The sequence below is a fragment of the Thalia democratica genome, chromosome 2, assembly GCF_965202585.1.
Source record: "Thalia democratica chromosome 2, ktThaDemo2.hap1.1, whole genome shotgun sequence".
Taxonomy (NCBI): domain Eukaryota; kingdom Metazoa; phylum Chordata; class Thaliacea; order Salpida; family Salpidae; genus Thalia; species Thalia democratica.
The window spans coordinates 36,472,749-36,544,837 of record NC_139166.1 but is presented as its reverse complement, the minus strand read 5'-3'; the positions used below and the strand labels follow the sequence as shown (position 1 = coordinate 36,544,837).

The 72,089-nt window shown below is 25.2% G+C and overlaps 1 protein-coding gene across 1 annotated transcript; it reads right to left on the bottom strand.

The window, feature by feature from the left end:
- Positions 1–26,116: 26,116 nt before the first annotated feature.
- LOC145828569 (bile salt export pump-like) lies at positions 26,117–71,295 on the bottom strand. The gene is made up of 31 exons (XM_082936323.1): positions 71,208–71,295; positions 71,126–71,150; positions 66,782–66,857; positions 65,638–65,731; positions 64,185–64,329; positions 63,670–63,757; positions 63,309–63,442; positions 60,582–60,753; positions 59,324–59,448; positions 58,037–58,214; positions 55,200–55,313; positions 54,536–54,646; positions 49,550–49,675; positions 48,640–48,843; positions 47,628–47,798; positions 47,304–47,465; positions 46,910–46,994; positions 42,635–42,719; positions 42,312–42,468; positions 41,864–42,043; positions 41,275–41,379; positions 38,334–38,495; positions 36,514–36,717; positions 32,034–32,134; positions 30,930–31,070; positions 30,441–30,597; positions 30,134–30,331; positions 29,804–30,010; positions 28,164–28,299; positions 27,294–27,413; positions 26,117–26,347 (listed from the first exon to the last, which is right to left on the bottom strand). Exons 1-31 carry the CDS (start codon positions 71,293–71,295, stop codon positions 26,256–26,258), a joined length of 4,143 nt encoding a protein of 1,380 aa, XP_082792449.1. The 3' UTR covers positions 26,117–26,255.
- Between the last annotated feature and the right edge of the window lie 794 nt (positions 71,296–72,089).

Sequence of the window (72,089 nt, the reverse complement as noted above, 5' to 3'; positions counted from 1 at the left end):
TGGCCATCCAGTTTCTGAGGGATTTTGAAACATGCTGATCCCTTCTCAGATGGAATCTCCGAGAAGTTCTCCTAATGTATACACTGTCACAGTGACCAATAGATATATAACGTTATTCTTTTCGGGATCGGGAGTAACATCTTTAAATATACCATTTAGAGGTTTTCTAGTGAAGTGACTAATTTGAAGATTAACTGCTCCAAACATTATAAATTTTTTCATTTTAGCTTAAAATATTTTCATTTGGAACAGTTCAGACTCGTTTTGTTTGTTTTTTTAATATCAAACAATTTTTTAATAACAAACAAATTTGATACCATAAATTTATTGGACACTCTGTGTTTCACGCTACAAGTTATGGTTACTAATTTATAAACTTAAGTTTGTTATACTTTAGAAAATTGTTTTTGTTTGCAACAAAACCTGGAATTTGACAATTAAGACTAAAAAACCTAAAATTTTAAACAAAAATCACTAAAAAACCTGGAATTTTAAACAACTTTTTAGTTATGTAATAAGATTTTGATTTGACACGAAAAATATATAATAAAAATATTTTTTTTTCATCATCAAAACTTTTTTTATTCAAAAACAAATTTAAAGTAACTTTACAGTATCTTTTCAATGTTGCTATGCTATTTAACAGAATTTTTAATCTTAAGCTTAACTTTAAACAAAAAGTACACCCATGAATGTGTACTTTCAAAAACCTGGAAGAAATTTCTCAAAAACCAGTGGCAACCCTGTTTTTATTAATTTGCAGCGTAAACTAAAGTTTGTAAAATAACTTGTGCTTTTTTTTTTGTTGATCTTTGTAAAGGTTAAAAGAGTGTAATTTAGAGCTAAAAGAGGGTGTTTGTAGATATTTTACCAAGCTACAAATTGCTTTTTAAAATTCAAAGTAACTTTTGTGATATAACTGATCAAATTCGGAGATCAAAATTTATTCGGATGGATAAACTAAAACGCTACAAAAGTACTAACTATTATAAATATATCTTCTCCTAAATAAAAGAATTCATTTTAAATTTTCACAATCCATTCATTATTGTAAACAATCGTGTTGTAGCACTTTTTAAATCTTTAACAAAAAATATCCTTAAACAAAAAAAAAACAAATGCTCAAATTATTTTTTATTTCGTTAAGTAGTGGTATGATACAATTTTAAATAATTGTGCGGAGAACGTTTCCTCAAAATTTAAGGTCTATTGTATACAAACCTTAGATTATGAGAAAATATATTTTTAAGGTAGTTCTTAAAACTAGGCCTTCCTAACTAAGTGCAAACCATGAATACTTATTGTCGTTCTTTGTCAGTGTTTTTTGTTTTGTGATTTTTTACGGCAAAAAACAAAATTAAATACAATTACTCATAAAAAGCAACTATAATAAAATTATTACTATTGTATTATATTTGTGACAAGTTGAACAAGTTAATGCACTTAACATAATAAAAGTTATTGTACAAAAAAAACTCTAATTATCAGAAAAGCCAGCAACAGTTTAATCTGGAGTACTTCAAATTTTAATAACGATGTTGTAAATGCGAAAACAGGTTCAATTGTGTTTGATTCTTTAAAACCTCAGTATTTGCGTTTTATATGCAAAATAAACTCACCTTGCGGCGATGGAAAATTTCTATCGCTTTTCACTCCTGATAGTTAGTGGCGTTATTTAATTTGTTACAATTTAAGTAAACTCCTAAACTATTAACTAATAAATTAAATCATATATTTTTGTAAAACGTATATGGTAGTAGTATATTATTAATATGAATAATATAAAATATTTACTTTAAGCAATGCTGTGATTACGTTGAGTGGTATGGAACCATTTTTAGTAACTATATGAGTTGGGTTAAAAGGGTAGTTAAATTAAATCAAAGTTATTTTATAAAAAAATGTTTATACAATAAGCATGGAAAACACATAACTATTTAATCTTAGTAAAAACGTCTTAAGATTACATTAATGAACTTGAAAATAAATATACGATTATGAATTCAATATTTTTTTCAAATTAAAGGTCGTTTTTAAAATGAGATTATACAAGAAGCGTGAAAATTAACACATATTTTATAAGAATTTATTTAAAGAAGATTTAGTTTTGCTTATAATGATTCTAGGTGCATTTCTCTTAGAGTAGTTTGTCGTTTAAGTCTAGTATACTAGTTTTGTTATTGACAAGTTGTTTTCAACAATTTTTAAGGATTACCTAATGCGGATACTATTAAGTAACGATTTAAGTTTTTCAAAAACCAAAAGTATGATTATATTTCAATTTATTTTTTTTTTAAATTATAATTACTGATTTTAATTAAATATTAGTATCTAAAATAGTAGTATTTCTATATACTATTTACATTATTCAACACTGTAAAAACTACAGCACTGTTTTGTAATAAATCATACTTCCATTAATTGTTTTTTACTTATTGAAGTTTGTTTAAGGATTTAGTGACACTATAAATTTTTTATTAGCTTATCACTTTTTAATGGAAGTTTCAAATAGTGATGTAGACAGTAGCACAAATTGTATGTTCACCAATAATTTTCTCATACATGTTAATGGACTGCAGCTTCATCCTACACTCATGTTTTTTTACTTTTTAGTTAGTTATAACAATATTGTAGATGTTAAATATAATATTTATATGATTAGTTGTTTTAAAAGTAGTAGTTATATACACTTTTTCGTTACTATTTGATATCTTTAGTTGATTTCTTTTGGTTTTAGTACAATTGACCTCTCGTAAGCAGTTTACAATAAAAATAGTTAATCAGAAACTTGTTTAGAGTTGTTTAGTTCAGCTGTTGAAAGTCAGATAAAAACAATATTAGTACAGGGTTGCCACAAAACAGGAAAGTCAGGAAAAAATGGGGGTTTAGAAAAAAAACAGGAAGTTTGATGTAAACATGTTCTTAATAAGAAAGTTTGTAATCCTTAAAAACTGAATTTTGCTGATGTTATATTTTAAAAAGTTTTGCTTTCACAATTCATCTTTTTTTTTCAGGGTCTAATTGAGTTTTATAAGTTATACAGGGTCATAATTGCGATAGCACAGTCATGCCAAATGGCTCGAATCAAATTGATAATTTTGGTCTTTGACCTCATTTCCAAAACACCTTACTGGAAGCAATAAACAAACCCAGGTGACACAGTGTACCTTTTGATGAAGCTACAATGACATCATTAATAAAGCCCAAATGGATATTCATGTGTAAAATTCAAGTTGTTTCACAATACTTAAGTTCGAAATTTTTGGGTCACACCACCGCTGAAGACCTTAAAGAAAACCTTCATTCAGCCTTACAGCCCCTAGATGAATCCAAACTAGTGTAGATAAGTATAGACGAACCCAATTAAAGTTGTTTTTTATATATAAAAATAGCAAAAGAACTTTTAAAATGTATAAAAATAAGATTGAAAACTTAACATAATTTCAAGTTGTAGGTTATGTGTTTTTAAAACGGTTTTAATTTAGAATTTTAATTAGAAAAGTCAGGTTAGTCAGGAATTTTTTTTCAGCTTGATCTGTGGCAACTCTGCTAGTGTATCTTTTTACTACTAAAATTGATAATATAAATGAAATAAATAATTCTTGTAAACAGTAAATTCACAACCGTGTGGAAACACTGCTTTAGAGTGTTTGTTCTCAAAAAATTATCTTAAAAAGAATAGATTGATATTAAACAACGTAGTTGCCAAAGTTTTTTTATATATGATTTAAATATGATTACATATAACAGGTATGGACTACAACAAGCATTGTTGTGGTATATTTTTTGTATAAGCATTTAGCAAGAAAAGAAGACACGCATGTATTTGAACTTCATAAGATGCGTATGACGCTAAAGCATTATGATGATGAGTTTCATAACATAACTGTAAGTTTTTGTAGTAAAAGATATTTTAAAACAAGTATAGGTTAATACTATACTAATTGTATTAAAAAAATAGTATTTGTATTTTTTGATTTACTGTGATATTTTTAGTAACCAGTGGCGACGCGTGGTATTTTTGGTAAGGGTTCGAAAAAAATTGAGTTTGCAAAAACTACTTTAGCTTAAAACTTTTTAATTAAGCTTCTTCTTGAGAACCTTTTTAAATTATATAGTTACATTTAAAACGTTTAGAAAAAAATTGGTTTATTAAAAGAATAAAATCGAAACTACTACACAATAAACATTATTAATTTTGAAACTTAAACCTTATAAAAATATAATCTATAAAATAGAATTTATTTGAATAAGAGTTAAAAATGTTTTTATAATAAACAAAAAATCTCCTACTCAGTGTTTTTATTTTAAAGAGTTGTGACAGTTGTTGTCAATGGTATTTTAATCAATTTTTATTTATCAGTATCAAAAACTGTCTGATCCTTTTATAAAAACGCGGACTACCTATATACCATTCATCTTATTTTTATTTACCCACACAACTTTAAATTTACCAACTTATCAAACATTTTTATTAAAAATAGAAACAGAATAATCTTAATTGAACTTATGAAAAAGTTTTAACTGTTAAAACATGGAATTAATTCACTCCTTTAAACTAGATAACTAACTGTATATTGTAAAAAGTGTATAAACAGTAAAAAAATAGTATTTTTCTTCAAGTATATTTTAACTGAGAGCTGTAAAATAAATAATGAAAATAAATTAATTTTAGAGTTATGATCAGTTTTTTATATTTTATGTTATTAATTTTTTTATGAAATCTTAAAAATGTTTATGCATTAAAAAGTTTTTCAGAACAAGTATACTTACTATGCCCCTCGAAATGGCATTTTTGAATATCAAATATATGTAGTTGAAAAAAACAAATTAGCAGAGAAATTAAAAGTTTGAAGGATAAAAACTGATACCTTTATTTTTTTTTTCTTAGAAGGAACAACTGCTCCAGTGTTCCTTCCCACACGTCGTCCTAGTTACTAAAAGTTTATAAAGTTTGAAATTGTACATCCTCTATAAGTTTCTATGGAAATTGATTTAGAAAAATAATCGACTATAATTTAATTCAAAAAGTAATAATGTTTAGTTGGATTGCAAAACAAATTTATATAATTTTGAAGGAGAATTCTTAGCTTGACATTACTGTTTAATTTTTTTTTTTGGTACTTAGTTTATTATATACATTATTTAACATGTCGTTATTTGTAACAGAACATAATCAACCAGCAAAACTGATCAAGTGTGAAAAACTGTGTCAAATCTAAAGTTTATTAGTTTAGTCAAGTATCTAAACTAAACAAATAGATTTTTTTGTTATTGATGATTACAATTATATTTACCTTTAATTTTTGTCAAATAAAATACATACAAGAAAGTTGTTTTTAATTTTCGACGGGCTTAGCTTGTTTGAATATCTAGGATTTAATTACCAATTATATTTTATTTGATATCTGTAGTATTGATAGTTATTTGAATTTAAATTTCAAAAAAGAAACACCGATAAGTTAATTTATATTCTAGATATTTTTTTGATTACTTCTCATGGTTTTATGAGATTAAAATCATTGTCAGTTATGTTCTTATATCTTTTTTTTTTGCAAGAAAATGTTTTATTTATAAAGTCTTATGAAAAGTATATATATTTTAAAGTTAAGCTAAAATATAATAAACGCAAACAATTGTCTGTACTTCTCACTAGAGTTAATTAATGAACTTGAGTTTAGATCATAGTGGTCTTCAGTCGTTTTAAAACTGTGCACACCAATTACTGGAAAACAAATTCTGTATACACTGGAATTTGAAAAACTAAAATAATTGTTAAGGAAATTATTATTTTTACTTATCAAAGTCTAAGTATATAATTAGCGTTTTAAAAATTATTAATATATGCTATAAATGGCTTTCAAGATAATATAAAAAGATGAAACAAATTTCACTTGAAAAATATTTTTCACCTTACAAAATTTTCTGGGTACAGTAAAATATTTTCTATACACACTAGTGTGCACACCTGAAGACCACTGGTTTATATTATAATTTATTAAATTTATCTAAATTGAAATATATTTGAATTTATGTTTTTACTTCTGTTTTTATTTTACTTCAACGCTCTGTAATTTTATTTTCAGCTTTTTTGTGTCTGAAGAGCTGCTTTGCAGTGAAAAGGCGTAATATAAATAAAGTTAAGCAAAAAAAAAAATTATGTAAATTGAAATATCTACGAGTTTTCCTAAAAACGTATATAATAAGAGTTAGTATTATGATGAAATACTAAACTTTTGTAACCAGGTTTAAATTTTAATAAATGATTCATCTTAAAAATATTTCCTAAAATAAAATAATGTTGCAAGGCGATTTAAGGCGATTTTAACGGTTTAAGCATAAATAGAATTTTGATGTTTTTAACAATAGAAAGCTTATTAGAAAAAAAACATTTGCATTAAAACTTTTTGTATTTTTAACATAGTTAAAAAACTAACAATTAAAAGTTCCGTAAGTTTACTAAAAAAGAGTATTTATACATTTTTATTTCTGTTTACCATAGCAATCCTTTAAAGATTAATGTTGTTTGCGGACAATTAGGGGATAAACATGTACAATTGAATTTCATAGATTTATAAAGATTGAAAATAGTTATAAAATATCAAAAAACAATCGACAACTTTATTTATTTTTAGATAGTTCAGGCTGTCGTGTTATTTGGAAAAACCCTATACTATAGGGCCAATAGGATTTATTTTTAAAGCTTCATTGACTAACTTTTATAGATAAAGTTCTTTTTTTATTATAAAAACTTGATAATTAGCATTTACTAAATATTTTCAAGTTGTTAAAACACAATAATTATTAATCTAGTTTGCCACACTTTAAAGTTAAATATAAACCTGTTTTTTAATACAGGTCGATACGTTACACAGTATTTAATTTTTACAGAACCCGGTTGAAGAGTATTAATTCGTTAACACACAGATACATATGTCGGTACAATAAAAGAAGATACTGTACAATTTGTTTTTATTATATATTTCAGTGAACCTGTTTCACTAGGATCTTTTGTTAGCAAACACTTAAATTTATATTTTGATTAATTAACATTTATTCTAGCTGTTTTTAATTACAAACACTAGCGAATTTTTTTTTATAAAACACAAAAAATTTTTTTTGATAAGTTAATTATAAGAAGCTACAGAAACTAGCGTTTTGTGTTTATTTATGTTTATATTTTACGAGATACTTTAAAAGGAATTTTAATGCACTTTTGTTTTCTTTTTTAAAAAGAAGTATTTAACTATGTGTCGAAAACTGGAGGCTGAAGTTTCGCAGATAAACAAAATCAGATATTCGCATTTTTGAACAGATATTCGCTATAAACAAGTTTTCGTAAAAAAATAATGGAGCTTACAGTTCTTATTCAATTTAGACAAAAAAACATCTTAAACGATTCGTCTTGCTTTGTAGATATTACATTTTTGGTTTAGATTGAATAAAATCATTAAAAAAAAAATTTTTTTTGACCTCAAAGTTCAACTAACTTTTTGCTTGTTTATTCTATATAAAACAACTAAGTTTCGTAAAAAAATTTATGGAGCTTACAATTCTTATCAAACTTAGACAAAAAACATCTTAAACGATTCGTCTTGCTTTGTATTTATTTTATTTTTGGTTTAGATTAAAAAAATTCATAAAAAAAAATATTGTTTTTGACCTCAAACTTCAACTAATTTTTTGCTTGTTTATTTTATATAAAACAACTAAGTTTCGTAAAAACTTAATGGAGCTTACAGTTCTTATTCATTTTAGACAAAAAACATCTTAAACAATTTGTCTAGCTTTTTAGATATTACATTTTTGGTTTAGATTGAAAAATGTAATATCTACAAAGCAAGACGAATCGTTTAAGATGTTTTTTGTCTAAGTTTGATAATAAATGTAAGCTCCATTAATTTTTTACGAAACTTAGTTGTTTTATATAGAACAAACAAGCAAAAAGTTAGTTGAACTTTGAGGTCAAAAAAAGTATTATTTTTATAAATTTTTTCAATCTAAACCAAAAATGTAATATCTAAAAAGCAAGACAAATCGTTTAAGATTTTTTTTGTCTAAATTGAATAAGAACTGTAAGCTCCATTAATTTTTTACGAAAACTTGTTTATAGCGAATATCTGTTCAAAAATGCAAATATCTGATTTAGAATATCTGCGAAACTTCAGCTTACTGTCAAAAACTACTTATAATTAATATAAAAAGAAATATAAACAAAAAAAACCATTATGATGTAAGAATTTCCGCACTTTTATCAAACATTTTTTTTGTATAATGCTTTATAAGCCACTATATACTGAATTAGTTTTAGAAGTCAGCAGTCATAGTTTTATTTTTGTTAAATTATGTTCAATTAAGATCATTGTTGAATACATCAGCTACTTCTTCTCCTAAGTTCTGCAAGTCTTTTTCTCCATCATTTAAAAGAATAGCTACTGTCACAGAGTTTAGTTTTTTCTTTTCGGCACTAGTCAAACTATTTTTATTTGTTACACCTTTAGTAAAAGCAGTGTTTGAAAGTGTTAATTTCTGCTTAATTTTACTTTCATCGGTTCCTTTTTCAGAGGATAATTTACAGGCTACTGCTTGTTTTGCGATCTCTTCGTTTTCTTTTTGCGAAGCAGCAAAGTTTGTTGTGCTTAGTTCACTAGTAGAAAGATAACAAGAAGAAGAGTTACCAATACCTTTATGGTAGTACGTGTTGTAATAAAATGGAAGCCCATCTTTTGTATGTTTCTGGTAAAATTATTGTCAAAAATTAGCTTATTTTTACTACAAAATTGTTTAGTGTTTAAGTAATATAACCTTAAAAAATAGTAAAAAAATAATAGAAAATTATAGTACTAAAAAATGAGTTAGTTTAAGTTTAAGAAGTTATTTAAGCTTAAACTTTTCAAAACAATTATTTTTTAAGATATAATTTTTACACAGATACAATGTAAATTTATATATAAAAAAAAACTTTTTTTGATCAATAGAAAAAAAGTTTAATTATATTTATGTTTTTTTTAAATTTATTTGAGTACTTTCGATGTAAGTCTTGTCAAAAATTGTACCTTGCTAAATTAAACTGAATTGAAATTGAGATGAAATTATGTTGTAGTTTAAAGTTTCAAGTTATAAAAAGACGTAATAATCAATTATAATAGTTAACTAAATGCTTAAACTAAAGAACTTTGCTGTATTAATAAAACTTGTTAGATTAAAATCAAACTAAAATAAATCAGCGATAACAAATGAAAATAAAACTACACTTTAAAAAATAAATAAATTTACGCGAAACCAATTACTCTAAAATTACTTAATATAAGGATTTAAAAAGTCTAGTTTGGTATACGACCCTTTCTGCTTACATAAACTGGGTTTTAAAGATTGAATGTATAAGGCTTCTAGAATATGTAGCTGAAAAGAGTTCTCCGCTCTCACTAAAACTGAAAAGCACATTTATGATTGTCAAAAAAATGTTGCCCAATCGCCGAGAAGTATTTTTTCGTAGGTTTCTCCGAACGACCATCAAACAAGCTTTTCAGGATTTTCTGAAAGTGATCTTTTCTGATCTGATCGATTCTTACGTGAAACCTTTGAGATGTTTTTCCCATGTAGTCACTACCACAGTGACAACTAAATTTATAGGTGATGTTACCTTTTTCTTGGGTGGGAGAAACATCTTTGTAAATTCCGAGTTTTTAGATCGGCAGTTACAAGTAGGGGTGATATTGATTTCGTTTTTTTTCTTTATTGGAAATATTATTTATGGTTTTTTTATTATGTTTTTGTATTATAACTTTGATATTATTCATACAGCTGTATGAACTTTTGCAATTATTTCTGTTTATAATTTTGTTGAGTACTTCATTCTTTTAAAAATGTTTATCGATGAGTTGAAAGAATACTTTCCCTAAATTTGTTTTAACGGATTGGCAGAAGGGTGGGTTGAAGTATATGATTTTTCTTGGTCGGTTTCTTTTCTTTTTAGTTTGAGGGATTTTATTTTCTGAGTATTTTAATATGTGTTTAAAATTTGAATCATTTAGAGCATTTTGGTATATGTGTACTAGTGGCGTCGCGTGGTATTTTTCCAAGGTGGTGCAGAAAAAAAATCGAGTTGCCGGTGCTCGATTTGCCCTTACTTGAGTTGTCCTTGCTCGAGTTGCTTCTGTTCGAATCGCCTCTGTTTGTTTGGATATGTCGAATCTCTACACACTGTGTACAGAGTTTTTAAATATTTTTTTTTTTTTTGAGAGTTTCTTAATTCTTTTTTCGATCATTTCTGGGAGGTTTTTTTAATAATTATTGGGTGGTTTGATTTTTTGTTGATATATTTAACGGCATGGTTTTTCGTCGTCAGTGAGGTTAAGAGTTGTATCTAGAAAGTTGCATGCGGTTGCGCCTATATCAATAGTTATTTTGAATCTGACTTCCTTAAATAGCTCGATTGTTTTCTTTTTGGTATTTTCTAAAGTTTGTTTACTTTTTCGCTCGATGATAGCAAGGCCGTCGTCTCTCTATAAACCGATTTCATAATTTTTATAGAGGGATTTAAGGTGGTTTAGGGCGTAAAGGCCTTTAAGGTCACAGATCTCTGCGCCAAAAAATGATCCCATTGGTACATCAATTAATGTGTTGCCGTCTTTTTTTATCCATGTTTTGTTGTTAAATGTTAGAATTGTTTTACATGTGTGTTTGATTAAAATTATATCTTTATCTTCTATATTAGTGTATGCTCTTGTAAAGCTTATGGCTTTCATCAAGTGCTCTTCTTTTATACTTGGGTAAAATCTAACTATGTCAAAATTAACAAAGTATTTTTATTTTTTATATTATTAAACCATGATATAACATCGTGAGAATTCTTTCATTGTATTAGAGAACATTTGTATCTTATTTCATTTACTGTTTTTTTCTAAAATGGTTTTACTAATTCTACCGAGTTCGTTTTTTCCGGGGTTGAGGATTCTACATTCGATGTTAAAAGAAAAGTTTTTCCTGTGATCCTTTATAGTAATGAATGCATCTGCAGCTGAAAATTTAGGTATTTTTTTGTTTTTGTATTTTCTCTCACATATAATTTGTTCAGATTCTAGGTTTATTTAGTTGATTAAGTCTGTATTAGAAATTTTGTATGTTTTAGTTAAGTTGTCGGTTATTAGTTTGTTATAAAGTTTTTGGCTTGTCTAATATAAACTTATTGTTTTGTCGGCGAAAAGTATTACTTTGCTTTTGATTAGTAGTTTCTTTAGGTCTTGTTTTAGTTTATTCTGAAAATTTGACTTATACGAGGTGAATTTGATATTTATAATGATATCGAATAGATCATTTTCAAACGCTTTAAGATCATCACACGATGGTGCTGATCTGCTGCTTTTGAAAACATCTTCTTCTTTAAACTCGTGTGGGCTAATGTCTTCGCTGTTGTAAAAAAATAATTTCCACCTTAATCGGTTGACGAATCTCGAAGTAGCATCATAAAGTTTAATGAGGTATTCTTTTTTATTTGCAATTGGTATATCTTTCAAACTATAGTTGAAGTCTACTTTCTTAATATTTTCCATGGTTTGTTTGGTGTTCTTCTCTTTATGAAAGTGCTCGATTCAATGGTTGAAGAGCAGTATAGATTTATATTTGAGGTTCTAAATTAAACCAAAATAGTTCTCAACTTATTTGAAAATAAGGAGCAAATATACAACATTAATTAATCAAAATTTTATTTGTAAAACTCAGTTTAACCCTTTAAGGGATTTTATAAAAAATGTTGCTTATAAAGCCACCGTAATATCAAACAAGGAAACAAAAGAATACATTGGGAGCACTGCTAATACTTTTAATAGCAGATGGTACAATCATAACCACAGTTTTAACACCTACGAAGAAAACACCACCGAACTAGCTAAATACATCTGGTTTTTAAAAAACAACAATATTAAATATAACATCAAATGGAGTATCATCCACCACATCGGGGAGATAAGAAAAATCCACAGCATATGCAGCCTAGAAAAACTAGAAATAGCCAGAGCCAGTAAAATAAGGAGTTTAAAACAAAGACACGAACTGTTTGCTAATTGTCCACACTTAAAAAATCTTCACTTTAAGACTTAAGCGCTTGATAATTAGTTTTGCATGTCATTTTATTTACTTAAATTTGTTTTAATTTATTGGTACAAAACGTTTTTAGTCCTACTTAAATAATTAAAAAAAAACTCCAGCTTTAAACTGTAAAAACTAAATTATAACATTAACTTACTTCAAAGTATACATTAGTTACGTCATAATAATAGAAGCGATTTTATTCAAAAACTTTCAGTACAATTTTAAATTAGTTCAATTTAACTCCAGCTAGCTAGTAGTTAATCAAGTTAAAAATTTAATTCAAATCCCTTTGTTCATGATAATATGTAAGTCATTTAGTTTATTTATTCACTAAAAGCTGATTCTATTTTAAAATTTACTAGTTTTATGTTGAATACCTAAGTTAAAGTTTTCAATTTATTAAGTAATTCTAGTACATACAATTTTCATGTTTAAGACTCGAAACTTTCTAAATACCATAAGTTACTAATTCTAATTTACTTGTTTTGTTTTGCTTTTTAGTATCTTCCATGTTTTGTTTCACTTTTATTTTTCTGATTTAAATTGTAACTGAAGATCCCAAAAAGGGTGAAACTGAGTTTTACAAATAAAATTTTGATTAATTAATGTTGTATATTTGTCTCCTTATTTTCAAATAAGTTGAGAACAATTTTGTTTAATTTAGAACCTCAAATATAAATCTGTATAGGCATTTAGTTAACTTTTACACTTGATTATTACGTCATTTTATATTTTGAAACTTTAAACTACAATATAATTTCATCTCAATTTCAGTTTAGTTTAATTTAGTAAGATACAACTTTGGCAAGACTTACTTCCAAAGTATTCAAATAGATTTAAAAAGAAAATTAAATGTATTTTGTTATATTTTTTAAATAAGTTATGCACCGGAAAAAAGTTGTTCAAATATTTTCTAACTAAATTTGTACCCAAAAAAAAAAAGGATACGAGTTAAAGTAATTTAAATAAAGTTCTACGAGTTACTAAGTTTTAGAAAATCAAACCTATTTTAGCAATAAAAGATAATGCTAGAAAATTCAATATTAAACTGTTACTTAAATGACAGTCAAGTAAAAAGGTACTTACAAATGTTTTTCGTGACTTAATAAACCATCCTAGTCCTATAGCTTCACTTGAGTCACTCATTTTTCCTGCCCTTCTACTCATCATTCGTCTAACCTAGTATTTCATAAAAAATAAAACAGTATAAAAACAACTATATATATGTTTTAAATATCTTAGTACATATTTCACAAGATTGAATATACATGATGATCCGAAGTTATAATAGAGAGAATAATAAAAATTTAAAAAAGCTTTTAGTTAAAAATGTCTTAATGACCAAAAAAAAAGAAATTTTACAAGATGCTGATTTATGAAAGTTGATTTTGTTATAAAAACATTTGTTTCTACTTACACGATACTATATGCTAACACTTAATTAATTTTTCGATATACTTACAATTTAAAAATATTACATATTTCTAAGTCTCAACGGTTAAACTCAAGAACAAAGTTGTTTGTCTGAATAAATAATTTTTAGCTAGTTATAATTTTTCTAGTAAAAAATACTTTTTTAAACATCATAATACAACATTGGTATCAAAGCAAATTTATATACCTTACATGTTAGACAAAGTTAAAGATTATTAATTATGCTTTAAAAAAAATCTTAATATTACGCATATATTATAGTTCAATACTTTTAAAAGCATCTATTGGAACAGTATTAAAGTTTAAGGACTTAAATTTAGGCATGTATTTCTTTTTTTTTTACAGTAAAAACGTTTTCAATCATAAAAAACAAATTTTTACTCACCCACTTCGTAGGTATTGGGCCAACAGAATCTGCTACTCCCTATAATAAAATTATGAGTTTACTCTTTCAAAAATTTATTTTACAAAATAAGTTTCGGTCAAAGACCTTGTCAGTGCTAAAATAAATCTTATTCAAATAGAAAGAATCTTTATTTGAATTCTTTAAACCAAAACATTCAATAATAAAATTATATTTAAGTTTTATCTATTTATTACTATTAACTGTTTGAAATAATTTAAAAAGCTTTAAACTGATATGATTCGTTATTTTTATTTAAAAACCTGTTTTGCTCTCATGTACATATCTGCAAATTTAGCAAGATCTCCAACTGTAGACATCACTCCCCTAGAGGGCATATTGTAAGTGTAGTCAAAAAAATTTCCGTTTACAGTTTTTTTTTTATTACAGGTTGTGGTATCATCTAGCATGTAGTAGTTGCTAAAATTATTTTATTGTTAAGAATCAATTTGTTATTGAATTTATGAAACAGTAATACAGTTTCTTCAGTACGGATTTTTTTTCCTAATTTCAATACTTTCTTTTCAATACTTTCAAGAACAGAGAGACAAATAAAATCTATTTATAGCTTAAACTATCTATCATTTTAAGATATAAGATTTTACAACTTTTATAGTTTTTAAAGTTAAAACGTTTATTATTTATAAATTTAGTTGAGACTGATGACTAAGTTTGAAAACTGCATTTAAATTTATTTAAAGTCTGTTATTTTTTATATAAAAAAAAATTATAAAGGTACAATAGTTTAGTTTTTGTTACACTATAGTTCAATCGCTAAATATAGCATTTATTAGTTACGCTTCATATATTCAAAACTGTAAACTAAAAAGTGATGAAGTCTTTAAATTAAGTTTTTCAAGTAGAACCAACTACAAAATTTCAAGATTTATTAAAACTACTAATTCTTATAACAAAGCTATTTATACTATTCTTTTAAGTTTTAAAAAATAAAATAAGTTTTACTGAAAATATAAACTTCATAGTTTTGAAGGGAACATTATCAAAGTAGTGGCCCATTGTGTTGTTAAGATTAAGACGGCACATTTCTTTACACACTGTGTCACTAAAATTTACTTCCGTATGTCTTTCTACAATATAACCAAGTATGTTGAATGCATATCCAGAATAAATTTGCTTTCGGCCTAAAATGTTTTTATACTTCTTATTCTATTCATAAAAAAGTTTTAAAACTAAAGTTTTGTAAGAAATATAACTCGGTTAATTTGTAATATTGTGTCAGTTGTTTACTTTAAATTAAGACAGCTAAGATACAAGTTTTGTATTTTACAGTATAAACTATTCTAAATTTGTACAATAATACATAAGTTTTTAAGTTAAACAACTGCAATTAACATTTTGATAAAACAAAAAAGTAGTATTTAGTTAAAGTAAACTTTACACAAGTTTAATAAGAAATTTAAAAATATAACGTCTAACTTACTTTAATAAGAATTTCAAGAGTACTTTTTATTAAAATAAAATCATTTTAAACGCTAAAAATAATTAAATGATTACTAAAAATACCAAGATTTCTACACTTTTTAATAGGGAACGGATCAGAAAAGCACAGGCGTCACTTCAGCACAGATTGACACTTTAGCACGGAATGACACTTAAGCACAGAGTGACATTTTAGCACGGTTAGACACTTTAGCACGGAGTGATACTCTTTTTTATGCTTACATGACATTTTGACTGTTATGTTTAAAAACCTAAAAACAAACTATGCAACATATAGACTAAAAGTTTACAAGATTTTAATATTTTATAAAATAAAGCGTTAACTAGAGATTCGTAAATAATATATAATACTACTAATTATTTTAAAGCAAACCTTAACTTTTTAACAACAAAATAAAAGTGAGTTTACAATTTCTTTTAACTCATTTTACCTAAAAATTTAAAAAAAGGGATTTTAAACCTTTTACTTTTATATTTTCAACACAAAACTATTTGTATAAACCTAGCAATGTATACGAGGTCCAGGTTTATTTTTAATAAGCTTAAATTAATTTCAGTAAGGTTAGATTTGAAGCACAAATTTTAAATAAGGATATATAATAAAAATATTAATAAATACTGATAAATAAATTGCCTTTGTTTTTTAAAAGCTTCGATAACTTAATATATATTAATACATAACTATAACTTTGAATAAATAAACTTTGGTAGATATTCTTTTCCTTGAATTCACACTTTAAAGTGTCTGAAATGCGTAATCAACAGGATTCTGACTATATAAAATTAAATTTTAAATACTTTTTTAACTTTATTTTTTATTAATAGTATATAATTTAATTACTTAAAAGTATCGATCGTGCTAAAGTGTCACTCTGTGCTAAAAAGACACCGTGCTAAAGTGACGCCGTGCTATAGTGATACTCTGTGCTAAAGTGTCACCCAGTGCCAAAGAGTCACTCTGTGCTAAAGTGACGCTGTGATTTTCTGACACCCACCCCTTTAATGTGTTAACTTATTAAATAAAAAGTTTTACTTGTAGCCGAATTTAAATAATTACTTTCAGTAAGTTATGTTTTATTAAAAATATATTTAAAATTCGGTTACTATTACCCACTATTTTTTTTTTTGAGTATATAATGACAAATGTATTAAAAATTTTTTCAATCAAACTATTAATATTTAAAAACTCTTAATCAACCTTCAACCTGATAAACTCTAATAAATAATAATAAATAAAATAAAACTAATACGGTTTTAGTGTAACTATACATTTATACTAAAAATGGTTAATTATACGAGCTATTTGATGCTACAAGTTTTAAAAAATGTTAATACATACATTTGGTTGAAAAAAAGGATTATTCATTTCGTTATACGCTAAAAGTTTAATTTTAAATAGACGTGCTGAATGTTTCAACAACATCAAAAAATAGTTTTATGATTTTATAAAAGCTATACTTAAATTTATTCATTATAAAAAAGTAGAGAGCAAATATTATGAAAGCTGCTTTTTAAATTTATCAAATTTATTTTGAAACTATTAAAGTCAAGTATTTAATATTTCAAATGTTCTAAAAAATCATGTACGTTTAGAAAATAACATAACAACAAAAAAAAAGCCGTGTTATTAGTTTGTTATTCTAAAACAATTGTTTTAATAGCAATAAAAAAAATTACCATAAACTGTTTTTTTGTTTAACTTTAATTAGCTGGTAGCAGTAAACAAAATAAATAAAAAATAATAATATATTGCTGTATTAAAGTCCTTTCTTGACATAGATTTAACAAAACATAGTTAGTTAAATAAAAAACTCAAATTTGAACTTTTAAGTTTGACGTTAGAAACACTTCAAGCAAGAAACTTAAAAAAGATTCTAAAATATTACAAAGTTTACCTAAGTTTTTCTAAAAAGTAATGAGTTATAGTCATTGTAAAAAATGAAATTCATAGAATAAAAATTTTCCGTTGGTCTAAGATACCATCAAAATAAATCTTCAAGTAAGAAAGTTCTCACTCAAAAAAGTTTTCAAACTTATAATATTTGCTTTCTGAAATATATTATAAGCTACATGCTGTTTTTCTAGAAAACAAGTTCTTTTTAACTATAAAATATGTAACATTAACAACATTTTACTTATATTTCTGTTTATTCCAGCTTATAGATGTTTAGTAGTTTTTAAATTTAAAATGTTTATGATTAAAAAATACATGTCTTTTGTTGAAAATAAGTTAAGGGTATCTTTAAACTTATTTCAAATATAAAATTTGAAGTTTTGTCATATGTATCTAAAAATCTGCAATTTGAAAAATTCAGCTGTTTATGTTACTTGAATTTATTTAATCATAGGTTTTTTGATGAATAGTGTATAGTTTTTACTTATATAATAGATAAAAAAATCACTACTTTACACCAAATTTTTAATAACGTTTTTTTATTTGAGCAAAATTTATAATTATAAAAAATTAAGCAACATGACATAATAACGTATTAGTCGAATTAGATAATTTACTGCACTTTTTCATACTTTTTTTTAATTTTGATAAAGTCTTTTAAAGCATTTAATTTACTGACTAGTTATTCAGTAAAGGTTGGTAAAACTAGGTGAAAATCTTATAGTCCTTTGATAAAAATCATTTATAAAGTACTAATAACAAACTCGATAAATTATATAAAAACTGATCGTATCTACGGCTTTGTTTTGTGTTAGATTTGAAATAATCTTTTTGTAGTGGATGCATATAATTTATTGTTTGGTATTTTTACTTTAGTTATTTACTTTTCAATTGTGTCTATTTCTATTTTTTCTACTGTGCAAATACAACCATTTTTAGCATTGGATTTTGATTTTGCTCTGTTTCCACATTGTATTTTTTACTTTTAAATTCTACATATAGTTAGACATTTCTGATTTGTATATATATTTTTTTGTACATCTTCATTTATGATTCTAGTTAGTATTTTTTAAAGTGTATTTTCTGTAGATTCATAAGACTATTGAGTGTTTCGTTTCGACTATATCTCTATATAGAAATGAGGCTTGATTGTATATATTGTTTTTTTTGTAGCACATAGATTTTATGTAGTTGAATTATTCAATTATTTTTTTGTTTAATATTTCATTATGATGTGCTATTATTCTGTTTCTGAAATTACTTCAGCAGTTGAATGATGTTTAATAGTATTGCTGTTAAATATTTTCTACATGGATGATTGCTGTCAGAAAATGTATTTACTAGGTTTTAGAATTATTTGCCTAGTGTTGTTGAGGCGTTTAGGTTGAAAGGGGATTAAAGTAATATATGTCTCGTTTCTGTTTCTGTTCTTTGTAATGAGCTTTTTTAATCATTTACCAAGTTGAATTTGTAACAAGTTAAATTTAGAACATTTTGGTATGCTTTTTTTAACGTGTTAGTGTCTATTTAAAAAAATTTTCCTCTCTCTTAAAACTAGTTTAAGAGAAAAAAGTGAAATAATTAGTTTTTGGTTTTTAATTTGCAAAAAAAAACTAAAGTAAATATATGTTAATATTTTTTTATTGAAGTTTACTTCAAACTTTTTTGAGTAAAAAATATATTAATAATTTCCCGTAAAATCGCATAACTTTAGCTGCAGATAAATTTCTTTTATTTGGTTAAAGTTTCAATTTTATAAGGTTCTTTGTTCAAAAGAAGACTCATAATATTTAAAAAAATTTCTGGTCCACTGTGTAGTTATAAAAACTTAACAAATTGTACGGAAAGTACTTTAATATTTTTTAGAATAACACTTAAAATTTAAAGTTTCAAAAACTTAAAGTAATTAAACTTTTTTTTTGTAATCAATAAAGTAATTACAGGACATGATATGATGGTTTAGTTGAATTTGAAATTAAATATTTTTTTGCTATATTAAAAAATAACTTTAAAATTTTTATCTCAAACTAAAGAAAGCCTGGGGTGGAGCAAAACAATATTACCTTTCTTAAGTTTTCATATTTATAAATTTAAATAAAATGTACAACAGTCTAATTATAATAAATTATGTTTCTGAAAGTTTGAGCTAACCTGGGTATGCTACTAATCTATCTTCAACAAACATTTCAAATGACTCAGATATTTCAGCATACTCTTGTTGAATGGCGAAATTATTTTCGTTGTTAAAGCTAGAATAATGTCTTACTCCACTCATATGTGCCATTATATACCACAGAGGCCAATCTTTTCCTTTTACAAACTGTTAGAAAAAAAAAGTTTTCTATCAATCAATTATACTTTTACTAAGATTTTAAAACAACTATTTTTAATTAATAGTCAAATAGTATACTAGACAGACAACGTTCCGCTACTTAAAGATTATAAAATTTGAACAATCCTATGAAAAGTAATCTTACTGTGAAGAAAAACATTAAAAAACATATAACAATTATGTAAAAATGTATTAGGTATTTTTACTCCAACTATCTCTTGGAATTACTGCCTTGTTGGGTTATCACTCGTAATTTAAAGTACCTTCGAAATCTTATTAATTAAAAAAAAGACTTAAAGTTTTTCACAATAGAACGAAGCTTTCCCTTTAAAATGCTGTTTGAAAAGCTATATTATTGAAAGACAAAAAAAAGTGCTTCAAATAGTTGGTCCTAGGACCTGGTGCACAAAAAAACCTTTCGGTTATCATAAATTACAAACTTTTAATGCCAGTTTACTCGAATAAAAAGAACAAATGAAAAGTTTTCTAACATGTTATCATTTTTTACTATCAAACTATCAACAGTGTTTTTTTGTTGTTTTAAAAACGTTAGTACACCAACACACAATTTATAAACTTCATTTGTAGTATACGTCTTCTTGTTTTTAATAACACTAATAAAACAAAAGCTATAACATAATTTAGTTGATTATTACACTTAAAGTTGTTTAAGTTCATGAGCTAGTGCAGGAGTCGGCAGCCTTTTAAAAATGCGGGCGATTTTTTTAAGAAAAAGTTGTTAGTGGGCAGCACTGTATAGAAAAAAGTCTTCCATTGGCCGCAATTATTTAAAAAAAGTTGTACTAATCAAAAAAATAATATTATTAAGAAAAAAAACGTGATAAAATAAGCAATCGTAGAGCATTAGTAATACGAAGTTGTCTAGTTAGTTATCTAATTTTGTTTTTATTTTTTTCGAATTAAAAAAATGTATTCGCGGGCGCAGACTTTTGCTTTGCGGGCCGAAGTTTGAAGACTCCTGCTCTAATATCTATCAATTATCGTATAAAATTTTTCAACTTTTTGATGATTTTTGGGAAGTTCTTAGTTAGAGATTTATTTATTTTAGTAAAAACAATTTATACAAACCCTTTACTAGGGCACTAAAACGATAATAGTGTAATTTATCTAAATCTATTTTATAATTCTATAGCCAAAGCTTACATACTGAGTTGTTTATGAAAACGTTAAAAAAAACGTATATAGGTTAAAAAAAAATTTAGACAACCTTTTCCCAATTTTCAGTCACGCGATCTGGTCCATAACGAGGCATATAATCGCGTATTGTGTCAAAAATTTCAAATTTAAACTCTTTTGGACCAGTTATTGATCCAGGGTTAGTAAGTTCTGGATCGCAATGCAAAGCCAAAGCAACGTGGGATGTTATTAGTTTTGTTACATCAGATATATCTCCTACCATATCCGTGTATGCCGGAATTTGGTTTTCTAAGTCCATGAACCCGAAAGCTTTGAAATACATTTAATTTTTTATGTTCTTTAAAAATTATAAAATACTTTACATTAATAATTTTAAGTTTTATACCTCTTTTATACACTGTTTCACCTTTAAAAGTTACGGCAACAGAACATGCTGGTTTGTGTTGAGACTCTTTGTACTCTCTTTCGTAAAACCGAAGAATAAGTCTAGTTGCTTCTTTGCACTGCTTCTAAAAATCGAATTGTCTCTAGTTACAAAATGTTTAAAACTTTTAAGAATACTAAACAATGACATGATGAAACTACAAAAAAGTGACAATACTTTATGTATAAAAAAAAAACTAAGATGAAAATCATTAGTCTTATGGCTATTTAAATCAGGACCGCATTTTGCCGACCCTCGATTTAACTAGTACAATAAAAAAAAACTGAAATTTAACAAACTTACCTTTATTCCAATACCAGAGCTTTCACTAACATTATGTAAAGTGAAATCGTTTTGTTTTAAAAGAGGTGCACAAACTAAGATGTTCCAAGGTTTTATTGCATGTAATAACTTTTTGAAACTCATTTCATATTTTGAAACTATCTACTGTTTATGTTATTTAGTAAACTAAACTTTTATTTCCAATAAAAACTTTAGTTAACACAAGTTAAGTTGCTATGGTAATTACTATTAAATTTAATAAATTTCAATGAAACGTTAAATTGTGGAACAAGCAATAGCGTCAAAACAATACACTTTTTAATAAGTAAAACTAATTAAAAAACTTTGGACTTAAACTTTTCAGTAATATTTAAAAAATTTAAAAAAGTTAAAAGTATTCTTAACACAAACTTTTAAATACTAAGCTATCAAAATCAAGTAATAATTGGGAAAAAGTTAATTTTAAATAAATTTTCAACTGTGAAGTTAATTAAAACTTGATAAACGTAAATAATACTTGATAATACGTAAAATGACTCTACTGTTTACTATTCAAATAACATTTTTTTAATTTTAAAACTTTTTTGTAATTACGATATAAGTAAAATTTCAATAAAACTAAACAATTGTTTTCAATTTATACAAGAAGACAGTTGTTCTATACAGCAACTTACATAAACATTCAAAATGTCTAGCCTGGTAGACATTTTTTTGGCTTACATAAACAAGGTTTTATCAATTGTATATATCAATGCTTAACTGAAAAAAATAGCTTGCATTATAATCAAAAATCCTCATTCTTAAAGCTTCTGGCACACTCGTGGTTGTTGATTAAGTTTTGGCCTGTAGTCCTGGCCTAGTGTTGGGTACTACTGTTATCTATTCTCGCTTATCAGCAAAGCGTTTCGAGCGCTTAAAGCTAATGATGAATATGGGTGTTTTCAAAATATAAGCCGAAACATTGTTATAGATTTATAACTAAGATATATTGTAGCTATCATTTATTATTAATCTGTAACAATTAAGTTGATCATGCCAATTCGATCATCAGACCACAAGTTTCGGTAGACTGAGACCGGTTTCGTCCTTACGCTAGTTAAGGACGAAACCGGTCTCAGCTTACCGAAACTTGTGGTCTGATGATCGAATTGGCATGATCAACTATTTGTTAAATTTGAGCTTGTCTCACGGCAAACGAAAGTCCGGACTTCTGTTCTGCAGACTTTAGCCGATGTTTTTTGTTGAATGTAACAATTATGGATTATATTTAGTAAATACACATACAAACATTTAAACATTTAAGTTAATCGTTTGTTAATAAAGATCCTAGCGAAGCCAGTTTGATGGAATGTATAATAAAATCAAATTTTCACAGTACTTTTTCTTTATTGATTTAACATATGTTTATAAGTATTAACAAGTTAAAATATATTGGTTCAATAAAGAAAAAGTACTGTAAAAATTTGTTTTTTAGTAAATACACGTATTTGTCTTTTATTCTTCGATATTTTTTTATAGTACTTATTTTTATACAGAACTCCGTGAAACTGCGTTAGTTGGTTAACTCAGAGAAACTTACGCTAGTTAAATTTAAAAAAGTTGTGCAAATTGTTATTATTATTGTATATTCCAAAGAACTTGTTTCGTTAGAATCTTTGTTAACAAACTAATAGCAAGTAAATTTTCAGTGTTGATACAAAAACAGTTTTTTAATTGTTTATAAAGTATAATTGAGAAATATTTTTCGAAATAAAATTTATTTTTCAAAATAATAGAGGCTGAAAATAAATAATAACAATATTTTTGATTAACTTAGTACTTGATTTAAAAATGTTGATGTAATAACCATATTGTTGTCTAATTAGAAAAATACATTTTATTTCTAAGCAAAACTAATTAGTCTGTAAAAATATATCTATAATGTTTTTAAATAATACTTAGTATAACATTTTATATAAAGAGTAATCAATTTCTTGGTATACATGCTAATTACTTAAGCTTATTGTGTATAATCAGGTTTACACCAAAAAATCTACCAACAAAAAACTTTAAAAGTAATAGTAAAGTTAAAAATAACATTTTCAAGCACAAGATGTGAATAGTTTTATTTAATTGAAAAAATATTCTTGACTTATTCTTGAAAATGACCTATTTTATTTCAAGCAAGTTTGTTTTTGACGTTATTTTATATAAGTAAGTTTTATCTATTTCTAAGTGGAACTTTGTTGAATTTTTTTAAAGTTTTTATTTCTTAAATGCAGGTGAAAAATATTTTATTTGAAAGTAGATAATTATAAGCTAAATAATTTTATTACGTAACTCTAATTTTGTGCAAAATTTTTCATGAAAATTCCAAGTGATTTTCAAACATGAAATCTACAAAGTTTTGATATAAAATAATTTCAAATAAATATAAGTTTCTATTACCCTTGTTTTATTTAAATAAACTTAATTATAGTTTGATATCAAGAATTTTTTTACACAAGTTTTAAAATAATTAAACATTTTTATTAAAAAAAAAACTTTTGTTAAAACAATTACCAAAAAGATTAAAAAAAAAAAAAAAAATGCAATTTATTGAAAAAAAATTAATACTTTTGATATAATTATAATTACTACTTTTATTAACGATTAAAAATAACTAAACAGTAATAGTAATAACTTAAAATATTACATGAATAATATAATCTGTTTATAATCATGTTTCTTCAAAGTAACTAATGCAGGAATAAAACAATAGAAAACGAAAAAGTTTATGCACTCAAAACGTTTATACAGTTTAGTTGGTTCCAATAATTGTTTAATAAAATTCCTAAAGTTTTTAAGTTTAAGTTTTGCATAACTAAATTTAAAAAATCTTATTTTCATTAAACATTGTTGTGTAAGAATATCTGACCAAATATTAGTTGTATTCAAAATACTAAGGCGATTAGAAATTCTTACACTTCTTTAAAATAATACTCATTAAGTTTTTAGTGTCAACTGTTAAAATAAAAATTCGAGAAAAAAGTGAAACCCGTGCAAAAGTGTCATATATTAAGTAGCTAATCTGACATCTACTACTTTTTTTACTGTTTTATTCCATTAAAACTGATTATATATAACAGAATTTATAACAATAATTAAGTAAAAATGACACCGTCGTACAGATATAGTAATTAATACCTTTTAGATTTTATTATCACTATAATAACAAACAATAAAATTTTTTGAAATTAATGTACGAGTTTGAAAAATATTTTTGACAATGTACATAGTTTGAAACAAAAATTTTAGTTAATAAACTAAAAACTTAAACTTGACTGTTTTTAAATTATATAAATATACTTTTACAATTTTTTTTTGTTAGATGATAATCCACGCTAAAAAAGTATTAAAAAAAACTTAAGATTTGGGACACCGGATGCACCCTAGTACACTGTGTAGTATATCTAAAGTGCTTTACATTATATACTAATGTTTTTTTTTATTTGTTGGTCGTAAATTTTGATTTAATTATAACAAAATATATATTATTATAGTATTTATTAAAAAAATTATCATTTTGCATATGTGTTGCACATGGCTGCTTACCTTTGTCACAATTTTTTTTTTTTAAGTTAACATTTGTGAATTTGTTAAGTGTAAAACGAAAAATTGTTAATTATTTTTGCGTTTTATAAGCAACTTCAAATGGTAAACGTTAAAGTTAAAAAAAATATCGAAAAGTAATCCCATAACTATGAACTTTTGCAAAACACATAAAAAAAGGCTATTCTACTTTTGTTTATACTTCAAAACTAAATAACTTTTAGACAGTTTTAGAAAGATTAGATGCAAATAGTTTTAGATATTTTGTTTACTTATCTTTAGTTGTTATAAGATCAGTAAAACTTTTTTCAAATGATATACGTTAATATTTATTAAGTAGTAAAATTTTAAAAGGAATTTATTTTCCGTTTAGCATTGATATCACGAACTGTTTGTTTGCTTCTTAGAATTAACTACTTATTTTAAATTTTTTCACTTCTTTTTTAAGTTTAATGAAATTTAAAAATACCAAAAAGCAAAACTAAAACTATCCTATATTGGTATTTTTTTTTGAAAAAGAAACCTATAAGCAAAGTGTTTTAGGATTATCTACGTAATAGTACCTTTTATTCTTTTAGTGTCTCGCAATAAACAATTGCAGTAGCTTTAGATAAATAAAAAACTAAAAGAAAATGTTGGTAACCTTCTAAAAAAGTACTAAGCTTAAGATCCAAGTTCAGCATTTACATATGAAACAAAAATTTAAGTTTAGGTAATATGTAAAGAGTTAACAAAAGTCTTAAACAAAACTAAAACTTATAAAGAATTTATAGAAGTAGCTACTAAACTTTGATTAACTTAATTAAAAATTTTGATTAAGGTCTGTTTAGTCTTTACTAATTGTTTTTATAAGTAAGTATATAAGCATTTAATACTGCCTAATATACGGAACGTCTTGTATATATAAAATGTAATACCAGACATTAATTGCTTTTAAATACTATATCAACTTGTTTAAACATTATTTAGTATGTGAACTTTTTTTTTAACTAAAAAAGACATTTAATAGCAAACAATATTAGTTTTACGTATCTTTTTTGCAAGAAAACTAATACAACATAGGTCTACTCTAAACTATAAAGTTTATTTTTATTTAAAACGATTAAACATTTTTGCTCATGATAAATAAAATCTAACTACAACGACACAACACAGTTAAATTTTCTTAACAAAAAAATATTAAACTTGAATTAGTGTTTTTTTTTTATTAACTAAGTGACGCATTAGTAGTAACAAGTTTGTGATAAGCTCCTTCTAGTTCCATTAAATCATCATGAGTACCTTGTTCTATTACTTCACCTGAAAAATTATCCTTTTCTTTACTTTAATATGAGTCATGTATTACTAGTGATCTAACAGATCTATAAAATAAATATCCGGCCGAAACCAAATCTTATTTTTAATTAGTATCCAGTAGAAACCAGATCTGGATCTTATTTTTAGGTTAGTACCCTGCCGGATCCAGATATCATTTTAATATAAGGATCCAGCTGGAATCGGATAAAGATAATGATTTTATTTTTAAATTTGAACCCGACTAGATCCTTTGAAACTCTTAAGTTTTCAAAACTTTCCCGTAATGTCTGGTGTGAATTTCATATATACACTTAGATACGCCTAAATTTTATTTATTCTCTTTTCTTCACCATTAAATCCAGAACATCTAGCATAAGTTTCTAGTTTTATTGTTATGGCTAGTGTTGCTTTCAAATATTATAGCAATATCCAGTATACATTCAAAAAATTTCCCGTAATATCTAGTGTAAGTTTAAAAACTACACTAAAATACGCCTAAAGTAGTATAGAATAGAAAGTATAATTTTTACAACTATGTCAATTAAATTGTTTTTCAAGCATGTACAGACCACTAGAAAATGCTTAAATCAGTAAAGTATGTTCAGTGATCAATAAATCCAGATATATTTTAAAATTTATATTCCGCCGGATTCGGACAATATTTGCAACTTACAGTCCGGATACTTGGATCCGGTAGATCACTAGTAATTTTATCAACTATTTTTAATACTAAATTATGAGTAAAAGTAAAACAGCATACAAAAGTATTCATTAAACTTCGTTTTTTTTTATTATTTTGTTGTTATTTTTTGTAAATACGTTACAACTTTAATATTTTAAATATTCTTTAACGTCCTCAATTTTAACATGAATAATAAACTAAATAAAACATCAGGAGTTAACAAACAAGTTAGAATATAAATTAAATACTTGTTAAAATAGACATTACCTTGTGAAACTACAGCAATTTTGTCGGCATTTTTAATAGTAGATAATCTATGAGCAATCACAACGCAAGTTCTGCCTTCTCTTGCTCGATCTAAAGCTTCTTGTACAATTTGTTCACTTTCTGAATTATTATTTTTTCATTAATACGACAACTATTAGCTTCAGTAATAAATCTAGCTATTTTTTTGCATTTTTAATCGGTTTAAATCATTAAATAGTACTTTAACTTTATTATTTAAATTTACAAAATTCTGCTTAACTTAATCAATTTTTAAATCAATTGTTTTTGTAAATTTATAACGTTTTATACACCAACAAAAAGATTATTTTTTTATTAAAAATTAGTCGTCTATTATTAAAAAAGTTTAAGTAGCTTAAAAAAGTTAAAGTAAGTACGTGGTGAGTAGCTCGACAACTAAAAGGTCTTTCTATACATCAGGTTTTTTGACCATTTTTTTAGCATGATTTCTTTATCGTGTTTAATAAACTTACAATAAACACTAATAGTTTATTATTTTAATTGCTGTTAAATTATATCAATGATAAAAAAGTTAAAATACACAAAAATTTTTTGTAAATCTGTAAACTTTAGGTAAAATCTACGCTTTACAACTTTTTACTTTTAAATAAAAAACAAAAAATATAAATTACATTTTTAGTTTTATAAAAATCACGATTTTAATGTCTATTAAAAATGAACAAAACTAGATACTTTTTGGTATTTAAATTTTATAAACATTAATGTTTAAAACAACAAGAACTTTTTTACGTATATTTATGTCCAAAATTTATTTAGCTATATAAATTTTGTTAATTTTTTTGTTCATTTTAATCGTTATCATTTAATTGTTTTTACTGCATTGTAATTTACCTGTATCTAAAGCCGAAGTAGCTTCATCTAAAAGCAAAATCTTCGGTTTTCTTACTAAAGCTCTAGCTATTGCTACTCGTTGTTTTTGTCCTTTTGATAATTTATCACCTTTTGTACCAACGCTAGTTTCATAACCCTAAAATTTTCTAAAATTTTTAGGCTAACGTATACTTTTAAAATAAGTTAAAGTATATTGAATTTAATCTTCAGCTGTTAATAAAATAAATGTTTAAAATTATTTTACCTTTATATTTAGATACTATCAAAAATTTGAAAATTTTATTTACTTAACATTTAGTTACAACCTTTATAAGTTTAGATAAAAAAAAAACAGTATACAACTTGCTTAATACGTTTACAAAATTATTTTGTAACAACTTCATTACGTTTACAAACAAATATTAGAGTCTATGTTCATATTTATATATTTTTTGTAAAAACTATATAGAATATTTTTTCTAATGAAATTGATACCTTTCAATTTTTTTTATATACTTCAAAATAACTTACTTTAGTTTTTGAAATAATTTTTTTTTAATCTTGTGATTGGGAAGACTAGAATCTAGCGCTTGAAATGACATTACTTCAAAGCATAAATAATGGTCTAAATTTTCATCAAAAGATTTTTTTATGCTTTGAATAGACTTTTTTTAGATAAATGAAAGAAACAAAGCTGTATAACTAATAAGTTTTTATTCAAGTAAAATATTAATAGCCCAAGTAAATAAATCAGAATAATGTTAAAAGCAAGTCAAAAAAATCTAATACAAAACTGCTTATGTTTAGAGTTAGAATTAAATACTGCAACAGTCTCATTCAATTTATCTTGCAACGTAAAAACAAAAAGCAAAAATATTAAAAAATATCCATTCATTAAGTCATTAAAGCGTTGAATCCTAAATTATCGGGTTTTGAGTTAAATAAAAAGTAGTTGAACAATTTTAAACAACAAATTGTAGTGGTTTATAATGGGTATTATTATCCAATTAAAATAGTTATTTTTTTAAACTGGAAAAAGAGGAGGCATTTGCTTGTAGGGTAAGAACTTTTATTCAAATATCAAATGCACACTAAAACTTTAGATAAGTTTTGCGTTATTTAAAATAACAACAGTGCACTTAGTTTTAATTACTTTTTGGACGTTATATTCTTAGTTTAGCAATATTTCATGTACAGCTTTTGAAAAAATTTTTAGCCATGAGAACTAGTAGTTTTTTTTTCTAATTTGTAAATACTAAACATAATTATGTAAGAACATGTTTTAAAATAGTATAGTATTCAAACAATTAAACAAAATATACTTCGTTTTATTTAAACTCATACAAACCTAAATTTTATTATTTTACATTTGAAAATATAAATACTAACAATTATAAATTATTAAAATTATAAAAGCCCACTACTTTTTTTTTAATAAATAAAGAAATATCTTTTTTAATTCTAAAGTTCTACACTGCTGTATGCATACTTATATTATTACTTAAGTTCTAACACTGTATTAGAATAAAAATAAGGTTCAAAATCAATATTTTTAAAATTACAAGTATAAAAGTACCTAGTTTAAAATTAGTCTGAACATAAAAGTATACTCCAAATGTAATTTAAATACATAAAAACTAGCTTTTGTTTTAAAAACTTACGTCTTTTAAACTCAAAACAAACTCATGCATGTTTGCTAATCTTGCTGCCTCTTCAACTTCTGCTTTACTAATTTCTCTTGTTTGATCTCCATAAACAATATTATCAAACACAGAGCCTCCAAATAGTACTGGCTCTTGCGATACTATTCCTATTTTTGAGCGTAAAAAAGCAACATTTGTTTTTGTAGTTTGATGTCCATCTATTAACTACAAATTTAAATAAAGTTTAATTGTAAAAAAGCTTGTTGATAAAGCTTCTTAAAAATTCTGATTATTAACATAGCAACAACTAAAAAAAACTAAAACAAGAACTTATGCTTTCCGACTTACCACTGAACCTTCATCAGGATCATAAAACCTTTCCAATAACTGCACACTAGTACTTTTACCACATCCGGATTGACCTACAAGAGCAAGAGTTTGCCCACTTTTTACCGTCACGTTCAGTCCATGAAGTACTGTAATATCTGGACGACTTGGATATGTAAACTTACAATCTTTAAACTCTATATTTCCATTAAAGTTGTTCTGTTTTTTTTAAATTGCTTAAAAGCGTTGAAACGATATTTCTATAAATCTTAATATTTTATTGAAACTTGAATATTTTAAATAACTAAATTTATAAGTTTTAACTAACCCACTTTTCTCCATGCTTTGAGTAAGAATCAATAATTGGGACTCTATCGAGTAATTTAAAAACTCTTGCCGCTGACGTTCTTGCTTTAGCGTAATCTGGTGCATAGTTAGATGCTCTTCCTAAAGCAGTACCTGCAAACACAATCGCCGAGAAAACTCTGAAAAAAGTTTTACTTGAACCATTTTAAGTTTTGTAACTATTACATATTTTTGCTATTAAATAGCTCGATTTTTATTGAAACTGTACAATGTTTATTACATCTAGCTTTAAACGTTTTTTATTCAAAGAATTCAATAAGTCAAATATAACAACAAATATTCTACTTTTAACTGTATAACTAGAGTGTAAAAAAAGAAACTAAACATAAGTTATAGTAATCAGAATACTATATTTATTTTAATTTCCTGAGTTTCTTAATAAAAAACACGTTTTAAGTACGACTACAAACTCTTTAAATTAATAAAAAAGTTTTATTCGAATATTTAAAACCTAAAAACATATTGAAATTCCATTTCTCCCCGTGCAACAAGATAACCACCGAAACGAAATGAAGCAGCGTAAGCAAAAAAAATAATCGAGTTAGCTATTCCAAATGTTAATCCATACACAAAAGCGTTGTACTTTGCTTCTCTGTTTATATTTTTGAGTTTGTAGATTATTTTGTAAAAGTTTTGTTAGTTTGCTTATTATGAAAACAAAAATACGCATAGTATACTGAACTCAATGATATAGCTCAGAACATTTATACATTAAAATCTTTTAGTACAGTTTTATGAACTAATGCTTAAAATTGTCCATATCAATAACAAATGGAAAGCATCTTAAAAGACTGTATCTACGATAATAAAACATTTTTCTTTTGAACTCATCTAAAAAATAACGAAGTATATTAATTTAAGTAAACCTAAACTAGCAAAAAAATTGTTTACATTGAGTGAATTGCTTGTTTAAAATTTTAATTAAAATGGTTTTAAAGCTTCTATAAATGTTAAATAACATCTACATAAAGTTCATCAAAAGTGCAAGACTGTTATTAAATTCTGACTCTTCAAACTCAGACAACTGAAAGTATTATAGTTGTTGTTAAGAATCTGTTTTGATAAATTGTAAAAAAAAAATTACTACCATAGTCTTATTAACAAAACCAACATGATTTTTTTTTTCAAATAAATTATTTTTTGAGATATGGCAAAAACAAACTAAAAAGCTTACTAAAATATAGTAAATTTTATTTAGTATGAGTTTTCTCTTTTTAAAATTGTTTTTTCATTCTTTTACCGTGCTTTATTTTATTAATTAGACTTGAATGAGCATTTTCTGTTTTTTCACATGTAAGTTACTTTTTGAGATGTGAACTCTTTAAATTTATATAAGAATTTAAATTGTCCTATAACTGTAAATGTATAACTAAGTTGAACTTTTTTCTTTATATTTAGTAACTTAAAATTTAAATAAAGAAACTTAGTTTATTTCAATTAAAATATATAAACACCATCCTAGTTTTCACAAGTTTCATTTGCAAATATAAAATGTTTCTGTTAGTGGTTGACGAAAAAAAACACTTAGTGATGTTTTATGTGTAGCAGTTATTACTTGTATGGTTTTAAAAGAACTTCATCATATTGCTCAACGAAATACATTTCCTTGTTCAATGCTGCCACAGTTCTAATCGCCTCTATTGCTTCTGACACAACCTGAAAAAAGGCTTAATAAGTACAAAATATATCGGTGTAGACAATTAATCTTTACATTTAACTATAGCTAAATAGTACAACTGTAGTTTTAAATCTTATTATATTTCAAGTGATATTAAATAAATTCTTATTTTATAATAAAGCTTTTTTTGTTAGGTAATAGCTACTAAATTAGTTTAACTTATTATACATACTTTTTTGTATTAAAATCATTTGAAAAAAAATTCTATTATATTTTGGGTTTAGAATCACGAAACTTAAAAAGAACTTAAGCATCTTTTTAAATTATGTCTTGCTCAACAACAACAAGCCAATTAAACAGCTTCAAGCTTATTTTCAATCTTTAGCTCTTCAGGTACCAACTATTTCAAATAATTTTTATAAAAAGTAGTTATCTTAGTAAGTTCTTTTTATTTTTAAATTATATAAAATCAATGACATAACTTAAAAAAAAGACTATTAAGCTGATATTACTATGTTTACTTCTGGGTATATACGGTAGTATAAAAAAGTAGTATGATGGTGCTTTAAAACTAAATGGCTAAAAATACGACATAAATTATACAAAAGGAAATAAAAAAGCAGAAAGGAGAAAAAGAAAAAGAAAAAGGAAATGTAACTGTTTCAATCCACCCTATCAGTAAAGACAAATTTATGAAAAAAGTTCCTAAACATCATAAAAAAACACTTTAGCAACGAAACACTTAAAAAAAATTCATTAAGATTAAAATTACTATAAATTATTTATATACCATTTGCAACTTTGTGTATAGATATTACTCGTTTTTTTTGTTTTTCACAAACGTTTTCAAAACTATACAAGTTTCATTCTCAAGTGGTAAATGTTAAATAAATTTTAAAAAAACTTGACACAAATGTGTCATTATAAATACACCTGCTCTGCAGATCAGAGCATCTCCTATATTACTGCGGAACAGATAAAAACAGCGCAATATTCGACTATGTTTTTAATTGCACTCGCTGTCGAAAATCTGACATAGTTCAAAACCTTAAAGTTTTAAAATGATTAAACAAAGCAACTCTACAGTCTGGAATCATTATTGATAGAGAAAGAACGACCTATGTTAAACACGCAAATAACATTAAATGGAAAAGCAAAGCTTTTAATGATTAATTAACTAACATATCTTTACTTAAGTTTAACTTTGTGTACTTTTTACTTTAAAGGTGACAATCAAAGTTCCCAACTTAGTATAAGGAGAATGATCAGTTATAAATTTTAAATTTTATTAACAATACAATGTTTCACTCTTAAAACAAGTAATAATAAAAAGTATAACATTGTATTGTCAAAAGAATTTAAAATTTATTATTGACTTAAGATTAACTTGCTAAACTCTACAATTTGTATTTATTTTAATTTGTTCATACGTCATAATTTAAACTTATTTAAAAACTGTTTTACTTAACAAAACTTTTTCAAATTCATTTAACAATAACCATTTGAAAACGAAACTTGTATAGTTTTGAAAACACTTGTAAAATAAAATATAAAATAAAAATGAGTAATCTCTATATAACTGTTCAAAATATAGTTTTAATCGTTTGTTAACAAAAGATCCTAGTGAAGTAACTTCACTGGAATATAAATAAAAACAAATTATACAGTAATCTTCCTTTATTCTACCAACATATGTTTCTGTGTGTCAACGAATCAACACACTTCAACTGGGTTCTGTAAAAAAATAATTACTGTAATGAGAGAATAGAAGCATAGAATAGAATATGTGTATACATGTTTTCATTAAAATAAGATATTTTCTACAGATAATAGTTATTAATAGGTAAAATACTTAATATTAAATCCGACTGTTGTAAAACTATATAATATTTATGATTATTAAGTCTAAAATAAGTAAAGTAAGCTAAATTAAACAACAAAACAACAAATTATAATATAAACAAACAACTTACGTTAATGGGAAAGATAACTGATTCAAAATTTATTGTCGTTAACTAATGAAAAATATATTTATTGCAACTAATAATTACGTCACGATGTAAACGAGGTTATTTAAACTATTTAATTTATATTGCAAAGATCATTAATTTAGTTTTTATGTAATCTATTTTGAACAAAAATAAAACATTAACCATTAGATAGTTGATCAATAAAATTTAATAAAACTTAACGACGGTTAAGGCAATAAGGGTCACAGAAACTCGATGTAACATGTATATTATATATTGAATGTTTGTAATGATTGAATCAAAGTTATATAGAATTATGAAAAAATTAAACTTTAAGAAAAAACCAAAACACAAAAAACAAAGTTGTTATTAGGCTTACGATGTACTGACCGATAATAATTTACAGCGACATACATAAAATCATAATGAACTAAATTTAATATATATTTTATTTTAATTAATAAAATAATTAATTGGTAAAGTAGGAGTCGGCTGTTTAATTTAAAATATCAATATTACAATAATATAGCTGTAATAATATTACAGATATATTAAATAATTAATAAGTAAGTTGTGTTATATATGAAAGTTAAAATGTAAAACAACAAGGTAGTCATATGCTAAGTATAAACCTGCAGTAAAAAACCTACTAGCTCTCTTGGGCGTAGTAGGTAAAAAAGCACGGTTTATCTGTGATTTGAATACAGGCTTCCAATTAAACGTTGAACTTAACATATAAAGGTGTGAAGAATTATGGTCGGAGGGTAAAGTGAATATGTGAAATTTCGGAGAATAGAAAGTGACTTGTGTGAAGTAGATATAAATTATAAATGAATAAAACTATATGTTACTTAGGATATATAATTATGTTAATATATGTTAAGTGAGTGTGTGTATGTATGTGGAAGGTGAATGAAAAGTATGGAAGGTGAGAAGGCGCCAGGTGTTATTTGAAGAAAAACCGTCGGTTGTGTGCACAGTTGTTTGAAATATCACGTCTTTTATTTAGTAATTGTTTACTATCTTCTGCTAAAATTGCCATTCGTTCAAGGTTGCATATTTGGCAGATCTTGCTTGCGCTACTGATGTTATTGTTGGCGTGGTGGAGGATGCTCCATTCCATTTCTGGTTTGGTTCCATACCTATCAAAATACTGCCAAACGAAATCTGACAATCTTGTACTATTCTTTTGATTTACATGCTTAAAAGTATACTTATGCCCGGTGTACCTATCTTTAAAGTGACCTCCTGTCGAACCAATATACACTTTATCCTTATTATTATCATTAACATTATTATTGCTTTTGTTATTATCTTCATTAAGCTTACATTTAACACGCACCTTATACACAACATTTTTAATTAAGCAGTTACCATGTAACGGACAGTTTATTTTATTTGACTTACGATCTCTATATACTAAGTTGCAAATGGTATATAAATACGTTTAAAAACATTCCTATAATAGTATATAATTAAAATAAACTTTATAAAGCTGTACGTCTTATATTCAGATGATAATAAAAATCCACAAAAAAAACTAAAAAAAAGAGAGGAAATACCAAAAGAATCCTGCAATTGTAGAAACTAAGACACATGTCCGTCCACTTAATAAAGGCAACTGCAGAGAAGCTGAAGTTAGAACAAAAATAATACTAAAACATTCTTATAAGAAAACCAGCCTTGGTAAATTAAATTATTTGTAGGCAAAAAAGTCACTTATAATTTTGTAGGCAAAAAGTGACTGATAAAAACTCATTGGAAGTTGTAGACATAAAAATAAACTTCTGCTGATAAATTGAAAAAGAAATTTAGCTTAGAATATCAAGCATACTTTTCTATTACTAACTTTTTAGGAACTAGAGTTTTTGTGTTTTTAGAAAGTCTTGTGGTCTGTATTTGAAAATTATTATCTATTGTGTTTATTATATAATATCTATCTATTTTTTTGTATTTATTATTGTTTAAAAGTATTCTAAAAGTTTAATTAAGTTAAGTTTTATAATATTTTATGAAAATAAATAAAATTTTTATAGATTAAATAAGTAAACAATCAATTAATATCAGTTTAACGTGAACAAGACGTTAAAAGGTATCCGTGGTGTGCGACTCGATAACCTCAAGGTTTTTTTGTACACCAGGTCCATTAACTAAACACTATGAGCGCTTTTTTTGTCGTTCAATAAACAATAAAATAACATTTTAATTTTATTTACGCATGTATAAATTTTACTAAAAATATAACTATCTGAAAGTAGTAATTCAAGAATTTATATTTTTTATAAAGTTTTCAAATAAAATTAACACTAAAGATATCAAAAAACTCACAAAATATATATTCTTCTAATATTTGCCTTTGTCTAAAAATTAGAATTAAGATATAATTTTAATAAAGGTATGGTCACATTTAGAGTAATTTATAGTTTAAAGTATATTGATAAACATACAACAGATGCTTCTTCCATAGAATCTTTGTCTCTTCTTGCACTTCCAGTCATCAGTTGTGCTTGAACAACTCCGCTTAAGACAATTAAAGGTAAAAATGCGACGACCACAAATGCTAGTTTCCATCCAAAGTAAAAAGCAATGACCATTGCACTACCAACCGATGAAATAGCTGAAACAATGAGTCCAATTTGACTTCCAGTAGCCTGTTTTATGTAGTATTGTTTTACTTAATTGATGACTTATATTTTACCACAGAGTTTTAAAAAATGTGGTTAAACTTAGCTTAATTTACAGTAGTCAAAGGTATTTACTACAGTTAAAGAAAACACTAAAACTTAACAAAAACAAAATGTAAAATATAAAGAAAAAAGTATGCTTTTTTTAAAAGTATTATTATAAGTTTGTTTAGATAATTTTTTCTAGCAACTTTATTTTTGAAACAAATAAACTATAGTGGTGTGCAAAATTTTCCCTGTAAATATAAACTGCAATTTTTTCAAATTGATGAAGGAGAAAAAGAAACTTAAATTCTCCACTTTTTCTAAGCCTTACGAAACAATAACACAGTATGTTTTTTATTATACCAACCTTCAACAGCAATTACTCGCTAATTTGTTTTTCTTAAAATTTTAACTTATGCGGTACTTTAGTCCGAGCTTTAACTAAAGACTTTTTAAGGGCTCCAGAGGTGTGTTTCATGAGCAACAGGCCTTAATTTATAACAAGGACCGAACACTGAGCTTTATTGGGTTGAGATCGGGCGTTAAAGGAGGCCAAAATTACTTACTCCAAAGTCGCAGGATATCGTCTCGGCACCAGAACTTAATACTGTTGGAGATTTGACAGATAGCACCCGTTGTATTTAAAAGTTAAATCTTAATTTTAGAAGTGTTTATCATGTCGAAGGGACAAAATCCATGTTTGTGTTGATTTTGGAACTTTGCTTTACAAAAGTCATGGGAGAATTTAAATTTTTTGACATTGCAGCCCTGTGCCCATGTTGGCTTCTAGTGGCGACAAACGGTTAACATGTCTTTAGGAACGTCCTCGGAGTGTTGGACCAGCACTTTGTCGTTTATTAAATTGAGTTTTCTCTCTACACTAATACTTTTTCGTTTGAAAAAATAATTTCATGCTTTTGCGTGCCAGAAGATCAGCTCTTTTTCGTCGTTGAAATGCTTTAAAATGCTAATGCTTCTTTAGTTTCAAAATAAAATACTGTAATCGGTTTTTACAGTTGCCCTCCTTAATTTGTACTCATTTTAAAATATCACGCTATTTTTTCATGGAGTGTTTAAAGTTACTCTTTATCCTCTCTCAAACGGCTTTAATGTTGCTTCTCGAACGACATAAGCAAAAGCGTTCGCTTGTGGAAAAATAATTTGTTTTGCCAATCTCTTTTCTACCTTCTCACCACATCATAAACTGTTGATTTTGGTACTTTTAGCTGCTTAATTATCTTTGATATGGGCATCCTCGCGAAAAAAAGTACAATAATTACATCAAGATTAGTAATAACAACAGAAAATAAAACCTGAATTTATTAAATATAGCTGGTTTTAATAAAGTGTAATAACACAATTAGTATATTACGATAAATTTCAAAGCGTGAGACTCAAGTAATTTAATAAATTTCAACCTTGAAGAATAAACCCGGAAAAAAATTTCTACCCTATAAATGACTTACAAAGTTTTTAATTTCTTATAACTTTTATTAAATAGTTTTTATGATTTATTTCGTATTTCTTTAGTAGAACGTTTAATAGTTAAAATAATTTAGCTCTTAATTTTTTAAGAAAAGATAAAATGCTTATATTACCCCTTTAACAAGAGCTGCATCTGTAGCTAATCTTGCACTTAAAGCACCAGGAGAGTTTTTAGAATCATCAAACCAACCAATCTCTTGTCGTAACATAGCTTCAAATCCTAATTTTCTAATTCTTCGTGTAAGTATTTCTCCTGATTTTGCAAACATGTAGTTCTAAGAAAAGTAAAAAACTGTGTAATAGAATAAAATAATCCAGCTCTAATTCATTTATGACAACTTAAATACTTTTTTATTTAAATATTTAATAATCAATGTTTAAAATTAGTTTCGATAATAAAACTTTATTTAGTTATTGAAGTGTTCAAACTTAACTTTTTTATTTTTTCTCTCTAACTATTGTAAGAGAACAAAAGTTGTATTTAGTATTAATTGATAGTAATAACAACACTTTAACTTTAATAGTTTTCTTTAGTTTATATCTTAGTTAAATATTTGTTAGTTGGTATTACAAACGTTTAAATTCTTTTTAAATATCCCATCAATTCAAATGTTGCTAGTTATGTAAAACTTCATTTTAAAAGTGTTAAAACAAATTTTTAATTAGTTTAGAATTTATCCTATTTAATACTGACAGTCTACTTTAGGGTTGGGCTGGGCAACGTACGGCCCGTGATGTATTTTTTGGCTTAAGAACAACATGTGCGAAATAAAAAAATATCTATTTATTTAACAAAATATTTTAAATGACATTTTAGTTTTATTTTATACAAAGTAGTGCTTCATGAATAATAGTTTAACAGAATATTAAACTTTGAAATTTTAATTTATTTTCAGAGTGCTTTTTTTTAATTACGCGGCCTGCCAAAACTTGTTTTTAATGAATCTTGCCCGCAAAAAACTTTTACTGAAAAAACAGGTCCGCCGACTCTTAAAGTTGCCAACTAAATGAATGGTTTAAACAAAAGTTTATTAATTGATTTAGTAAAAACTTTTTAGAACTCTATTTTTAGATCCCAACTTTTAGAGTTTAATGGCAACAGTTTTTACTTGCTAACGTTATAACTTTTTGAGGTGTAAATGCTTGTAATTAAAAACCATACGGATAACATTGTTTAGTTTTAGAAATTTTGTTCTACTTAAAAAAGTTTGAACTTTGAAAAACGTTGATATTTTATAAAAATTGTGACACTGTTCATTGTTTTTCACATTGTCTATTTAAACAACTAACAAAAAAGTTTAGACTTTTATTTAATTAACAAAATTTGCTAGTGCTTACTAGGATAGAAAAAAAATCTAACAGTAAATAGATTGTTTAGTTTAAAGACTAAATAAGTTTTTAATAATTTTTAACATGTATGTTGTAACTAAAATCAAAGTTTAAAAACTAGAGTTAATGAGCTAGTTAAAATAGTTTGTCTCTTTTTTTAAATATATTTTTATTTAAAAAAATATTCGTTGCACAGTACTAACTATAACACTAAGGAATTAAACTATTGTGTTTAAAAAATATGAAAAATAAATTCTATTTACACTTGTACTTTGAACACGGCTACCTAATTAAAAAAATAAACCATAAATTAGTAAAAAAAATGTTTTAATTACCGCGAATAGTAAAACTTAACTTTTAAAACTTTTAGAGTCATCGACCGTTTTAGAAATTTTTGAATAGACTGTTATGATTGTAATCACAAAAAATTACATAACAAAATAATAATTAAATAATTAAGTTTTACAAAAGAATTATTGCAAAAAGTTCTACACTTTAATTCACTCAAGAGTTTTTTATTTGTATTTTATAGTAAAGTTTATAGTTTTTATGTTTATGAAGTTTAAACAGTAACTACAGGGTTGGCACTCGCTTTTTCAAAATTTTTTCCAGGTTTTTAAAAGTACACATCTTTGGGTCTATTTTTAGTTTAAAGTTAAATTTAAGGTAAGAAACTGTGCTAAATAGTATAAAAAGATTGAAAAGATACTGTAAAGCTACTTAAAATATGTTTTTTAATAAAAAATTTTTGGTAATGACTTAAACTTTTTATCTATTTGATAAATTTTTTGAGTCAAACCGAAACTTTACAACTGAAGATGTTAAAGTTCTTAAAAATTCCAGGTTTTTTCAGGTTTTTTCCAAATTTCTTAAATTCCAGGTTTTTCCAGGTGTTTTTTGCCTAAATTGTCAAATTCCAGGTTTTTCCAGGATTCCAGGTAAAGTGGCAACACTTACAGACTACTACATCGTTTTAAATAAATTTTCTTGCCCATAGTAGTCTTTTTCTTCGGCAAAAAAAATCAAAAATACTTTATTTTAACTTCAAACTTCATTAAACTTGAAATTTATCGAGTTTTTTTAAGGTATAGAATCACTTAATACATACTAACAAGCTTTATTAAAATAAACTTTGTCGAAGCCTAGTATAAGTTTACTTTTTAAGTTATAAAATGAATAAAAGTAAAAATAAAACACTCAATTATAATAAACACTAGTTTTAAACTGAAAGAACTTATAAATCTAGATAATTTGTTTTTTCAAATATAAAAATCATATTTACAACAATTAAAACTTTCTCGATTGAAGAAAGTATTAAACTGTTTAAATTAAGTAGTGTTTAAGTCATTATTTTAAAAAAGCTTAAATTAAATAAAACTGTAAATATAAAAGTTAAATATAAACAAACTTATCGTATTTTTTTAAATCTTTTAGTATAAAGTGAAATTATAACAAGGAAAAAGTAAAGAGGCATTTAAAAACTTACATGTTTGCATTTAAAAAAAGCTTCAACTAACACAAAACATTGGTTGTAAAAAGATTTAAATAATCCTATTCGTAATACTTAAATATTAATCGAAGTTTTTAGTTTAAATTATTGCAGTTAAATTGTCACAAAACAAAGTCGAGTTTTTGTTTGTTACAATTAAAAACGTCGCATAATCTTTTTTCTAGTTATCATAATTTAAACATTCATATTACCACACAATTTTTTTTTAGACAAACCTGTAAAAAATAAGTACAAAACGACAGAACTGCAATGCAGACGAAAAGCATTGCGAAAAAGTTTACACCTTGCTGCTGCTCTTCGACAGTTGGTAAAGAAAACACCTGTTTTTAAATTACCTTACTTTTTAGGTTATACAAGTAGCAGCTGTAATGTTCAAGATAAGTTAATTTTTTGAAACTATTAGGTATGAAAACTTAAACAGTTTGGATTAAAAAAATAAATCTAATATAGGTGAAACAAATGAGTTATGCAAATTATGGTTGAGGGTAGTAGAAATAACTTATAGTTTATTAACTTTTTACATTTTATTGAAAATAAAATATTTCGCAACTAGGTAATTTAAGGTTTTATAAAATAACTCTAGTATAATGTAATAACTTTCAAAACTTCAAATATATTTTATATAAATGTAGAGTAATTAACCTCTAGAGAATTAAAAATTGAAGAAACTTTAACAAAGCATATTTTCACTTAAAACTAACTACTAAAAATATATTTAACGGTTGTTATAATTTCAAAAACATTGTTAGTTTAAAAAAAAATATTTTAAACGTTGAAATCGGGTAATTTTTGGTCTCAACTTACACCAAGAAGTCCAGAGAAAAGGATAGCAAAAACTGGTTGAATAGCTCCATTAATAGCTGAACCAATAGTACCCCACATAATAAAAGGCCACTCAGTTTTATTATAGCTCATAATTCTACTCAATGAAGCTGGCTCTTCTTGTTCTGAATCAGTTTCAGAAGACAAGTCAGAAGATGAAGTCTATCAATGAAAGTTTTTTAATAAAACAGAAAATTTGACAATTGTTTTGAATAATAACAGTTAAAAACAACTCTTTAGTTAAGTAAGTTATTTAATTCTAATGTTATTATAACTACGTTTACTTATGTAAAAAATTATATCTGATATTTTGATAAAAATATATCAAAAAAATAATTAAAGTCTATCATATCTTATTTTAAAAAGTTTACTTTAAATATAGTTTGTTAAAAAAATAGATAAACAACTTCTTAATTAGCAATACGCTCACATCACTATATTCGTAACTTTTTATCCTCTTTCTTCTCTTTTTTGACACTCTGCGACGTATTGAATTTTGGTTAACAATTTCTCCAGTAAACATTGGGGATATACCTGATTCTTGCACTGCTGCGGCAGCTTGTCTATTTTGCTGTCTTAGGCTCTTGCTAGAGTATAAATATAGTTTTAATTTAAACTTTTACTGGTACCTAAAATTTATATTTTCAAAAACATTCAGGTTCAAATTAAATAAAAATGCTGTCAATAAATGTTTATGCTTGCTTGTATTAACGACTGTAATTATAGGTTTTAATTTACTCAGAATTCAATTACCGAATACTTTTTCGAAGAGAGGATTTTCCAAAAGTTGAATGTTGATGTTCCAGCGGTACTTCGGGTCCGCTTGCCAGTAATCCAACTGTTTTACATGAAATAACTAAAATAAATAATTTGTAGCTAATTATAGTTGCATTTTAATTTGGCTAAAATGTTTGTACACTACTTAAAAGTGCGTAGTAAAAAAGTCTTTACTTATGGTTTTATATATTAATGCTCACTTAAATGACTAAAAGACTTACTAAAGTTCTTAAGTTTTTTTCAGAAAATCCTTTACAAATAGAAATAAACATTCTCCATAAATATTATTTATACTGAAGCTATCAGAAATGTTGAATTATAAAAAATTTATATGCATTTTTAAATGTAGAAATAATTTTGTAATACGTTCTGTATCGCAAAAAAATTAGTTTGGTTAAATGTTGTATGAATAATTAAATTAATTTGCTCTTATTTAAAAACTTAAATACGTAATACTGTTCTAATATTTCAAGAACAAAAAAAAATGTCTACTTTTGCGTTAAGTCAGTTTTTAAAATACTTTTTATACAAACTTGGAATTATTTGTCGTTAATTGGCATGTCGTATGTACTTTTTATATATACTTTCGTTTTTTAGTACATATAAGAAAACCAACTAATTATTTTTTTAAATTCTTTTGCGTACTGGTAGAGCTTTTTAGATTTAAGTAAAAAGCATAAGTTCGAATTTTGAACTACACTTTTTTTTGATTCAAAGATGTATACTTGAAAACTTAGTACTAACGAGAAGAATAACTGTATACATTGTAGAAAATGTATAAAGTTTTACTTAATTTCTTATTTAAAGTTTACTAATATTAAAGTTAAGGTTTGTGTAGAATTTTAATTTGAGCAATTGAGCAAATTCAACTAAAACATTTATTTTCAATTCGTGACTAACTGCTATAATAAAACAAAAATTTACTATTATAGCTATTTAGCTTTAAGTTAAAAGTTGCACTATAGTTCTTTATAAACAACTTTGCAAAATAATCGTAAAAAATTATATAAACATTTCAATATTATTTTTTTAGTAAGTAAAAGCACAGGGATCGGCAGCAGAGTTGTCAGAAAGCATTTTGTTTTGAAATTTTTTCCTATTTTATTAGGAGAATACTGAGCTAAAAGCTTTTGATTTGTAGAGTTGTCAGAAAGCATTTTGTTTTGAAATTTTTTCCTATTTTATTAGGAGAATACTGAGCTATAAGCTTTTGATTTGTAGAGTTGTCAGAAAGCATTTTGTTTTGAATTTTTTTTTCTATTTTATTAGAAGAATACTGAGCTATAAGCTTTTGATTTGTAAAGTTGTCAGAAAGCATTTTGTTTTGAATTTTTTTTCTATTTTATTAGAAGAATACTGAGCTATAAGCTTTTGATTTGTAGAGTTGTCAGAAAGCATTTTGTTTTGAAATTTTTTTCTATTTTATTAGGAGAATACTGAGCTATAAGCTTTTGATTTCTATATAAATACAACTGGATGAAGTAACCGACGACAGTTGGTAAATTTCAAATTTATATTTTTGACAAGTATGATTTGCAGCCTTTTATAAAATAGGGGCAGTCTTTACAGTAAAAACTTATTCTTAGCCGCTTTGTATAAATAAATCTTCCCCGGGCTGCAGTTTGTAAAAGTGTTTGTAATGATCTTTGGTTGACAAAAAGACAACTAAGGAAGAAGATAAAAGAGCATGTCCAGAAAAATTAGAAAATTCTTGCTACTTAGAAAAGAATGATGATATACCAGTTAAAGATATACCAGTTCAAAACGTTCGTCTATTGCAGAACATTTGGTAAATAACTCAACATGTGGAAAGAGTTATAATCTAAAAAAGTTAAAATAGTTATAAATTAAATAAAAACAAATTGTATAGTAATCTTCCTTTATTGTACCAACATATGTTTCTGTGTGTTAACGAATCAACACACTTCAAATGGGTTCTGTAAAAAATAATTACTGTAATGAAAGAATAGAAGCATAGAATAAAGTGGGTGTATACATGTTTTTCATTAAAATAAAATAATTTCTACAGATAATAGTAAATAATAGGTAAAATACTTAATATTAAATCCGACTGTTATAAAACTATATAATATTTGTAATTATTAAGTCTAAAACAAGTAAAGTAATCTAAGATACACAAAAAAACAACAAATCATAATATAAACAAAGCATTCACGTTAATGGAAAAGATAACTGATTCAAATTTAATGTTGTTAATCAATGAACGAATTACATTCATTACATCTAATAATTACGTCACAATATAAATGAGGTTATTTCAACTGTTTAATTTGTATTGCAAAGTTTGTTAATTTAGTTTTTATGTTTGTAATCTATTTTGAACAAAATAAAACAACGGCGAAGACAATAAAAGTCACAGAAACTCGATGTAACATGTATATTATATATTAAATGCTTGTAAAGATTAAATCAAAGTTATATACAATTATGAAGCAGATTTAGTTTAAATGTAAAAATAAAAAATGAAAAAATTAAAATTTAAGAAGTCAAAACACAAAAAAAAAAAAACTTGTTATTGAGCTTACAAAGTACTGACCGATAATTAAGTTGCAGCGACATACATAAAATCACAATGACTTAAAATTACATATATATGTTGTGTTTAATATTCATAAAAAAAAATAATTGGTTGATAAAGTAGCAGTCAATTTAAATTTACATTTTAAATTGACTGCTACTTTATCAACCAATTATTTTTTATTTATTTTTATAATTCTTAAACACAACATATATATGTAATTTTAAGTCATTGTGATTTTATGTATGTCGCTGCAACTTGGGTTGATGTTTTATTTTGTTCAAAATAGATTACAAACATAAAAACTAAATTAACAAACTTTGTAATACAAATTAAACAGCTGAAATAACCTCATTTATATTGTAACGTAATTATTAGAAGTAATGAATGTATTTCGTTCATTGATTAACAACATTAAATTTGAATCAGTTATCTTTTCCATTAACGTGAATGCTTTGTTTATATTATGATTTGTTGTTTTTTGTGTATTTTAGTTTACTTTACTTGTTTTAGACTTAATAATTACAAACATCATATAGTTTTATAACAGTCGGATTTAATATTCAGTATTTTACCTATTATTAACTATTATCTGTAGAAATTATTTTATTTTAATGAAAAACATGTACACACCCACTTTATTCTATGCTTCTATTCTTTCATTACAGTTTTTGTTTTTTACAGAACCCAGTTGAAGTGTGTTGATTCGTTAACACACAGAAACATATGTTGGTACAATAAAGGAAGATTACTGTACAATTTGTTTTTATTTATATTCCAGTGAAGTTACTTCACTGGGATCTTTTGTTAGCAAACGATTAAACCTATATTTTGAACAGTTATAAACTATATTAATGCTTTCGATTTAATTAAATTTTACATTTTGATTATATTTTTCCTATATAGTTGCAATACTTTTTAAGGCGTGTTATTGTTATTTTTTATGTATAGTATTTTATAACGTATAGTTTTTCTATAGGTTAATTGTAATGTAAGTAAGTTTAAATGATTTCAGTTATTACTAATTACTTTTGTATTTTATTATTTTATGATTACTTTGTTTTTATATAAGTTTGTAAAATTTTATATCTTGTTAGCTTTGTACTCTACTGATGAGAACTGGTTGAAATATATCTAGTTTACTGAATTGCGTATCTTCTGTATCTTATTGTATAGTTAATGGTCAGTAGTGTTTCAATATTAATAAATCACCAATATTTAGTAATTATAGAATTAAAAGTCTAGTTGTAATTTTTTATCAGACTATTTTTATGGGTTGAAAAAAGTATATTTTGAGCAAAAAAGAACATTAAGGCTGCAATTTGCTGACCCTTGTACTCGAAAATAACTTTCAAATAATCTTGCGTGGTTATTATACTATCTGTACTATTTATTGAACGACAAAAATAAAATCGCTAAAAATACTTGGTATTAGGACCTGGTGAACGAAAAAACCTTTCAGTTATGGATTTGCACACCACTTTGTTACCTTTTAACGTCTTGTCGAGGACAGTGATAAGTCCTTATATCCGTAATTAAGTGAAAGGCTTTGTAGATTTAGAAAGTATAAGTAGATTACTAGTACCAATGATAATCAGCTGATTTTTCATCTTACAACTCATTGTATTTTACAATTTTATAATTAACCTTATTTAAACAAGCATCAGATTTTCAAACAATATTTTGAAAGAAATACTTTTAAACAAACTTACCAAACTTCTCAACAAATTTTTTGTTGATAGAATTATTGCGGTTGTCATTTTCATCATCTGTAGTAGACTTTTTATTCTTTGTTGTCTAAGTAAGTAAACTATGTCAGTATAAAAATTAAGATTTATCTTATTTAAAAATTTATCTTATAATGATTCGAATTTAGAAAAATAAGAAAGTCTATAAATTAAAAATAGTCAAGGAAAACTTACATGCTTAAGTCTTAGCTAGTGACTATGATAACACTATGTTCTATTTAGCTTATATCTAATCTAATACAATCATACTTAAAAAAGAAGTTTTGATGTATTTAGTAAATACTTTAGAAATATTTACAACAAAATCAACTTCTAATTATTGGTAGTAAAGTAAGCGTCAACTGTTCGCCTCTATAACCTGCAAAGTGACCAAAGTAAAATATACTCCATTATGACGCATAAGTTCCTCATGTGTGCCTCGTTCAACTACTTTTCCACGCTCAACTCCAACTATAACATCAGCATTACGAATTGTTGATAAACGATGAGCTATGATAATTGTAGTTCGACCTTGTCTAGCCTGTAAACTAAGTCTTTAGTGACTGTTTAAACTTTTAAAAACAATTTTTTTTCATAACAATAACCGTACTGTTTGAGTATTTAAAAGAAAAATAATTATAAAACAACTATTTAATAACTAAATGTACAACAAATGTAAAGATATCATTTTTAGCTGACGAACTTTATCAAGTTGTGATAGTACAACAGCTTCACTTTCAGTGTCCAACGCTGAACAAGCTTGATCAAGCAGAAGTATTTTAGGATTACGAACAAGTGCTCTTGCTATGGCAATTCTTTGTTTTTGTCCTCCCGACATTTGACCTCCACTTAAACCAACTTGTGTGTCAAATTTCTTTGCAATAAAAACATTATACAATAAAATTTTTGTACGGATTTTTTTATATAATGTTTTTTAAGTCATAAAAATTCAATACAAATATTTTAGCTTAAATTAGTGTAATCAAATAAGAAAAATGATGTAAAAAGTAAAAAATCGGGTAAAAACCTTATTTATAACACGGTGTGCCGCTTACGCGGTAATTGTCTCTTATTTATTTTCTTCTTTTCTCTTAAGCGGAGTATAAATCGGAAAAAAAGCGCGTAAAATGGGCTTTTTAGTTGTTGCTGCGTAGTAGCAACTTTAAGTCAGTGCAGCTTTTCGCTGCACTTAGTTGTGAATGGTTTCAATCTGGTTTAAGCAAATTTAGTTCGCTTCTTTATTGTTTTATAGATTTAATTTGAACAGACAATTAGTTTTCAGCTTCTTGATTCATGTATTTTAGTCTTTTAAAAGAATTGATAGTTCGATTTAATAGTTTTATGTTGTACAGTATTTTATCATCTTTTCGTTTCGCAATTTCATTGTAAATATAATCATTACACAGACTCGAACTACGTTTAAGTTAGTATAAGTAACTTTTTTATTAAGCCTTTAGTAAATAGTAAGTAAGTCGTATTAGTTTATTTAAATCAGTTATAATTTACTCGTTATTCTAGGGACATCTTTTATACAAGTTAAACCGCACGTTGTGTTATAAACTAGGCCCCTGACAATGTATAAGTAGAACACCCCGTTAGCGACAACGATATACAAATTTTTTTGTTATTAATTTCAAAAAAGTATTATTAAGATGTTGTAGTAAAACTTTTTTATTTTGTTAGTTTAAATAGGGTAAAAGTTTTGTAAAACTTACATGAGGAAGTTGCATTATAAAGTCGTACGCATTTGCTGCTTTTGCAGCTTTTATCACATCATCATCGGATACATTATCTCTACCAAACTTAATGTTTTCAGCTATTGTAGTTGCAAAAAGAGATGGTTCCTGTTCAACAACTCCTATCATGCTTCTCCACCAATTTGTGTTTAGTGTTCGAAGATCATGGCCGTCTATTGTAACCTTTTTTATTTATTTTGAGTCTTAACTTTTTTAACTCGTTTTTTATGGGAATTATTGGTACATTTTTGTGCTATGAACCTTCACAAAAAATACGTCTTTGATTATAAATATTTATAACTCAAAAATATAAACTATTTTTATGTGTAAAAAGCTTTAGATAACTATTAGCGTATTTCTGTCGAATTAAATTATACAGTTCTACGAAGATTTCGTTCATTTATAATTGACAGAAAGTGCAGTTAGTGAAATCAATTTTTTACACATTAAAACAATTCTTTTGATTTTTTAACGAAGCTTACTTGTAATTTCTAACAGAACCTTAAGAATTTAAAGCTTTACTAAAATTTTTGTGATAAAACAAAACATAATTATAAGATATAGTTCTGGTTATATATAATTAAACAATAAGTTATTGATTGTATAAATTGTGCTACAGCTCTGACTAATAGTTTTTATTTAATCTCATATTTTTGTAAACACTAAAGTTTTGTTTAAAACTGTGAACAAAAAAGCATTAGTCTTGGTAAAATTCTAATTACTAAAAGTATTCAAGCGATTTATTTTTTTTAACAGTTTAAATGCGAGAAACAAAAAATACTGTAGATTTAATTTGTGTAGACAGTTTGAAATACATTATTTTTACTTCAGAACTTCTCGTAGAAATACTTAAAAACCTTATGAAGTATGTTAAACATTGAAAACAAACGTTTCCTCGATCTGGATCGTAGAATCTTTGAACAAGCTGTAAAATGGTACTTTTACCCATACCACTCGGTCCTACAACTGCAGTAGTTTCTCCCGCATTAAATTTGACCCTACAGCTCGAAAGAATCTAGTAGTTTTAGTTAGTTAAAAACTCTAAAGTCTACCATAAACTGTTAACATATTTTGATTTTTTATTAAGTTTACCAAAAGACCGTTTTAGTACGTGTATTACACACTGATCAAAAAAAATCTAAATCGTATAAAAACGATGTTTTCAAGATTTTCTAAGGCAATAACTTTTAAACTTTGAGTTTTTAAGCTGAAGCTTTGTTTTATTTAAAAAAAAATACTTTTACCTACTAAAAATTTTTAGTTACTTGTTTTTAAGTTTTGTAAAGAAGCAAATTTTTGTTAACTTGTTTTTTTAGTAGAAATTACTTATTTTGAACGTTTTTATTAAAATTTGTTTGCTTATAAGAAAAATTTTATGCTACGGCTAGTTTTTTTTGTTTAAAATATTTTAGAACAATTAAATCAGGAAGACGTTTTATAGGTAATATTTAGAAATATTAATATACTCATCACATTTTAGACAACTGCAACGCTTACCATTTGAATTTTTATGGAAAGAAATACTGATACAAATTTTTCTTATTCAAATATTTTCTTTCCATTAGGGTAAGTGGTTTGTGTATATTATGATTTGTTGTTTTGTTGTGTATTTTAGTTTAGTTTACTTAGTTTAGACTTAATAATTACTGATACAAATTTTTCTTATTCAAATATTTTCTTTCCATTAGGGTAAATGGTTTGTTTATATTATGATTTGTTGTTTTGTTGTGTATTTTAGTTTAGTTTATTTAGTTTAGACTTAATAATTACAAATATTATATAGATTTATAACAGTCGGATTCAACTTTAAGTATTTTACCTATTATTAGCTATTAACCTGAAATATGTAGAAATTATTTTATAATTAATGAAAACATGTATACACCTACCTTATTTTATGCATCTATTCTTACATTACAGTAATTATTTTTTACAGAACCCAGTTGAAGTGTGTTAATTCGTTAACACACAGACACATATGTTGCTACAATAAAGGAAGATTACTGTATAATTTGTTTTTATTTATATTCCAGTGAACTTTTTTCACTAGGATCTTTTGTTAGCAAACGATTAAATCTGTATTTTGAACAATTATATGTATATATATATACCACAGATGTTATTGTGTTAAAACTTTATTCCGACTAAAGGCGTTTCACTGCTCTCAAATAAATTTAAGAACAGATCTACGGAGTCTCAAAAAGCTCTAAGAAAAGAGCTTATTTTAGCTATTCTTAGAGCTTTTTGAGACTCCGTAGATTGGTTCTTAAATTTATTTGAGAGCAGTGAAACGCCGTTAGTCGGAATAAAGTTTTAGCACAATTACATCTGTGGTATATATTCCGATAAGCTTAGCTTATCAGGATCTCCAGGATTTAACGCCTTTTAACGTTACATCTTATATATATACATTTTTTGATTATTTATAATATAAAAAAACAACTAATTTTCGAATCGTTTACTTAGTTTCAATGTTTAGCACATATCTTCAGAACGAAATAAAGTACAAATCAAAATTTTTAAAGAATCACACAAAAAACACGTTGTGACGTTTCAAATAAAATTGAATAATTTTATTTAGCCTTTTCTAAAAACAAATTATGCACAAGTCAACTTATTTTTTGTTTTGTTTGTTCTTGTTTTTGGTTTGCTTTTATTGTTATTTTTTTGTTATTAATTAGTGGTTTTTGTTCTTTTAAAATACATGATTTGGTTATGATAAATATTTTTTATTTTTTTCAATTTTGTACTTTTCGAAGCAACATAAATGGCATGTTTTGTTGTTTTTCGTTTTTTTTTTTGGTTCTGCAGAGTATTTCCCATTTCAAATTATAGTCTTTGTTTGCGTCTTTTAACTTCCAAATATAGTTCGATAATTCAGTAGTGTGCCTTTTTTATTTGCTAGTAAAGCTTGCTTTATGGTTGTTGTATCTATTTTTAAATGTTGTACTAGTGGAACCCACGTAAAACTTTGTTATACCTTCTGTTTTTATAGTAGCTCGGTAAATCAAATTTTTTATAGGCAGTTATTGTTTAAAGGGCATTTTTCTTTCCTGCAGTTGCAAGTTTTTTCTTGTTGTTTGAAGTTTAGGTTGTTTAACATTTTGTTATTTTATATTTGATTTTATAAAAAAACTATAGTTTAGACGACCGTTTCGTATATGAGATATAAAACCCTAAATACTCCTCAGTAAGCTAAAGTTTATTACAATGTTAAACAGAACTTTAGAGTTTGAAAATTTTTATAATATTTATAACGCAGTATAATAATAGGTAGAGTTTATTGTACAGTAAGCTGAATTTGAAAAAATACGCTGAACTTGTTAATTTATGCATTTTGGAAAGTTTGGAAAAGGTTATATTAGAAAAATGTTTCAGACTATTAGAAAATTCTTTTAAACTAATCGTGTTTGCGGCTTAATTTTGCTTTGTTTTAATATTTAGTTAGTTTTAACTTTGCTAAAAAAGTTTTTTTGGTAATGAATGCATATATTTTTTCATTCGCTTTTCTTGTTTAGTGTTATGTTTTTGTCTGAGTTATCAATTTCAAATTTTTCAAAGTTTGCAGCCAAATTTAGTATTGTATTTTGATTTTGTCCTGTTTAATATTTTCCATTTAATTTTGTAGTCGGTATTGTTATCTCTTATATTCCAAATGTAGTTCGCCAGCTCTGTTGTATGTTTTTTGTTAATATTGTTGAATGATAATTTGTGGTTTCTGTATCTTTGTTTGAAAGTATTTCCTGTGGATCCTAAGTACTGTTTTTTTTTAGTTTTATTTGATATTATTGTTGCTCTACATATTATGTTTGAGACTAGACATTGATTGTTTAAAGGGCAAGGTTTTGGAATTCAAAAGATAACAATACCGACTACAAAATTAAATGGAAAATATTAAACAGGACAAAATCAAAATACAATACTAAATTTGGCTGCAAACTTTGTAACTTTGAAAAATTTGAAATTGATAACTCAGACAAAAACATAACACTAAACAAGAAAAGCGAATGAAAAAATATATGCATCCATTACCAAAAAAACTTTTTTAGCAAAGTTAAAACTAAGTAAATATTAAAACAAAGCAAAATTAAGCCGCAAACACGATTTGTTTAAAAGATTTTTGTAATAGTCTAAAGCATTTTTCTAATATAACCTTTTCCAAACTTTCCAAAATGCATAAATTAACTAGTTCAGCGTATTTTTTCAAACTCAGCTTACTGTACAATAAACTCTACCTGTTATTATACTACGTTAGAATAATTATAAAAACGTTCAAATTCTAAGTTTATGTTTAATATTGTAATAAACTTTAGGTTACTGAGGAGTATATCGGGTTTTATATCTCATGTACGAAACGGTCGTCTAAACTATAGTTTTTTATATAATCAAATAAATACTTAGCTCCAATTCAATTTGTCGAGCACTATCGACCAGAACTTTTAATAAAATCTTTAATATATCTCATATACGAAACGGTCGTATAAACCTATTGTTTTTTATATAATCAATTAAATAAATATATGTATATATATAGAAAATAACAAACTTAATCACTTTCCACAGAGCCTACTTGAAGGGCTTTTAAATAGTTTAGTAAGAAAAAACTTATATTTAATAATTTTTGCACTGAATATTTGTACTGTACAATATATAATAATAACGTCGTAGTGTTTTTTGTTTTTATCTTTTGTATCATTGTTTAGCAAAGTGCTATTCATTTCAAACCGTACTAGCTGAAGATTAAGAACAGTTTTATTGTTTTTATGAAACGTATGTTCTGGTTTTATAAAAACTGAATTTACTTAATAAACTATTTAAAATCTCTTCAATTAATTTTACGCTTTTATCCCAAACTTTGTTTTTAAACCATAAAGTCCATTTATAGTTACTACCTAGATAAACACTATACATAATTATACATGCTTTTTTCTGCTTTTTTTCTAATGTGTGTTAACATTTTATAGACTCCGTAGATCTGTTCTTAAATTTATTTGAGAGCAGTGAAACGCCGTTAGTCGGAATAAAGTTTTAGCACAAGAACATCTGTGATATACATTCCGATAAGCTTAGCTTATCAGGATCTCCAGGATTTAACGCCTTATAACGTTACATCTTATATATATATATATATATATAAAATAAGGTTAATGTTTAAACTTAAACACTTTCAACTGAGCCCACTTGTTCAAGAATTTTTAAAATCGCCATTTCAATAAATTATATATATATATATATATATATAAAATAAGGTTAATGTTTAAACGTAAACACTTTCAACTGAGCCCACTTGAAGGGCTTTTAAATAAATTATTCAAATGGCGATTTTAAAAAATTCTGGAACATATGTTTCACAAAGCTTATTAGTTAGAGGGTAGATCGATTTTTGTACTGAATATTTGTAATGTACAATATTACGTCATACTGTTTTTTGTTTTTTTGCATAACTTTTGTATCTTTGTTTAGTACAGTGCTTTGTATTTTGAATTTAACTGGCTGATGATCAAAGCTTTATGAAAAATTAAAGCTTTGTGAAACATATGTTCCAGAATTTTTAAAATCGCCATTTGAATAAATTATATATATATATATGTATATATATTTTCTATTTGTTTAAAAGCAATATACTTATACCGGGGTTTCGTATATGACATGTATAACCTCATATACTCATCAGTAAGCTAAAGTTTATTTACAATGTTAAATAGAAATTTAGAATTTGAAAATATTATAATTATTATGACGTAGTAATAATGAACTTTATTGTACAGTAAGTTAAGTTTGAAAAAGTACGCTGATCTTATTAGTTTAAGAATTTATGAATTTTGAAAAACAATATTTATATAAATATATAAATTGTAGTGTTTTAATTACTAACATCTTGATCTGATCTAGTCGGATATGAAAAATCGCAGTCGTGTAGTTCAATGTTTCCATCTAAATGTTCAAGCACATGCCCCTCTTTAGAAAACGGATTTATGTTTGACTCCTAAAGAATAATTTCTATATTTACTTAATTTGAAGCTAACATTCCGGAGTTACATAAATTTTTACTTTATATTATATATATATAGTTTTTATATAAAAGTTATAAAAGTTATTACTTTATGAAATACTAAATTAATTTTTTATATGAATCCTAATTACTTATGACATATTCTATTTTAAATTTAAAACGTACTTGTTTAAAAAAAATTCCAAAGAAATAGTATAAAATATAATTTTTTTTTTAAGTTGTATTCAAAAATAGATTACAACGAGGACTTTTAACCTTATCTATCTTTAGACTGTGTACAAACTTTGTTATTGCAAAGTTATAAAGTTTTATTAATTTTCGTAGCAATAGTTTTAACAAACTTAAAGGTATTCCATCTGAAAAAATTAAAAGCAACCAATTTAAACTTTTTTTTGTAAACTATTATGACTTAGGTTTGAAAATGAAAAAAAAAGGAACACCTCTGAAAATAATTTAAATAATGTAGTTTAACGCAAAACGTCTAGTGTATGAAACTTTTTAATTATATGAAAGAATATAAACTGACCCTGTCCATTATTTGGAATATACATGCCGCAGCACTTCTTCCAACTGAAAATGCTTCTAAATTCGGAGCAGCTTGTCCCAAATTTATAGCTCCAATTAATACAGCGAAAAATACCTTAAAAACTATGATTTTAAGTTTAATTTAAAACCTAAAAAAACTATAGTTTATAGAAAGTAACTTTGTAGTGATTTATTAACAATCCACTTTCATTAACAATTTAGGTTTTAAAGTTTTTTTTCAGAATCAGAGCTAAAAAATTGACTTAGTATCCAAAAACTATTTTTTAGTGTTTACCTACAAAACTGGCGGATATTATTTAGCAACTGTACTAAATAGTCTAGTAACAACATTTTTTTGGTAGTATTGAAAGTAAATTTGAACTCTTCACTTGTTTTTATTAGGTTTTGCCAATATTTTAAATACTTTAAAAAATTATATTAAAACGTTTAAATACAGGTAGCATTAAAAATTTAATTCAGTAGAGCAATGCTTCATTAGTATTCACTAAAAAGCTTTACTGACGATATTTAGTTACACAGTTTAAACAATTTTAATATTTAAACAACATAGAACATTTTCTTTAAATTATGTTAAATCTAGACCAAGGTTTCCTTAATCAATATCGCCCCTTTAGGAAAGTTTTTGCCATCAAGGAGCGTTAATTAGTAAAAAAGTGAAAAATTGAATGGTCAATAAATTAGCAAAGGGGTGATTTTTTTTGAATATATTCCAAGGAGGCGTTTATGAAAACGTGGTTAGAAAACCCTGATCTTAACTCTTAATAAAAGTTTACTACCATTTATTTCGAATATTTTTTACTAATAGTAGTCTTAAGCTTTTTTTCCAGTTCTCATTACTTTTGTTATCTTTTACAATATATTTTGTTAACTTTAGTTAGACCATAATACCTTCATATATTGTTGTTTAAGTTTCCAGAATTTAATTATAACTGAGGAACTCATTAATCTCATTAATTAAATGGGTGAAACACAGTCTTTTTAATAAACTTTTGTTTAATGAACTTGAAACAAACTTTAGAAAAGTGTTACATAATTACAGTTTACTTAATTAAAGCAAGTATACAGTAACCTGCCGCTTAGGTACACAATTCGAACACAGCGCAAAATTGCGTACCCAACCGACAGTACGTACCTAAGAAATTTTTGTTTTTAAATACCTACATTAAGCCTAATACATGTTTATTTTCATTAATACCACTTTTTTATATGCTTTTTACATTTATTTTTTAATAATGGAGTTTGTAAATGACAATTGCAATAATTTCTATTTTTATCAATATCGCTCTTTTATACGATTTCACATTATTGTTTCAATCATGGGGTATGTAAATGTCAAATACACTTTTCATTATTTTCGATTATCTAGATTTTTTTAAGAATTTTACACAATTGATACATTTATGTTTCAATCATAGGGTATGTAAATCTTAATTGAACTGTTCTTTACTTTCATTTATGTAAATATTGTATGACATTTAAATATTCTTATCAAAATATTCTTATCCTTTAATAATGGGGTATGCAAATTTAATTTGCACAGCTCGTTATTTTCTTTAAATAAACAAACTGTAATAGTTAGTAATTATATAAACAATTATTTAAACCATACGTCCATTATCAAAAATAACCTTCAAAAATGGTCGAAAAAAGTCTCAAACGACTATCAAAAACCGAAAATTTTTTCAATGAATCAATAACCGGATACCAGAATGCTAAAACTAACTCAAATTTCAAGCACAAACTTAAACATTCAAATCACCAAAACAAAAAGAAACCAACACAAACAAGAAAAAAAATCTACTTCAACCCACCCTACTGCCAGTCTTAAGAACCATTATAGGTAAAGCTTTTCTGAAATTAATAGATAAACATGTTAAGTAAAAACTTATTATTAATTAGTTGTTAAAATACTGTTTTCCATGACTGCTACATATCTTTTCATATTTTTTATTTAAGCACTGACGAGGTCTTTGACCGAAACTTAGTTTACAAAATAAAGTCTTGAAAGAAAAAATATATGTAATACGTTTGTTGTAAATTTTGGATTTGATATACAATTTTTAAGTTCACAACTTTTTTATCCTAGGTTTCTTCAGTTTTATCAAGTCTAATACACTACAATTTATTATAAAATGCCTTGCTTTTGTATAACTTTTAGGTTTGTACTTTTAATTTTTAAGTAGAAAAAAATAAAGCAATTTAAATACTACGTTTTTCGTCTAAAAAGTTCGTTACCAACCGGCAGTGCATACCTAAAAAATGCGTAGCTAAGATTGCTATATTTTATTTAAAAAAAAGTTAAACCAAAAATTTAAACACAAAAAATATATTATAAATATAAAAAGTTATCAACAGGTAAGTAAAAAAAATATACTATTTTTTTTACTATATCTGTTTTGTCTATAATTTTTAACAATAGTTTACTTTTTTTATTTTCTATTTGTACATTTTTTACATGTTTAAATTATTTTAAAATTTAAATGAAACATTAAATTAAAAATTCTTACAGCAAAAATATGATACTTTCTTTATTTTTATTCTTTAAATAGTTATTTATTTGCTTTCTTTATAAATATATATCGATAAGAACAAATTAAATGCAATAAACTATAACAAAAAGTTTTTTTTTGCACTAGGTCCTAGGACTAAATATTTTGAGCGCTTTTTTGTCATTCAATAAGCAACTAAAGGTAAATTATTGATTAGTATTTTTTATGATAATTGAAAGGCCAAACAATAAAAAATATACAGATAAATAGATTTGAACAATACAACTATTAAAAATGTTTGAAAACAAATCTAGAAATTTTTATTAACCGTCATAAGTTTTCCTGGAGAAAAGTCAGTTGCTTCGTCAAACACGAGAGAACTTCCATACCAGAAGGCTAAAGCATAAGAAAGAAAAATTAGACACCACATGTAACCGGAAAAGAATCCTTGAGTCATTCCTTTTTTAATACCTTGCTTCTCCGCTTTCGCTAACTTTTCTGAGTATCTATCATTGAAAAAAAAACACGTAATAGTACAAATTTTCATTAAAAAAATATTTTAAATGCAACTGCAGTTTAATTTGGTGGTTCCAAAGCTTTTATCACCGTAGAAAATATAGGTCGGCAGATTAGGTAATTTAAAAGAATCTACTATTTTAATGTATAACCATACCAGTTTTTTTTAAACTAACAACATAAGAATTTAGTTGTTTTAGAAATTTTGTTTCTCTTTAAGTTTTATCATTATAACTTAATGAATAACACCCTTTACTTTAAACATTTTTCACAAACTACTGTGTTGTGCATTTAACAGAATTTAATAACAAATTATATGGTTAGTATTAGTTGCTTTCAATCAGAATAACTACCAGTAATCTTTTATAAAATATTAAATAATTGATTGAAGTAAGGTTTACATTCTAAGTAATTAGAAAAATTAAACTAAAACTTTTTTTTAATCAGTAAAACATACTTCATCTGTTGTTTAAGCGTTTATTTAATTTGTAAAACTTTATAGTACACCTAGTTTAGTTTTATATGTAGTTGTATGAAAAGTTTTTTTATGATAAGCTTACAAAAAAATCTTTTATAAACATGATTTTAAAAGTATACTGTTAAACTACTTGAAAAGTATAGATATTACTTTAAATTTTCATGTTTGTATTATAACTAAAAGTTTAGCAAAATGACCAAACACAAATCACGTCTGTAATTTCTTTAAGAAACTTTTGTCGTATTAACAAGGTTTTTTATTTATTTTTATTTTTTATTCAATTTACTTTTGTATAAAATGTTTGTATAACCTAACCAGGAGTTAACAGCTTCTAAAAATAAAGATCTTTAACAGCTTAATAAGCATATTTTTAGCCAGAGTTTTTGAGAAAAAATTTTTGTAAATAAAGAAGTTTAAAACATTTAATAAAAATGTTAACTTAAAAACTAGACAAAATTGTAATGAGTTAGCTAAAATACAATGTTGAACATGGTTTGCGGGTAGCACTTTACCTACATAAAAAACTTCTTGTAGTATTAAATATTTCAGTCTAAAAAGTATTTTGAAAAGTAGGAGTTTTGCCCATTAGTTCTTACAACAAGAGTTACTAATTTTAAAAACCTTTCAGTCTCTCGCTTTTCACTTCCAAAAGCAGCTACGGTTCGTATTGAAGACAAGACTTCCTCAGATACTGAGCCTGCTTCTGCATAAGCCATTAATTCCTTGCTTGTCATTGAAGCTATGAACTAAATTATTAAGGATGATGTTCTAAATATTGATGCGTGAGACTATTTCATTGCATTTTTGATACTTAAAGCATGTAAAATATTTATAAACAAATAGAGAAGCTATAGTTATATTATTTACTGTAATAAATGACTCAAATGATAAAAAACTGGTATACTATCAAAAACCACCCGCGTTTAAAATCCAACCGATTTCTTTTTCATTTTTTTTTTACCTATTAGTTTATTTTATATATACTTTGAATTTATTTATTTATTATTTATTTTTTACTATCACTGTTACCCCTAACCCTTACCTTCGATCGGTAAGCGCTTCTCGAATTTGACCGGGTGGATTTTGAACGCGGATGGATTTTAAACGTGTCCCAAAAAAATAGTGATGTTTCTCTTTGTTAAATCTAGCACAGTTCTATTATTTGAAGCAATTTAATTTTCTTAGTCTTAGCTAATTATGTCACATAGAAATGTTGTTAAAAAATTGAGTACTTTTCTAATTGTTATTTAATTTCAACGAATTTTTTTCGTTCGAATCTCTTGTTAGCAAATATTATTGAAAACTAATATTTTTAAAATATATATTTTGACTTACATTAACTAAAAATTATACTTCTCACAATAATATACAATTTTGATAACTTATACTTTTTAAATTAAGAAATGTTTGTCTTTATTAATTCTAATTTTAGCTTTTTATAATACTTTTTTACGTTTTAATTATGTAACTTTAAGTTAAGTTTACAAATTTAAAGTCGTTTAAAAAAGTATTAAGTAGTCAGTAAGTCAACAGATTTGAAAAAAAATATTACAGACCAAAAAAAAAACCCTAAACTAAATTATATTGTACTTTAAGAAATCTTAATATTCAAAGTTTTAATAAATATAAAACAAGATAAAAAACTAATAAATTATTATATAATTTGTTGACTGTCTTTAGTGTAGTTGTTTTATATATAGTTTATAATTTATAACATTTGTTGTATGTTGTTATCTTTAGTTCCGCTTTAAAGTTTACTTGAAGGTCACAATAAACAGTGATTTTTTTCAAATACAGATAGAAACATATAGTTAATACAGTTGCTACTTTATATCTTATTTAGAAAATTCACAAAAATATTTTTTTAAGCTGCACAAACCTTTCCCATTAAAGCTGCACCTACGCCAAGCAAAGGACTAATTGCTAAAATTACAAGTGTTAGTTGCCATCCATTTATGAAACCTACTACGAAACCACCAATAAAAGTTGCTAATCTCTGAACGAAAACGCTGAACTTATCCGCAATCGCTTCAGATATTTTGTTTACATCACTGTGAAGAGTTTTTATTTAATGTAATAAGAGTTTTTGTTCGTTGTTTTTATCTTACAATAAAATTATATTAAAAAAACTTTTACTAAGGTTATTGTTTATAAAATATTGAAATAGATTTTTAAAATTATCTAAAAATGAACTATTTAATTTTTGGTATATAGCTATAGAAATAAACTAAGGACTATGCAAAAGTTTTTAATTAGATATTTTTTAATGCATTCTTATAGTAGCATCTTTTGGATTGTATTTATGAAGTTGTATGTTTAACTAGCTATAATTGTCATAAACTTTCATTAAGGTTTAGTCTAAGACTATTAAAAGAAGTATATGGTTTTTAAACTTTGTAATAATAAAACGTTTTAAGTGATTAACTAACCAGGTTACTAAATTTATTCTATTTGTATTGTCTAAAACAGGGTTTCCAAATTTTTTTTGCAAATAGCCCTCTCAAAAGAAGTTGAAAAAGCAATGGCCCCCTTCAACAAGATTACTCATAAACTACGATAAAAAACACCAAAGACCTTTTTTTTTGCTCTTCGTCTGCAACTCAAGAATATCTAGTGTAAGTTTCTAAACTACCATAGAATACGCATAAGACCTTTTTTTTGGCTCTTCATCTGCAACTCAAGAATATCTAGTGTAAGTTTCAAGTTATGGCCCCCCTGTGGCTCCTTTACTGCTCATGGCCCCCCTTTTCCCCCTTTGCTGCTCGTGGTCCCCTGAGTATCTGTCATGGGCCACTTTGGGAAACCCTGGTCTAAAATAACCTTTTAATATAAAAATCTAAAAATTTTCAGTCTTTAAAAAAAGTTTCAAGATTTTGTAGTCTTAGTTGAATCATATTTTAAGTTTTTAAAATTTTTAAGAAAACTTTTTTTTATTCATATTCAAAACTTAATCTCTTTTGGTTGAGGTAAAAAAATATAGTTTCAATATTACGTTAAATCTATGACAGGGATCAGAAAACTACGGACCACGAGTAGTTTTTATTAGAGTCGTGTTTTGACTGGTTTCCTGAGCATCTAATGAAAAAAAGAAGAAAAGGGAAAAAAGAATAAGCTTGGATTATTCACTAAAAACTTTGTTTATAGGTTTGGTTTTGCTTATTTGCTAAGTTTAAAAATAATGAATGCTGAATTTGATAAATTAGAACTAAAAAGTTTTACTTTTAGTTTTGGCATCTCCTCAAGTGAGCTGAAAAAAATCTAGTTGTGATGTCACAGAATATTAATATTTTAAAGTTTTACTTTTGTTAAGGGAAAACTTTTTCTAAGCTGCTTAAAAATTAAAATTTCCATTGTAAAATTCTAACAATGTAAATAAATGATTATTATGCATTGTTTATGAACTAGTAAGTACAATTTTACTTCAAAAATGTTCAATGTAGTTATTAAAGTTTAATTACACTTAGTTTATTGTATAAAATAAATTTCTGTGAAGCATACTGTATTTATTATTTACCATAACTACATAGCAGTTGAAAATTGACTTGAATATTCAAAGATAGACACTTATACAATATTTTTTCTAGTTTTAATTCTTGTAGCTTGCTAAAAACTGACCATGTCGTCTTAAAAACTTGAACACGACATTAACTTAGTGATAGTTTAACATTTTCTTTAAAAAAAAAAAAAAAAATTTTTTCACATAATTTTTTTTTGTATATGTCTCATTCACTGGGTTTTGGTCTAGTAATGTTTAACTCTAAGAGTTTACAAAACTAACATTAGGCCCTAGACCATCAGACAACACATATAAATATAATCTGAGGATATTTTAGTGTCATTACTTAAGTTATTTTTTCTGTAAATGTGTCAACCACAAGGTTTAAATCTTAAAATGCTTAACTCAGTAACTTTTTAAAACCATCATTACGACTCTTACACCACCAGGTTGAAATATTAAACTACTTAAAAAAGTCTATTAATAAAAGATATTTATATGTAAAGGAAGTTTAAAGTCTAATTTTAAAAAAATGAAAGAACATCAACTACAGTAATACCTTAAAATTTTAAATAATTGAATTTTTTTTGTAAAAATTTATCACAGTTTAAATTATTTTACTATTATTTCCTAACTAAAAGGCTAACTATATAGAGTTAAATGAACTGAAATATATTTGTGTCAATAGACACTTTGGGTTTTAAATAGTTTATAAGAATTTTGAAAAAAAAGTTGGTGTTGTAACTAAATTGCGGTTCGCAAAAAGTTTTTTTTAATTTAGCCAACGAACACTAAATGCCAGCCGACCCCTGGTCTATGACAATATTAAAGTACTATAAATCGGATTTCTTCATTTTAATTTTTCAAACAACTTCCTAATTCTATTTGTACTTTTTATTTTCACATAATGTAGCTTGTTTACTTTATTTATTCTTTACTTTTCATTTGTAAAACTGCATGTTTGTATGCTACATTTTATCTTTTGCGGACCGCAGTATGTTAAGCCGATTAATAAACTAAAAATTAGGATTTTACAGCTAAAACGCATATATGCTTTAAACAAAAGTTTAAGTGTAACTTAAATGCTATAATGAAATATCAAAAGCTTACTCATTCATTCGAGAATTGAGTTCTCCTAGATGATGTACATCAAACCAGCCGATTTCTTGTCTCATTATAGACCTAAAAAACTCCTGTCGGATTTTTTTAGTTTGTCGAGAAGATGCTAAAACCCAGTTTGCTACCTTTAAAATATTTAATTTAGTAAGTTGCCTAAGTTCTTTTTGCAGTTAATTAAAGATACCTTTAAAAAAATTGTTGAAAAAATAAGTAGCTTGAAAATTGTATACAAAACTAGCTGGAATCATAATTAGCACTGTTTATTAAAACTTAAATTGACAATATTAGAAAATATAAAAACACTTTTTATTATTTAACAAAAGAAGTAATACATTTCAAGTATATGACTCACTTGAAAATAACCAAATAATATTACGCATCCAGCTACGGTAATGTAGTAATACGAAAAAACTGTAAGTTCTGCCTCAACATCTATTGGTCTGATGATAAACAATAATTTTAATTTTGTTATAATTTTGTTATATAATTGAAATTTAATGTAGTTAGTTGTACTTCAAAGTAAATCAAGCACTTTAACTGTACTTAGATAAAAATTAACATAAAATACTGGACAATTTATTTTTACAATGTAAATAAAGTTTTAACTCTTTTAAAATTTAATATATCAACTATTAAATATACAGGTCAGCAATGACCATTCATAAATTGTTGTATAGTAATTTTTACTGACTTTAATCAATTTATTTGTTTAATACATAAAAGGTTAATTAAATAATTAAATTAATAAAGTACGCAGTTGACAACAAAGTGGTTGAAATTTAAAACAATAACATTTGTTTTACATAAAAAGGTAACAAGTTATGAGCTTATTTAAAACTTAATTTGTAAAACAAACAAAGTACTTACTTAAGTATTTCATTCTCAGAAAGAGTGCTAGTATTTATGTTGTTACTTGCATAATATTGATCAATTTCTTGTTGAGTGCAAGTAAACTCTGTTTTTTGAACACAGGCACTGTAGTCTATAAAGGTATCAATCATTTGCCCGAAAACTGTAAAGAATCAAACAAGTTTTTTTTGTTATTAGTTCGATGTCTTATTTTTGGACAAAATAATTTTATAAGGTTATAGAAATTAATTTTATTTAAAATAAAACTTTTGATTGTTTGGTTAAGACATTGTTTTTGTTTTAGGAAGATCATAATATTGTTAAAACATTTTTAATTGGAAAATTGAAAAACGATACTATATATTATCAAACTAACAATAATTAAAGAACAGTGTTAAATTTAGAAGATTACCGAGCTATAACTAAAATTAAAACAAGTTTAATCAACATTTTTGTGTGATATGCAATTTACAACTTTACAAAATAAAATTTACTATTAAAAAAACTATTTCTAACAAAATTACTTGGCCATTATTAAAATATAAACATATATTTTTACGGAGTTAACTATCGTATTTTGTAGATACACGAGTCAACAATCAGAAATTATTACAATTAAGAAAAATAAAGTGTATTAAAGATGTATTAGATTAAAATAAGTACTTAATGATCATTAATTTAAAAATAATTTTTGAAGAGTACGCTTTAAATATATAATCCTAATAAAAACTGATAAAGATGAATAAGTTTATACATAAATCACTCATTTAAAAAAATTTCTGAATCTTATTGATAATTTCATTCAGCACATATTCAGTATAAGGTTGCTAAGAAAAGATAATTATAAGGGAAATATTTAAAATATTTATAATTAGTTCTAAAATATCTAGCTTATATTTATTCTTTCAAAAATTTATTTTACAAACTAAGTTTCGGTCAAAGACCTCGTCAGTGCTTAAATAAATCTTATTCAAATAGAATCCTTATAGAATCCTTATAGAATCCATATTCAAATAGAAATTTCTCCTCCAGCAGTTGAGATCTCTCTATTTGTTTTCTTAAAACCAAAACATATAATATCTAGCTTATAATAGTTACGTAATAAATAGTAAAAATCTGTGTAAGAGTTTAAATTAGATCTAAGTTATCTTTTAGCTAAATATTTTAAGAATCATTATACGTAACTAAAATTTATACCATATGTTTATCAGTTTTTAGCAGCCTTATTCTGAAGATGTGCTAAATGAAACTAATCAATAAATTTCCGAACTTTTTTAAAATGAGTGGTTTGTGTATAAACTTTCTTTTAAAAAACCATTAGCAAAACAAAACTTTTTTTTAAAGAATAAATAACAGCTTTTACTTACTTTATATTTTTTAAAGTTTGAAAGTTTTTATTTGTTAAACATTAGGAAATGTAAAGAAAACTTTTATGACCAAATGAAAACAACTTATATGAATTGAAGTCTACCTGTCGTCATAAATGGAAATGCTGATCCATGAACGCATGCGCCAATTGCACCAACAATCATCAGCATGTAATCGTAAAAAGTAGCATAACGAAACTAAAATTTACAATAAATGATTAAGCAAAAACAAATCAAATACTTATTAAGGTCTTTTTAAGTATAAAATATTTGATATCATCTAAATGTTTTGAGTGCGAACCATACTAATTTCGTTTTAAATATTTTGATGAACATATTTTTAGCATCAATATTTCTAATTTTAATATTTTATCAAAATCTTTTATACCAAGAAAGTTATTTAGTAAATATAACAGTTGTTTAAGCAACTTTTCAAAAATACGAAACAGCAAATATGCATTAGTAGACATAAAGTAAAACTTGACAAAATCTGAAACAAATACTCTAATTAAATACCACTTTATTGCAAGACACAAAACTTTTTTCATTATAAACTTTATTAAAATATAAACTTTTTATAAAACTTTTAAATTCACAACGTATAAACTGTTTATTTTTCTTTGATAAACTTTATACAAAAAAAATTATTTCAAAAGTTTTATTCTTGTTTTTTGTTCTAGAATACTGTAATACTAAAATATGATAAAGGTAGTTTTATGTTTCAAGAGTTACTTATTTTGATTTTAAGCAGTAAAAATCTTACTTACATGTTTTAAAATCATGTAAAATAAATTAGAATCTATGTTGCTTATACTTTATATATTAAGAAAAATTTTTTAATTTTATATTGATAAAAATTTTAGCTTCAAAGATTCTTTTTTAAATAGGAATTTAATTTACTTTTTGTTGTATATTTAATCTACTTTGGCCTAAAAGAAACTTAAAGATACTTGATTAAGAATCGCTTAAATTTTAACACAAAAAAATTAAAAATTCTTTTATTGCTTCTTTACAACCTAAGTTTAAACTATTCTGTAATTTACCGACATAAATCTTTTATCAGTGAAAACGATTACATTAGACACTGTGTAAATTTTATTAATATAACATTATTCTTCAAAATCCTAAACTGTTTAGTATACAGTTACATACTACATTAAAAAAACAAAGGTATTTTTAATTAAAAAAAATACATTTGTAATTAAAAATTTATTTTGGTTTACTTAAATTAATATAATTTTATCGAACCAGCTTGTAGAATGACAGCTGATCTGCTACTTGAACTTCTTTGTTTTTTTCTTTTTTGTGATTTTTTTTCTTTCGTCTTGGAATAATAAATAGTTTTAAATTTTATTTTTTGAACATTAACTCTTATGTATCGAGTACAAAACTTTACTATATTTTATTTTTTTAAATCTTGTAAATTAAATTTTGCAAGATTGCTATGTTTTACAGCTGAATCAATAAATAAAATGCTGAAATTTTAAACAAAATAAAACATTAAATTATAACAAAATTAAAAGTACAAATTTTATAGTTCTTCTAAGAGTTACGACTAAAAAAGATTTTTAACATTAAAAAAACCATTGACAGTAGTATAATTTATTTAAATTGTTTATAAAAGTGTTTGCTTTTTGTATAGGTCTATAAAATTTCAATGACATTTATAAACTACTTAAACTAAACTTATAAAAAAAGTTATTGATTTGATTTATTGCATGTTATAAAATACTCAATTATTTGGATATTTTTTTGTCGTACACTATATTTGATTTTAAAAGAGATTCTAATTTAAGTAGTTTAAACTTTATTTGCGAATCTGTACAATGTATAAACTTACTATTAAGTAAGCCTATTTAGATATTTTGTAAAAATGCTTTGTAAAAACTTTGTATTTTTTAATTTTCAACTAAGTGAAATTTTCTTAGAAGTTGCACTCACTTTTTACAACACTAATTTTAGAATAAAAAAACTTAAACATTTGTTGAAAGGAAGCTAAAGTTTCGCAGATATTCAAAATCAGATATTCGCGTTTTTGAACACTTATTCGCTATAAACATATTTTGTAAAAAACTAATAGAGCTTACAATTATTATTCATTTTAGACAAAAAACATCTCAAACGATTTGTCTTGCATTGTAGTTATGACATTTTTGATTAAGATCAAATAAAAAATCTTTTTTTTTTATTTTTGACATAAAAGTTCAACTAATTTTCTTGTTTGTTTCATATAAAGCAACTAAGTTTATTAAAAACTAATTGAACTTACAATTCTTGTTCAATTTAAGCAAAAAACATCCTAAACACTTTGTCTTGCTAAATAGATATGGCATTTTTGGTTTAGATTTAACAAAAATATTATAAAAATTATGTTTAAATGTCAATAAATTTGTACTTTGGTTTTTTAAATAGTGAAAACACTTTTTCAATTAGTTTAATTTAATTCTTAATTATAGATATCTAAAAAAAATAGTATAAGCCATTTGTCTTGCTTTAAAGATATCAAATTTTTATTCAGGTTAAAAAAAAAACAATAATTTATTACATACCAATCTTTGATCGAACTAACTTTCTACCGTTTTAAAAAGTTTTGTATTATTATATTATATGAAAATGTCATACTTATACTTCTGCTATTTTAAGAATATATTCTTATCTGTACTATACGTCATAATAGACTTTTATTAGTTGCGTGGTTCTCATAACTTTAAGTTTAACTAAGTCAAAATAAAAGGTTTGATCATACCAATTCAATCATCAGACCACAAGCCTTCAGTAATTTGAGACTAGGCAGCTGTCTTGCTTAGTGGACAATGTGGACAATGTATTAAACGTTGCCCGAAAAAAGACAATGCTTATGTCACTGATCAATACCAGCTTTATTGGTATGATTAAACCTTTTGTTAATTTGATCTAGTCTCACGGCATACGAAAGTTTAGGCTTAGGCTCTGTTGACTTTTACCGATGTTTTCGTTGATTTTGTTCAATATCTACGTTCTACATCATTGAAAATTGTTGTTTTTAATATGCCTAAATAAAAAATCTATCCTTTATTTACTTTTTATTTTAATGATTTGCCACAGCTAGTTAGAATTATTAAAAGTTTAATGTCAAACAAAGCTACTCTAATGATAGAGAATGTATAAGAGTTCTTGGCTCCATTAAGTTTTTTAAGGAACTTAGTTGTTTTTTATAGAATAAACAAGAAACAAGTTAGTTTAACTTTTAGGTAAAAAAAATGTTGGTGTTCTTATTTAATGTAAACCAAAAATCTCATATCTACAAAGCAAGATAAATCGTTTGAGATGTTTTTTGTCTAAGTTGAACCATAATTATAAGTTGCATTAATTTTTAAGAAACTTAGTTGTTTTATATAGAACAAAAAAGAAAAAAAATAGTTGAACTTTTATGTTAAATTTTTTTTAATCTAATTATATAAACTAAAAATGTCATATCTACAATGCATGACAAATCGTTTGAGATGTTTCTTGTCTAAAATGAATAGTAATTGTAAGCTCCATTAGTTTTTTACGAAAATATGTTTATAGCAATAACTAATTTTGAATATTTGCGAAACTTCAGCTTACTGTGGTGAACAAATTTATCAAAGGAATCAACTTTACTTGATTCTTCATTTGAAAAAAACTAATTACTTATTAAAAAAATACAATTCTAAGCTTAACAACTATAACTTAACCTGTGAACAGCATTTAATAAGTTTTGCTTTATTTACATAATTTTCAAAGTTTTTAACTTAAATTTGTTTATTTTACATTTTTACAAAAACCTAATTAACCATTATATATGTTCAAACATTATACAACATATTTTTTTATAAAAAATAAATAACGTATAAATTTTTATCAATTTTTGTCAATGTAAAAAATATCGGTAATGTAAACAAATAAAAATTTGTATGAAACATCATTCCCTAATTAAAACTCAGCGCGCTTCAAAACTAAATTTACCTGTATACTTTACTTTTAATTAAAATAGTTTTAGTTATTTTTAATTCTTTATATACTTTTTTATTCATGTGATTTGTGCCATATTAACAGTAAATTGTCTATTTTCTGTGATTTTATAAATACAAATTATGTGGGTAAGCCACGCAGGGCCTAAACCGTTTTAGTACTATTAAACCAATCAAGTAAATTCTCAGTCTAATAGTTTGGTAGTTAAGTTATAAATTAATTACATATATACAATCAACATGAATTACCTTTTACTTTTACCTTTTTGCCGTGCTACTTCATCTTGAAGTGTTGTTTTCCTGCAAGAAAATATATTTAGTTTTATCTAAGTCTCAACAATATATTTTTTTCTTCTAAAAATTAATCTAATTTTAGCCAGTGAAGTAGATTAAATTTTTGCTTTCTAGTCATTAACAAACTTAAACTTATGTACTTGTTTTTTTTTTTTTAAAGTTTAACAATTAGTGCACTCTTTTGTTATATATTGTTAACAATCATATTTTATTTCTGTCTTTAGGGGCTATGTTTAAATGCATAGGGTTCAAAAATGCACAAAAGTAACTTTTGCACAAAATTACTTATTCACGAAGTCACTATTACACGGAGGGTCACCTTTGCAAAACATAATTTTTGCACTAATTTAATAATGTTTATTCTAATTTTATTTCAATTAAGTTTGACTTTTATATAAGTTTAGTTTTTCATTAAAACTTATTTAAATTTTAATTATTTCTATTTCGATTGTTTTGCAGTTTTAGTTTGTTGTTTATTGAACGACAAAAACACCGCTCAAATTGTTTGGTCTAAGGACCTGGTGAATAAAAAACCCTTTCGTCATACACCACGGATACAGTTTAATGTCCTGTACAGGACAAGTTTAACTATAAATTGTATTAAAAAAGTGAAACGCCGAATAAAAGTGATGCTTCGTGGAAAGATGACAACTTGTGCTAAAAAGACCCGTTCCTAATTTAAATAGCTCAGTTTTAGAGAAAGAATTTTTGTTATTGGTACTATATTTTGCCTTTTAAAATTGCTTAAACGCTTATCAAAAAAGCTGTTAGAAATTAAAATTTTCTAAAATTACGTTAACACCACTCTAGCAAGCTTAAATTTTTACTTTGTTATTAAATTTTTATTGATGCTCTTTAATAGTGTAATTTAGGGAAAAACATTAATGTGACTGTTTTTTCCATTAAACTACTTTTATAAAACCAATTTTCCACAATATAAAACTAAGTACTTTTTAGAAATTTAGTTTACAGTGTTTTTATTATACCCAGGATAGTAACAGGTCTTACGTTTGTTTAAGCTTTTTTTTCTTGTTTTTTAACACTTAGTCGTCAAATTAAAATAGGCCTAAATAAAGTGCATTTTAAAGAAATCAAGATCATCTAGCATTAACTTACATCAAAATAATTTTCAATGCGATAAAACGATGTTTACAAAATGTATTTAGTATATCAAAATAAGATATTCTAAGTTTTAGCTTTTTAGATTTTGTTTTTCTATTTTGTACAAATATTAGATAAAACATTGATTTACATTTTAAACACTTAGCTTAAATAGCATATTTCAACAATTATTATAATTTTATTAATACATTTGACTTCATACCTTCTTCTTGCTTTTTTTTCGTATTCTAAAAAAAAATTGTTTAGATTTTATTTTTAACTATAACACGAATTAAATAAAAAACCGTTTTCAATAATAAATCCAGAGTTTGTGATTCCATTTTTTCCTGAAAAGGATGTTTCTATTGATGAATCATCGGAGTATTTTCCCATAATTAAACTTGTTAATTAAGTAGAACAGACCAACTAAAGATATTAAGTATCCTGCAAAAAATATCACGCCTGAAATATTTTTTTAATGTAATATATATAACGTAACTGATTTAATTTACACTAAAAAAACTTAAAAAATATAAAATATATCTTTCATGCCTTAATATGAATTTGTATTAAAAAAGACTTTTTGTTAATACTTTTATAAAAAGTGAAAGTTTATCTGAAGTTGTTTTTAAGATTTACAAAATACTACGCCTGCAAAGTTTCAAAGTTAAAATTCCGTTAATTAAAACTGTTTGCATTTGACGTATTTCAACATTTCATTTAGATATTGCAACAAAAAAAAAAATTAAAAAAAATGTATGTTTTATCTTAATTAATTAGATACTATAAACAAAAACTTTTCTTGGACTGCTTTGTTATTTTACTACAGTTAAAATAAACATTACATTTTACAAACTTTTTTGACTTTCAAAAATTAGAAACTTGAAGTTTAAATATTTTGAAGTATTAATTTTACCAGTAAAGCATTTGTTTAATAATTAGACAAACTGAGAAAGACACTTTAAGTTTACCTAACTTTTTTTTTTCTAAAAACTATTTGAAAAAGTATTATAAACGAAACAAAAGAAATGATATTTTTTGCAAGCGTACTGACTATAAAAAGTTAAGTTAAAATAAAATTATGATATAAAAAGTTATTAAATATCATTTTCTAAATGCTACATGAAAAATTGTTTCAGCTTCTGAGTTACTTGAAATATCTTTAAAATTTTAAGTCATACTAATGT

Bases quoted from the DNA above. Each gene is read 5' to 3' on its own strand.
- LOC145828569 (XM_082936323.1), bottom strand. From the start codon at position 71,295: ATGGGAAAATACTCCGATGATTCATCAATAGAAACATCCTTTTCAGGA. The intron at 32,135-36,513 runs GTATGTTTATCA...GCCTTTTTTCAG, and splicing joins CTATGGAAGAAGCATCTGTT to GTTGTGTCAGAAGCAATAGA. The intron at 30,011-30,133 runs GTAAGTCGGAAA...TTAAATTTGTAG, and splicing joins ATCCTGATGAAGGTTCAGTG to TTAATAGATGGACATCAAAC.